Source organism: Trachemys scripta, chromosome 4, assembly GCF_013100865.1.
Source record: "Trachemys scripta elegans isolate TJP31775 chromosome 4, CAS_Tse_1.0, whole genome shotgun sequence".
In the NCBI taxonomy this organism is placed as follows: Eukaryota; Metazoa; Chordata; order Testudines; family Emydidae; genus Trachemys; species Trachemys scripta.
The window spans coordinates 60,849,451-60,906,308 of record NC_048301.1 but is presented as its reverse complement, the minus strand read 5'-3'; the positions used below and the strand labels follow the sequence as shown (position 1 = coordinate 60,906,308).

Genomic DNA, 56,858 nt, shown 5'->3' with positions numbered 1-56,858 from the left:
CTGGGCGGCCCTACACAGGATGCCTCTCTCTAGAGCTCAATGCAGTTTTGCACACCTGTGGCTCAAATTTGCTTTTTGTTTGCTTAAGAACTTGGCTCAAAAGAAAAGGTGTATCCCTGAATGCTGTGCATGCCTCACAGTCTGTACACTACAATACCTTTCTGTAACAGATGTGTGTGGGTCTCGTTCTTGGCTGCATGAGACAGCTACCTGGCAATACAATAAAGTATGGGATCGGCTGCAATCTTTGGTCTCTCATTTAACCTTTTCCCTCACTGCATGTTCTATTATCCTTGCATTGTGCAGCCTGATGACTTCTTCTAGAACAAGGACCTGATTGAAAGACCACTGAAATCAAGGAGAGAGTTTTCAATGGGTTTTGAATCATGCCCGAAAATCCCCAACATTTGTTATTCTCTTTTTTTAAAAATATTTTAAAAATTATAATTTCACTCTTTGTAACAATTAAAAGGAACAAGACATAAAAAAGACCCCTTCATAAAGTTACAGTATTGAGACTTCAGCAACAGATTCATTATAACTCATTCTTATGTACTGTCTGATGTACTTAGTTTCAAATCAGTTTGGGATTGATAACTGTTTGATAATCCATGGCAGCTTGAATGTACAAATTCAAAAACACTTGTATAGAAGTGTATGTGTCGCATTCATTTTGGTGCCCAACTCCTATCTGTGCCTTTGAAAACCTCCTGTGTGATCAGTCTATATTATAACTCCAAGTTAGTTTGCCATGTTAATACACCTACAGCAGGATGAAATGTGGGTGTACATTTACAAATAACATTTATTACATTCCAATAGTGACCTCAAAATGAAATGGTACGACTCCTGCTCACTGCTGCTTTGATTGCAACCACTTAGTGATCTCTCAGTCAAGCACAGGGAATCTCACGCTGTGAAATAGGCTTTATGGGTCTGATCCAATGGCCACTGAAGCTAGTGGAATGTCTCCCATTGACTTCAGCTGTCTTTAGATCAGGGCCTGAGTCAAGACCACTCTGAGGAACTTTTCAGGGAGCAGCTCCAGCCTGTATTTTAATTCATTTAACAGCCATATTAGTGTATTCCAGAGGATTCCCAGTGTCAGTCGAGCTAGACAGAGGGTACTTTGTTTCTGAGATGAAATCAGGACTCATATAATGAACTGGGGGCGAGGGGATGCACCAAAAGACCAAGATTTCTCATTGTGACCGATACGTATTCCAAAAGACAGGACACCGCACTGAGCACTGAATCCAGAGCATTAATCTTTTTTATTCCCTTGTATACACATCATAATAAGGCCAATTCTGCTAGAAGTGGGAAGGTGCAAATTGTCTTTGTGCAGAAATTGGCTATATTTTAATGCTTCTTGTAGTCAGAGCCACTGTGAATGATATTGTTCTCTCTGGTTACAGTGTGATTAAAAAGAAAGCAGGGGGAAGTGGAGCCACAGGAACAAATTCACTGGCACTCATATCACTCTGTAAAAGTTTGGAGTGATCAAACACACCCTCGTGTAACATTTTCTCCCCTTTGCGTGTGTTCTAAAGGTGGGTAATGGAAAAATTCACAGGCTGCACAGCATTTCAACCTATTTCGTTCTCATTTTAAAACCTGTCAGCTTTTTACAAATGTGACCAACTGTCCATAATTATTTATTACTGAGTTATCATAGGAGTGCCTAACAGCCTCAATCAGGAATGAGTGATCCATCATGCTATAGTCTGCACAGACATATACCAAACAGATGGTCCCTGCCCTGAAGAGCTGAATTGTAGAACAATTGTAAGACAAGAGAAGACAGGTGGATACAACAGACTGATGGAAGGAAGCACAAGGTAACACAATGAGAGTTATAATCAGTGTCATAAGGAGTTGTCACAGCACATTGAGTTAAGTATTTTGGGGGTCAAAGTAATTAGATTCTTGCTGTATCTTGTCCCAGTGCTTCTCAATATAATGATGTAGAGGAATATACATGTTGCATGGTAAAGACATCAGCAGAACACACAGGGAGATTTAACATCCTTACATTTGGAAGTGTTAAAAGCAACAGCAGTTGCTTTTATACTGTTACAAAACAGCAGTGTATAAACTGAAGAAAAACCATAATGCTCATTGCATAAAAATAATATCCCCATCTTCTCTTAATATCCTGCTTTGCTCCTGCCCATCTCCACTCTCAGCTCCTAGTCCCTCTTCCCCCAGGATCCAATCCTCCATCGTCTCTCCCCTTCCCATTCTTCCCTCTTACCCAACCATTCCTCATCCTTCTATATTTGAAGCAGTCAGATTCACTGAGTACCTACAGGGGGTGCATTGAAAGCACTGAAAGGATAGTCTGTCTGCTTTCAATTCTAGAACTACAGCAGCTCCCAGCAGCTGGGAGGAGCAATTTCAAGGAAAGTCCTGCTTAGCCCTTATACCCTGGGTACGGAGCATACTCTTTGTAGAATTTAGCTGCAAAGCTCTAAGAAGTCTCTACTGAGCATATGGAAAGTGTGATTATTCTAAGGTTTATAATTTCTCCATATTTGGACAAATATTCATGGGGACAGCAGACAGCACATCCACAATGATTATCCATGACAACTCCCAAGGCTTTTTCAGACTTGCTCCTTCCCAGGATAGAGTCCTCCACCTTGTAAATATGGCCTGGGCACCTCCTGGAGTTGCCCCTTCATGGCGCTCAATATAGAACCCTGCCAACCCACAACCCCTTCAGTTTCTTCTTACCACCAGTGACGGTTAGCTGGAACGTCCCATAGCCCTTGGTTAGCAAGTTCCTTTATCTCCGTTTTTTTGTATATAGTTCTCTCTAATTAGTGTATAGTAGTTAGAGTTAGTTGGGGGTTCCCCCCCTTCTGACTCCCCAGAACTGGGGTACGCCGTGGTCCCTGGGTTTCAAAATCTGTGAGGTCTGTGCTAAGCACATATCAAAGAGTGACCCCCAGGCAGGGCCGGCTTTAGCAGGTGCAGGGCCGCACGCCGGGACGCGAATTGTCTTGCGCCCCTCCCCGCCGCAACTCCGCCCCGGCCCAGCCCCCTCCCTGCCCCATTGGATCCTTCCCCAAATCCCTGCCCCGGCCCTGCCCCCAGCCCCACCCCCTCCCTGCCCCATTGGATCCCTCCCCAAATCCCCGCCCTGGCCCCACCTCTTCCCCAAGCATGCTGCATTCCTCCTTCTCACCCCTCCCTCCCAGGCTTGCGCTGATCAGCTGGGGGGGGGGGAAGCAGGACACGGCTTTTTTTTTTTTCCCCTCCCCTCTGCCAGCAGCCCCGGATGTTGTGGGGCCCTCTTAGGCGTGGGGCCCCATTCTGGGGAATAGGCCGAATTGGCTTAAAGCCGGCCCTGCCCCCAGGCTTCTTGTTTAAGGTGCCTCGTGGAAGGTCACCAAAAAGACCGGTGTAGGATCTGCCGCGAGTTCCATCCCAGAACTATTAAAGAAAGGGAACAGCGGTTTAAGGTGATCCTAATGGAGGCAGCTCTTCACCCTCACTCAGACCCCGTGTCAGACATTGTCATGTCAAACCTCAGACCTCGTCGGCATGGAGTGCCCCAGAACCATCATCCCGGGAACCGGTGCTGAAAAAGGAGTCCTCCAATCGGCCAGGCACCGGTCTCAGTCGCCAGTACCTCAGATGAGGAAGCAGCCGGAGAGGGAGTGTTCTCCCCCAGCTAAGTGTAAGGAGCAAACGGCTGTGAGACCCCAGTTGGGCCACAGCATCAGGTCCCCGGGCAAGGCCATGTCGACTCCTGCCCAGGCAAAGCAGTTGTGTCCGGGCCTACCGCGATCACCGGACCCTAGTGGCCAGCAACTGACACTCCCCTTGACACTGGAGGCTTTCGAGGTGGCTCAAGACTTGCTGCGTCTCATGGCGCCATTCTCGCCCCCAGCACAGAGGTGGCTCTTGCCCCGTCAGCACCACTGCAACCCCAGGTGCAATCAAGAGGGAAGCCGGCGATGATGTCCCAGCGCTCTACTTCTCCATGGCACCCTCCATCACAGACACCTCTGGAGAGAGAACCTAGTCGATCCCCGAGCGCCCAACACTCGGTGCCCTGAAGCACGGCTTCTCCATGGTCTTCGTTTTTGGAGACCTCAGAGGAGAAGTCAGACTCCTACCGCTCCAATAAGATCAGGAACAGAAGGCCCAGGTTGCGGCAGGAGGGATGGGCTTACCCGGCACCTTGGCCATCGCAGTGGCAGAACTCCTCTCAGTGGCTGTTCTGGACTCCATGGGAAGGAGCCAAGGGTCCCACTCAGCAGCAACATCGGTGGCATCAGCCACCTTTATCCCACTGGCTGAGCAACCAGCCACTGAAACACAATACCATTGGCTGTGGTGCTGGCACTGGTTTCGGGGACAGCTTTGGCACTAGCTCTGGCTTTGGCGCCAACATCGGCACCAGCGCCACCAACAGCGACCCCGGCACAGGCACTGATGCCGGCTCCGGCACCGACAGCACCACCAGCGGTGCCGCCGATGCTGACACCAGCACGGAGTTCGGTGCCGACAGCCCCAGCACTAAGCACGACACCATCCGTGTCTGTTCCTGCACAGCATGCCCAAGAGACACAGGATCCCTTGGGTGCCAATGGCAGGAAGCAGCCACTGTTCTTTGGAGCTTCCTCCCCGTTGTTGCCAGATGAGGCACTGGCTAGCACCACCATAGCCCCAGCACTTGAGAACAATCGGGTGTTGCAGCACTTGCTGCGCCAGGTTGCCCAGGGTCTGGGCATCAAGGCAGAGGAGGTAGTAAAGGACTCCAGTCCCATGATGGATATCCTCATGCCCTCTGGACCTTCCTGTATTGCCCTGCCGCTCATTAAAACTATCAGACACCAACAAAACCCTGTGGCAGACCCCAGCCTCATTGCCACCCACTGCCAAGTGCAATGAACGGTGATATTTTGTGCCCTCTAAGGGTTATGAACATCTTTATTCCCACCTGCAACCTGATTCCCTTGTTGTGGACACTGCTAGCCAGCACGAGCGGCAATGTTTTCAAGGCCCCTCGCCCAAAAACAGGGAGGCTAAAAAACTCGACCTTTTCGGGAGGAAGGTCTATAAAATGGGTGGGCATTACAGCTCCATATTTCCAACCAAGAAGCCGTTGTCAGCCGGTACTCTTAATACCTTGGCGGCAATGGCAAAATTTGCAGAGCTTCTCCCCCTAGACTTCCATGCTGAGTTTTCGGCTTTGGTTTAGGAGGGAAAGCTAATCTTCCGAGCTTCCCTCCAGGCTGCGCTGGACAGTGCTGACCCAGCCACGAAAGTCAAGGCTACAGGGGTGGGCATGAGAAGGGGCTCTTGGCTCCAGGCCTCTGGTCTCCCATTCCAGGTCCAACAGACCATACAGGACCTCCCCTTTGAGGGTGTGACTCTGTTTTTGGAGAAGACAGATAAAAGGCTACACAGCCTAAAAGACTGTAGAGCCACCCTCAAATCCTTGGGCCTACACACTCCTGCCACATAGTGGAAGCCTTTCAGGCCTCAACCTCCTCCGTGGTTCTACTAAAAGAACTGACAAGGCGGCTCCCGGAGAAGGAATAGGAACGGCAAAAAAAGGCTGCACCCGTCCTCAGGCCAGGGCTCTGGCCAACCCAAACCACCTTCCGGCCCAAAACCGGCCTTTGAAGGTGCAATCAAGGACAGCGCACCAGAACAAAAACTGGATCTACCCCATCTTACCTTTTCCTCCCGACTGTCCCCTTTCTATCGTGCATGGTCCTGTATCACTTCGAAACACTGGGTGCGCCACACGGCAGAGGAGATACGCCATCCAATTCTATGCCCTCCCACCCCCCCTTCCCTCTTCAGAGACCCCTCTCACAAGCAACTCCTTATACATGAGGTGCACACACTCCTTTCGCTAGGAGCAGTGGAAGAGGTTCCTCAGAAGCAGAAAGGCAGGGGGTTCTATTCTTGGTATTTTCTAATACCGAAAGCCAAGGGCAGGCTCAGGCCCATCCTAGACCTGCAAGAACTCAACAAATTCATGAAGAAGCTACAAGGGGAAATCAACACTGTCCCCAGTTCAGAGGATAGAGTTTATTGGGGCAATACTGGACTCAACACAAACCAGGGCATACCTCCCAGAAGCAAGGTCTCAGATCGTTTCCCACCACAACAGCAAGGAATTACCTGAAACTCCTGGGACACATGGTGGCTTGTACCTACATGGTACAGTATGCCAGACTCAGACTTCAACCTCTTCCAATCTTGGCTAGCATTAGTGTATCAGCCAGTCCGGGATAGCTTGGACAGGATTGTAACCCTGCCTCGCCCGGTACTCCCTCCAGTGATGGCTCGACCCACAGGTAGTATGTGCGGGGGTCCCCCTCACCAGCCCTCAGCTGTCCCTCTCACTAGTGACTGATGCATCAGCTCTGGACTGGGGAGCACATTTGGGAGAGCTCAGAGCACAAGGCCTCTGGTCTCAGTTGGAACTCGCTCTCCACATCAATGTCAGAGAGCGGTGCACTTCGCATGCCAGACTTTCTGAGACTACTTGACATACATCTCCCTATCAGTTATGGCAGACAACACCATGGCAATGTTCTATATCAAGAAACAGGGGGGTGCACGTTCCTCTCCTGTGTGCCAGGAAGCCCCATCTTGTGGGACTTCTGTGTAGACCACTCAATACATCTACAAGTATTGTACCTTTCCGGAGTTCAGAACAAGTTCGCAGACCATCTCAGAAGGTCATTCGCTCTTCCCAGACTTACTAACTCAAGATCACGGTCAGTGCAGGACAGTTCGTCCCCGACGCTCGCGCCAGTCTAATATAAATGGCACAATCTTCTCCATCTCAAGCAGCAGGGGCTGTCCATGTTGTCAATAAGCGTTTACTTGGCCGCCATCTCTGCCTTCCACCCAAGCGCAGAGGGCTGCTCGGTCTTTGTTAACCCTATGGTTAGCCGCTTCCTTAAAGGTCTCAACAGACTATACCCGCATGTCCAACAGCCTGTCCCAGCTTGGGACCTCTATCTGGTCCTTTCCAGACTCATGGGACTGCCCTTTGAACCTTTGGCAACGTGCTCCCTGCTCTCTCTCTCTCTCTCATACAAGGTGGTGTTTCTGGTAGCGATAACCTCAGCCAGGAGGGTGTCTGAGCTCAAGGACCTGACATCAGAGCCCCCTTACACAGTGTTCTATAAGGACAAGGTTCACTTTAGACTAGGGTGACCAGATGCCTTGATTTTATAGGGACAGTCACAATTTTGGGGTCTTTTTCTTATATAGGCTTCTATTTCTCCCCACCCCCGTCACGATTTTTCACATTTGCTATCTGATCACCCTAGTTCAGACCCCACCCGGCCTTCCTCCCAAAGGAGGTCTCCCAGTTTCATATCAACCAAGACACCTTTCTCCCAGTGTTCTATCCTAAGCCACACTCCAGCAGCAGGGAGCAGAGACTTCACTAATTGGATGTCCGCACAGTGCTAGCCTTCTACATCGAGAGAATGAAGCTGTTCCGAAAGACTGTCCAGTTATTCGTGGCAGTGGCAGAGAGAATGAAAGGTCTTCCTGTCTCCTCTCAACGTATCTCGTCATGGATCACGTCCTGCATCCATGAATGCTACAACCTAGCAAAGGTGCCCACACCTTCGATCACTGATCATTCCACCAGGGCCCAGGCCTCCTCAACAGCATTCCTGGCACAGGTTCCACCCAGAAAATCTGCAGAGCAGCGACATGGTCCTCCATACACACTTTCACCACGCACTATGCGATTACCCAGCAGGCCAGAGACAATGCGGCCTTTGGAAGAGCATGCTCCAATCAGTGGATGACTTCAACCCCACTTCCTGAACTTGGGCTTGAGAGTCACCTGATTGGAATTGAAATGAACAAGCACTCGAAGAAGAAAAACGGTTACTCACCTTCTCGTAACTGTTGTTCTTCGAGATGTGTTGCTCATGTCCATTCCAATACCCACCCTCCACCCCTCTGTTGGAGTTGCTGGCAAGAAGGAACTGAGGGGGCGGCAGGGCTCTATATTGAGCGCCATGAAGGTGTGACTCCAGGGGGCACCCAGGCCAACCCAACAGAGACTGCTATGGGAAAAATCTTCCAGCTACTGTGCACATGCGCACGCACAAACCTGATTGGAATGGACGTGAACAACACACCTCGAAGAACAGTTACGAGAAGGTAAGTAACCGTTTTTTTCTGTGACTGATTTCTCATTATCAGTCAAGGTAGGATATAATGTTGAATTCCTTCATGTTGGATGCAACACTTTTTGAATCAAGAAATTGTCATCTATAATTTTTAGAAATTCCAAAGATTGTTTAGCACTGGCATCATGAGACCTCCAGCACGTCACTCGGATTGAAAACCCTGTGGTAATGCAGCTGTTTTTCTGACATATAGATAAGTGCTTTATCTGTTAGCATATTGTTCCCTAACCTCATACTTAGAAATGGCTGAACCATTTTAGCTGAAACGTTTTTTAAAATTCGGCCTTCGGCAGACACCTGGCATGAAAAATTTCAGTACAAACAGTTCAAGATTGGCAAAGTTAGAAGCCACTGAAAACACAGTGTCATAATGGGAAGTGTCGGGCAACCTTAACCATAGGCTACCTATGCCACCTATAACACACACACACACACACACACGCATGAATTTACAGAGAGAGAGAGTGCAACAGTATAATAGTATCAGTTCCACTCAAATTGGTTTATTATTTGCTCAAAGTAAACTAATGAAAAAGGGTCAAAGGTATTTAACATCATCAGGTGATAAACATAAAAATGCAGGTGTATCTCAAACAAACCTTTGGTAAGGACAAATCTTAATGCCTAAGCACGAAAGTGATCCTCACCATTCTATCCATGAAAAGGGGGAGATTCCAGGTTAAAAAATGAAATTGCATTAATCATTACATCCTTACTGATATGTTTGAGTGCTGAAGCAAAACAATGAGCCTGTAGGTCTGAACAATAAAAGGCAGGAGAAACATCTAGAAACGGATATCAATATCAGTAGTTGGGTTCCATTCTCTGCATGAACTTTGTTACTCCATTTTGAAGAGAACTATAAATGATCTTGTTTCAATTTTAAGATTTTCACATTGGGTCTTCTAATATGTGGAGTAGAGGGAATTATATCGGCAACTCCACATGAATACCCAGTTATATTCCTTTAGAGAAAAAAAATAAAGGAAAGGGGATGTTTAAAGTAAGATATCCAGAGAATCACCATTACACCAGAAAGGCACTCTGAGTAATATGGCTATAGTTAACAGAACAATAACAAAGAAGGACTATGAAGGACATCTCTGTTTTCCCTTTATTGAATGTTGTTAATACACCATTTCAAGTGTGCTTTAGCTATTTTATACACAGTAAGTGCCTGGTTATACAGAATCAAAACAAATAGGTTGGAAGACATTACACTAAATGGAGGTGGATTATAGGTTAACTTATAAAGGCCAAGAGGGACAATAATGTTAGTTGACACTCATTGGCTATCTACACAGCCATGTAACAAAATTACTCCTTTTGTATTAAGAACATAAGAATGGCCATACTGGGTCAGACCAAAGGGCCATCCAGCCCAGTATCTTATCTACCGACAGTGGCCAATGCCAGGTTCACTTCCTCTGGGGCACCTAACAGGTAATGATCAAGTGATCTCTCTCCTGCCGTCCATCACCACCCTTACTAACAGAGGGTAGGGACACCATCCTTACCCATCCTGGCTAATAGCCATTAATGGTATTGTATTGCAGGTATGAACATTTATACTTGAGAATCAGTCTATTATCACATAGTAAAGACTGTAGCATAAAATATATCCACGTGGAAACAGAGAAAAAGTTGCAACTGTATTTCCTAGGAATTTCAGGCATTTGGTGTGTTTCAGACTTCGTTGATATTTGCTAGCATAGCCATGCAACATTAACATTATCTTAACACCATTTCACTCACATTTCCTAGGTGTAATCCTTCTGCCAGGTGGAGCCAGCAGCAACAAGGGCCGGGTTCAGTATCTAGGGGTTCCTTTTCAACACACAACACAAAACCTGCCCAAGCTCCCACCTAGTGACCTGGGACAATTACACACCACTCTCTGAGTGCCTCTGAGAGGCAATACTTCCCCTCTCACAAGCACAAAGTCTGAGTGTAGCAAAATCCTTTTAATAAAAGAAAGGAAGTAACTCAGCGTTAATATGGGAAAACACCGCAACTAGGGTTCATAAACACAAACCATGAGCAAAAAAGACCCACCCCCAAGTAAGTTGAGCAATGTCCTTTTCCCCTCAGGTTCTTAAGTCCAGCAACCCAAAAGTCCTTTTGTGGAGGGAGTGGGCAAGGAGGCACCTTATACACTCTGCTGCTCGGGCACTCGCTCGCCCCAACAGCCAATTTCCACACCTCTCTGCGGGGCTCTGCTCTGGCTCTCTCCACCAGCCACCCGGCTGGCCTCGCCTCTCCACCAGCCACCCAGCTGTTCACTCATCAAAATGGCTTCAGGGCCCCCCACTTAACACAGCTCTTAGTGATTTCAGCTGTTAGTGAGGAAGCCTCATTGCTGGCGCATTAGGCAGTCTCTTGCAGTAGAGACACTATCCCAAAGGACATCTTCTAATACCTAGACCTCAGTATCAGTGATTTCAGCTCTGCAGCATGTAACAAGACTCTCAATTGAGTCTAAATTAGCTCTTTTATTATACCCTGGAGATAGGAAGGGTCAAATGTGCTTCAGCCCTTAAACAGGGAGCCACACCACCTATACCTGTCCCAACTCATTGAGCTTTGGAACCCATGTCCCCTGCCCAGCAAGTGCTGTTAAGTTAAGGGGAAGTCCCTCCATTGGGGTACACCAGGTACAGTTCTGCTGTCCTCGGTTCACATAACAAGGATAACAACGCTTTATTACTCCTGCCCCAATAACAAGGAGACTGGGGATCCAAAACCAGCCACAAGTGGTCATTTGGGCAAGCAATCCCATCATGCTGAGCACCTAGGCAGGGTGGGTGTGTTCATGCAAATGAGATCAGCTCCTGAAGTCTTTTCCATATCTCACCACTAGATGTCAGGGGAGAGCTCATTCAGATTCTGCTTACATAGGTTTTTTAAAAAGAAATCCCATCATCTTGAAGACACAGTCATGTGCCATGCAGATACCCTGCACTGCTTCATTCAGTGTTTACCTTACTCAGTGCAACTCTGGTTTCTGCAGCTCCTGCATCACTTGGACTGCTGAAAACTTTATGCAAGAGCACATCAAGTTTCAAACGTCATGGAAAATCGCCTGTGTCTGGAACATAACATTTCCAACTGTACTAGCTAATCAGGCTGAATGAAACAGGTTTCTTACAGAGGCTTGCTTTATTTAGGTCTGAACTGTGACTGGCCCAAATGTGCACATAAGGAACCTCCCTACTTTGCTTGCCATGTGTAAGGGCCAGTCATAATCACAGTCCCAGCACTCAAGGACCTGAGGACAATGGCTTCAGCCACACACACGCACATATATATATCATGGAGGATGCTGGGTACACCAGAGAGAACAGGCTGCTTCAATCCAAAGTATGATGCAAGCTGTGCACCTGTCTTGCAAACTGGGAAACCCTGAGGCACAACTTCTCAATCTAGGACTGTGTGGCTTCCCTACTCAGGACTGTGTCTGGCTAGTACAATCTAGTTCTCAATGAGCCAAATCTCCCCAAACTTTAGGAGAGTTTGGATGTGGACTCCACAGCTCAAGTCCATCATTAACAGGAGCACACTGGTAGCCAGTGAGGACACCAAAATATGAGTGAGAACAGTGTAGCAGGACTGATTTAAAGAGTGCGAGCTGGTAGCTCAGTCTTAGGAAGAGCACCCAGCATGGAGCAATTCCATATACTCTTGGTTTGCCGAGCCCCAGAGAGAACACTTAGGCTATATTGGAGAAAATACACAGCACTATACAACAAGACTAGACAGGCAATAACCAACCAAGTCAATAAAATCTATTTTGGTCTAGCAAGTCTTTATTGAGCATGTGTGAACTGCCATTTTTCAAAAGCTAATGACTTGGACAAATTTGTATTGATTTTCATGGGAATGACAAAAGATTCATCCATCCCCCTGCCAACATTAAAATCCCTGCTCCACGGAATAATGGATGCTAGAATTTCTCGAAGAAAAGGTCAACAGAATTTTTGAACAAGAGCAAAACAACACATTTTCCCTAGACTCATTCTCAGAAACAGCTGCAACATTTTGTCCGAAAATTTTCAAAAAATGAAGCCTGAGGCAGACAACTGGCATGGAAAATTTCAGTGCAAACAGTTATAAGAAACTGAAAACAGGCTTGTAAGCTGGCGCAGACTCACCCGGCGGCAACTCCTGCTGGTTACTTCTGGGAATTAGCTCTCCAGCTTCCAGAGAGCCCTCTTCAGGCCGGTGTCTCGCCACCACTGCTGGCCCCCGTGTCCCTACCGGACCCCGGTGCCCCTTTAGCTGGGTGCTGCCCCCCAGCAGTACCCCCACAATTCTGGATCTCCCCCTCCCAGGGGAACCCCCACCGACTATCACCACTTCACCTCAGAATATGGCTACTGCCAGTCACCATCTAGCCCCCGCTCACTGGGGCAGACTGCAGTGTACATGCCATTCATCACTGGCAAAGCAGGGTTTGGACCTGCTGCCTTTGCCTACACCAGGCTACCCCTCTGTAGCCCCAGCACCTGTCCTGGCCTTTATCAAGGCCTACAGCCGGGGGGTCTCCAGGCTGGAGCTCCCCAACCCTGCTCCACTCCAGGTAACTTTCCCAGCTTCTAAACAGCCAGGCCCTTCTCCCTCAACAAGCAGAGGGAAACTATCTGTCTGCCCCTGGCTTCCAGCCTTTATAGGGCCAGCTGAGTCTGGTTGGGGCATGGCCCCAGCTGCAGCCACTTCCCCCAATCAGCTCAGCCTCTAAGCTGCTTTCTCCAGCCACAGCCCCCTCCCAGGGCTGTTTTTAATCCCTCTGGCGCGGAGCGTGGTGACCACCCTGCTACAAGGCTCTTGTAATGGAAAGCATCAGGAACCATAATAATATCTGGTACTACCCGTTCAGATTATATTAATTTACAATAATATCTGGGCACAGTCAATGGCCTAGACAATAGAAGCATTTTTATCTTAGTTCCTGGCGTCTGTACCTTCGTAGTCTTGACATTCTAATTTGCCAAACTTCTTATACCATTAAATTATGGGAGTGAAAAGAATGAAAATCTTTAATCCTAAATAAACACAAAGATTCCCCTACTCAAACTTCCGTGTCAGACAGGCAATTCAACAAACGAAGTATTCTAACAATACAATAAGGAGGTGACACAACTGTTGATAATGCGGGGACACAATTTTGAACTACTCCCCCCCCCCCCAAAAAAAAATATATAAATATAAACCTGGCAGAAAACTGGGGGGGGACATGATCCCACATAACCGCCCCTCCCTCCCCCCATACATCACCTCTGATACATGGTATTTCTTTGGAGAGAGAGGTGGGAAACTCTAGTCTATGGTAGCTTTTAAAGGTATAAACTAAAAGAAAATGGCTGCACAGCAGAGCAAGGTGGAGAGCCCTCTCACACGCTGGTAAGAACCATGGGACCATGACAAGTTACTAGGAAGCCTCACTGCCCTCTCCTATCAGACAACCTCAAATGGAGAAGTCCCACTCCCCTAAACCATATTAGACAGAAAATAAACTATTCGGAGCGGGGAAGAACACACCCGGGGAATTAACTTATAGTTAATGCATAATATGCAAGGGGAGAGAGGAGAGTATTTGCATTTACACTACCTGGATGTCTGACCCAGACAAAGGTTCTTTGCCCACACACAGATGCCTTTCAGGAGGAGCGTCTGGCTGGCAAACTTTGTGAACGGAGGGCTCATTTCCGTCTTCTGTTTCATAACATACACAATGTTAAAAGTAGGTGTTTCCCTATGTTCCCTGTGGGCAGCCCCATCTGCAAATTGTAATGCCTTTTATTGTCTGTGTTTCTGGAAAATATGGTCAATGTTTAATCCATTTCCATGCCTGAGTATGGTTCTATAGCAACGTCTTGTAGCCTGCCAAGTGCCTTGTACTCATATAATCTAGAGCGAGAGGAGAGAGGAGTTTACTGGAGTTTTCATACTGAATCAGACCATGGGCCAGATCCTGGCTCTGGCTATGGCAGTGCAAAGTCTTCAAAGCTGCTTCACCTGTTTAGCTGAGTATTCCCCAGCCTGGGGGGAAACCCAAACTGGTGTAACACCAGGTATACTGCATCTGTGTACCTCCTCCTTCCATTGCCCATCAGGGTCGGAGGTTGTGACGGGGTGTGGTGAGCTCACTGTTGTGCTCTGACAATTTCCAGATGTGTATGTAGTAATGATTCTGTTTGGTGCCCTACACCTTTACATGCAAGACATCTGCCTGCCTGCCTGCTAGAGGATTCGTGATGGAGGCTCCTACAGCGTTTCAGACACACACTGGTTTGTCTCTCAGGACAATTTTATATGTTTTTCTTGCTTTGTATGTTCTTTTTGTTAATTGAAAATCAAAATAATCTAGACTCAAAGTGGACACTCTGAAACATCAGTGTATGGAAAACACAACATTCCCCATTCTTTACCCCCAGGATATCAAAGGACCTAACTCTGAATTTCACATACATTCATGGCAATCAGATCAGCAGAAGGAAAATCTCCTACAGGTGAAGAAGTGGGCTGTAGTCCACGAAAGCTTATGCTCTAATAAATTTGTTAGTCTCTAAGGTGCCACAAGTACTCCTGTTCTTCTTTTTGAGTTTGTTACACTGATTCAGTAGATGAGTGCCTAGCACAAATAGCTCCATGAGCTACAAAACACCAATAGCGCTTGACTTCCGATATCAAATAGTTGTAATCGGCTTAGTAGATAAGTTCATATGACTTTGTACGAATAAAAATGGCTTCCTTTTACATACTGGATTTCCAAGGGGGAGGAGGGTGGAAATTAATCTGATGGTGGAAGGAAAAGGGGTAAAACCTGAGAAGCAGGAGGCAAAGAGGGACTCTTGGCTGTGCCCATAGTGCTCTGACTGTTGGGGTTGTTGCTCCAGGTTTATTTAGAGAAAATGTCCCTAGGAATTTTTTAAAACATTGGTAAACAGGACTTCAGTTGCTCACCTTTCCTGCTACTTCATCCACTTCCTCCCTTTTCTATTACCATTGACTATGCTCCTAGGCTCAAAACTCCATTTCAGTTCTGACTCCTCCTTCTTCGCCCACATCCTCCTTTTAAGGTAATAAGGCTGGGTCACTTAGACATGCTAGTAAAAGACTGCACCTTGTTATACTTAATGGGCTACTCTCCACCAACTCCAGTGGCGACTGTTAAACTTGCTGAGGCCTGTCACATCCTCCTCTACACTCCAGTGAAAATCTGCCCTTTCCCCTTCTATCCCTATTGCTAATATCCTTATCCATGCTTTTGGCATCTCCCCTCTCTCCCGGCAAAATGCTGCTGCTAAAATCCTCCTCTGCCGCCACTACAGCACCCCTCGGAGTCCTTCAGTGCCTCTTCATTGCACTGCATTCAAGCTTTTGCCCTTACTTTCAAGACTTGGCACAATCATGCTGCCAACTAAATCTCCACTCTCATTTACTCCTACTCTGCCCAAGAAACCAACACGCTTCCCAAACTTCCCTCTCTATAATGCCGTTCCTCACCTCTCACCTGTAGCTTTGCACCGTCTCTAATGCTACCCCTTATTCTTGGAACAGAGCACCTCCCCCCGTTACTTTTCAGCTGTTCTACTTTTGAAAACCCACTTCTTCCATAGATCTTCCCTGTCTGTAGGAGCTGGATTTTATAATGTACTATGAGAATTAATGTGGGATTTAATTTCATCCTGTCAGCCACCCCTTTTGAATAGCAGAAAGGAATGACAGACCAGAACAATCCTTATGAGTGATTATGGTCACCCTTTTGTTTTAGAATAAGTTATAAAGCTACTATGGTTTCCTATATATATTACAAATTAGGAAGTAAGAGACAGGATTCTCTATTGTATCTATGTTAAGAAGATTAGAGGAATGTTGAGGGCCTGAAGCCCCAATGTGAATTGTTTTAGTTATAAGATTTAGCAAGGCTTGATTTACAATGTATTCTGCTGAATATACAATACTGCTGTCTGTATACCTTTGAAACTTTCTGTAAGAGATTGTTTGTGTGAATGAGGAATGCATGCATCAGAAAAAGATAAGGTGTGAAAGCCATCACAAATGTCCAGATGGTCAAGGAGAAGCGAGAGACTTGGAAAGACCAGGAGACAATCAGAAAACATCCATTGTATCTGATGTTAAAATATGTTAGCAGCATTGAGACCTCAGAGGTGAGGCAGGCACCCCCGAAGGCGAGACAACAAATAAGAGATAACAATGGGAAGCCCGACACTAACCATCAAATGATAACACCACTTAAGGACTAATGATTACAGGGTGACATTGCAAAATGCATGAACTCAAATAGGAATTTACAACTATAAAGCTGGGGTGTTTTGCCATGGAACTCTGGGTTCAGTCCTGCAAAGCCTCGGAGCATCGGATCATGACCGACAGAACCCAGCTCCACACTCGTGCTCAGTCTAACTGACCATTAGATTGACTCGAGCTACAACAGCCTGGTAACTATGAACATCACTGGCAAGACTATGTGTGTATGTCTAAAAAGTGTATGCTAACTGTGGTATTCTCAATAAATGCTGTCAAGTATCAGAGGGGTAGCCGTGTTAGTCTGAATCTGTAAAAAGCAACAGAGGGTCCTGTGGCACCTTTAAGACTAACAGAAGTATTGGGAGCATAAGCTTTCGTGGACTGCATCCGAAGAAGTGGGCTGCAGTCCACAAAAGCTTATGCTCCCAATACTTCTGTTAGTCTTAAAGGTGCCACGGGACCCTCTGTTGCTTTCAATAAATGCTGTGTATTTACCTTCCTCTATAAAGATCCTGTGTGCTTTGTATGAGCATAACATATCCTGATCACTTCATCTGCCTCTGCACTTCCAACTCCTTAATGGTCTCCCCCATGTTTTGCCTTGTCTGGGTTCCAGTGTAAACTCTTCAGGGCAGTGACATTGATTTATACCATGTTTTGTAAAATGCCATATGCATTTATAATGCCACATAGATTATGAACAATAAAACCCTACAGTCATTACTGGCAGGACCCAGGGTCAAACCAAAGACCTAGAGAACAGACCTTTTTAGACACCTGTGCCATCCTGGGAGGTTTTAATTTGCTGGTTTACACTTTTATACCATCAAATTATCAGAGCAAAAAGAATTAGCAATAATAATCCCAAAGAAAAATAAATATCTCCCACAAACACCTCCTCATGACACAGTGAATGCCTAAGAGGAAGTTTATGAACAGTATAATGTATTTCTGCAGAGAAAGAGAGAGAGAGAGAGAGAGAGAGAGAGGCCTGTCTATATCTTTTTAAAGGTACAAACTAAAAGAAACCCACTGTGCCACACAGCAAGGTGGGGAGCCATTTCACATATGGGTAAGAGCCATGGGATCACAAGACGTTACACAGAAGCCCACTGTGCTCTCCTATCAGACAACCTCAGATGGAGAAGACCCGCTCCCCTAAGCCATATTAGACAGAAAATGAACAATTCAGTGACGGAAAGAACATGCCAGGGAAAAGTGCACCTCCATTTTATGGACTGGTGTGCAAAGGGGAGAGAGGTGAGCGTTTGCCTTTGCCTTACCTGGATGTCTGCCTGTGCAAACAATCCGGTCAGGACAGCTCATTTCTCTTTTCTGTTTCATTATGTGCAGTTTAAATAATAAAAGGTTGGTATATGATCTGTTCAATGGGGGCAGTGCAATCTGCATATTCTCATACTCTGTGATGTATCTCTATTCCTACCTCATATGGTAAATGTTTAACCCCTTTTCTACGTCTGTGTGTGTCTCAGTAATAACCTTTTATAGTTTATCATGTGCTTCATCCTCAGCGTATGATCTACAATTTGTTTCCTAGTCATTTCTCTACCCAAAAAATATGGGAGTTTTGATACTGGCTCAAACCCCAAATCCATGTAGTCTATTATTCTGCCTGATGCAATGAACAATACTAGAAGGTGAAATATTGCCACAGCGCACCTAGGTAGTTGTGTGATCCTTTCTCACTTTCCCTCATCCCCCATTCAGTGCTTAAAGTGGGGGTGGAGAGGCACCACCAAGGGTCGCAGACCCAGCTAAAAATAATAATAATTGAGCTGGGTAACTGAGCAGTGCACTTTCCATCACTGTCTTACCAAAGCTGCCGCTCCCAGATTGATAGACCCACTTTTTTCAGACCACTTTAAGCACTGCCTCCACTTACCACTCCCATCACACACACCTCTGGATCTCATATTCTTGAGTGTGAAATGTAATTACCTATATCAACTTAGTTTGTATAATCAGAAATAACAGTGATCATAAAATTATCCAGGCTACAGTATTTGAACATGCTGGCCTCCTACTGCAGTGAATTCCCCTGGGGGACAGTGGGGTAAGACGTCTATTTATGTGTTCTAAATGTCCTAGCATTTACTTTCATCAAATTCCACCTTACCTTTGGTATTATGGGCGATAAGAAAAAAGAAAATTGACCAGTCCTTTCTTTAGATCCTTCATACCTTTGTGTGCCTCTGTTGAATCTTTCCCTAAATCTTGTATGCCTATATCACATCCATCACCGTGGTATCTTGAGTATTTCACACCGTTCTAAGGCATACTCAAAGATATAGTTATCTTTTTTCCTATCTACCATTTGGACTTTTACTTTGTTTCTGGCATTTTTGCAGGAAAATTGTTCAAAGAAATAGGTCAGTCAGATCTCTCCATAACCGAGTTACAACTTCATGGGCCAGCTGCCAAGATAGCTCTCTGACCTGTTCAAAGAGTGTCACTTACAGATGATTGAGGGAGAGGGGGCACAAGTGGGAAATTTGCAAGTTTTTTTTATTTTTCCCAAATTTTATTAAAATGTCACACATTATTGTGGATAGAAAGAAAAAGGTGCCTCTGAATCACCAATGCCTCTAGCCATCAGGGAATAGTGTCAATAATTACCAAAATTTATCATCAGTCAAAAATGGAGTTGGCAGATTAACATTTTACTGATTTTTTTTCCAATTTTTACAAATGAAATTTCATCAGAAATTCAAAATTTGAAAAATTTCAACTGGCTCTATTTTCACTTTTGTGGTTGACAGTTCCAGTGTTCCAGAGCATCACACCGGTCATTACCATGCAGAATGAGGTGTTCCCCAGGTAATCTAGGCCAGACCCCTAAAGAGTTTTGGAGATGAAGACCAAAATTTTACCAGGACCCAGTAATTCCATTGTGAGCCACTGAGTACAGCAGAGCCCTGGGATATTGTACTCTATGTTATCTCTGTTGCCAGACAGAAAGGCTGCTGTGTTCTAGACCAATTATACTTTTAATAGGGGCGTTGTTTCATCCATAGATACAGAAAACTACAGTCACAAAAGGGTAACAAGCCTTGTGGACAGGGAAGAAGCAGTAGATGTGGTCTATCTTGACTTTAGTAAGGTTTTGATACTGTTTTGCATGACATTCTCATAAACAAACTAGGGAAATACAGCTTAGATCAGCAGTTTTCAATCATCATTGCACCGCGACCCCTTTCTAACAACAAAAATTACTGCATGACCCTGTCAAGGCTGCTTCCCCACTTTGAACTTTAGGGTACAAATGTGGGGGCCTGCATGAAAACTTCTAAGCTTAACTACCAGCTTAGATCTGGTCCACTGCCACCACTCCCAAAACTAATTCCCTTCCCTGGGTAGCCTTGAGAGACTCTCCACCAATTCCCTGGTGAATACAGATCCAAACCCCTTGGATCTTAAAACAAGGAGAAATTAACCATCCCCCTCCTTCCTCCCACCAACTCCCGGTGGATCAAGATCCAACCCCCTTGGATCTAAAAACAAGGAAAAATCAATCAGGTTCTTAAAAAGAAGGCTTTTAATTAAAGAAAAAGGTAAAAATCCTCTCTGTAAAATCAGGCTAGAAAAATAACTTTACAGGGTAATCAAACTTAAAGAGCTCAGAGGACCCCCCTCTAGTCTTTGTTTATCTCTGTTTGCTGTACTTTGAACCTCTCTGGCAAAAGGTACATTTACAAGTTGAGAAAACAAAGATAAACTAACACGCCTTGCCTGGCTGTTTATTTACAAGTTCGAAATATGAAAGACTTGTTCAGAAAGATGTGGAGAACCTGGATTGATGTCTGGTCCCTCTCAGTCCCGAGAGCGAACACACTCCCAAACAAAGAGCTCAAACAAAAGCCTCCTCCCCCCGCCCCCCAAGATTTGAAAGTATCTTGTCCCCTTATTGGTTCTTTGGGTCAGGTGTCAGCCAGGTTACCTGAGCTTCTTAACCCTTTACAGGTAAAACGATTTTGGAGTCTCTGGCCAGGAGGGATTTTATAGTACTGTACACAGGACAGCGGTTACCCTTCCCTTTATAGTTATGACAGATCCCAAGGTGGGGAGCTGAAGCCTGAGCCCGCCCAAGCCCCACCGCCGCAGGTGGTGGACCAAAGCAGAAGCCCAAAGAATTCAGCCTCTGGCAGGGGGCCTGTAACCTGAGCCCCACTGCCCAGGGCTGAAGCCTGAGGCCCATCGCCCGGGCCTGAAGCCCCTGGGCAGTGGGGCTCGCACTTCAGCCCTGGGCCCCAGCAAGTCTAATCCCAGCCCTGGAAACCCCATTAAAACAGAGTCGCAACCCACTTCTGGGTCCGACCCACAGTTTGAGAATCACTGTCCTAAATAGAGCTACTATAAAGCTGGTGCATAACGGGTTGGAAAAACATTCCCAGAGAGTAGTTATCAGAGGTTCACAGTCAAGCTCAAAGGACATCTCAAGTGGGGTCTGGTTCTGTTCAATATCTTCATCAATGATTTAGATAATGGCACAGAGAGAACACTTATAAAGTTTGTGGATGACACAAAGCTGGGAGGGGTTGCAAGTGCTTTGGAGGATGGGATTAAAATTTAAATTGTCTGGACAAACTGGAGAAATGGGCTAAGAAAACAGGATGGAATTCAATAAGAACAAAGGCAAAGTACTCCACTTAGGAAGGAAGAAACAGTTGCACACATAAATGGGAAATAACTGCCTAGGAAGGAGTACTGTGGAGAAAAATCTGTGGGTCAGAGTGGATCATAAGCAAAATGAGTGAACAGTGTAACACTGTGGCAAAAAAAAAAAAGGAAACATCATTCTGGGATGTATTAGCAGAGTGTTGTAAGCAAGACCCGAGAAGTAATTCTTTTGCTCTACTCCATGCCGATGAGGCCTCAACTGGAGTGTTCTGCCCAGTTTGGGGAGACAATTTCAGGAAAGATGTAGAGATATTGGAGAAAGTCCAGAGAAGAGCAACAAAAATGATTAAAGGTCGAGAAAACATGACTTATGAGGGAAGAGCGTAGGACCTTAAAGAGATGATATGCGGAAGAAAGGAAGATAAACATTCACTGTGCAATAACCTCCTGGAATTGTCTTTTCATTCAGCCATTCATAGAGCTCAGGTTAACATTCTGATGAGTTTAACTAGCAAATCAAGAATAAAAACTACCTACAGCTGACTCTGATTAGGAGTTCTCAATGTACAGCTGGTAGGAGGCAACAGTGCCTTCCCCCAAATGCACTTTTGGTTGGGTGGGAAGGGAAGGGAAGCAGCAAAGGGGACAGAGGCCAAGTCTGCTGAGGGCAGCAGCGCTCATAGCACTCCATCTTCTCACCTCTCTTCCCCTGCTGGCTGCTGAGCAGCTTTAGCTGATAGGTTCAACAGAAGGAAGCTTCAGCTGTAGCCTTCCTCTCAGCAGGAGAGGAGTCACTACTTCCTGCACTAGGCAGGCAGGAGCCTTCAGCTCTGGGTCCAGCTGGCTCAGCCCTTCTTGTGCTGGCCTGGAGGGTCTGCACAGCAAGAGGGTCCTGGCTAGGGCATGAGGTAGGTGCCCTTTTTGGAAGAGTACTGTCTTTTCTTTTCCCCTCGGGGGCAGGCACAAGGTCAGGGCAGAAGAAGGGGGACAGATACAGGAGAGGACAGGCACAAGGGGAAGGAACAAAGGCACTAGAAGGCAGCTATGAGAGGAATTTGGGGGACAGGGATAGATGACGGAACGATTTGAGAGGGAGAAGAGACGGGGCAAGAGGTGGCTTGAGGGGAGAGAATGGGGGCTTGGGGGATACTGAGGTGAGTTTGGGAGAAGAAAGTGGGGAGACTAGGAGAAGGAGACTTTTGGAGAAGGAGGTGAAAGGTGACTAGGGGGAGAAGGAGGAGACCCTGGAAGAGTTTGTGGGAAGCAGTGGAGTCTGGGTCCAGCTCTACACTACAAACTTACACCTCTATAACTATGTCACTCAGGGGTGTGAAAAATCCACCTCCGCCCCAAGCGACACAGTTATACCAACCTAGCCCCCCATGTGGACAGCCCTATGTCAATGGGAGAAGCTGTCTTTACACTAGCTCTAGCACTACCTTTCTTTAATAGGATAATGAGTCTTGTGGATAAGGGAGAAGCTGTGGATGTGGTATACCTAGACTTTAGTAAGGCATTTGATACAGTCTTGCATGATATTCTTATCGATAAACTAGGCAAATACAATTTAGATGGGGTTACTATAAGGTGGGTGCATAACTGGCTGGATAACTGTACTCAGAGAGTTGTTGTTAATGGTTCCCAATCCTGCTAGAAAGGCATAACAAGTGGGGTTCTGCAGGGGTCTGTTTTGGGACCGGCTCTGTTCAATATCTTCATTAACGACTTAGATACTGGCATAGAAAGTACGCTTATTAAGTTTGCAGATGATACCAAACTGGGAGTGATCACAACTGCTTTGGAGGACAGGGTCATAATTCAAAATGATCTGGACAAATTAGAGAAATGGTCTGAGGTAAACAGGATGAAGTTTAACAAAGACAAATGCAAAGTGCTCCACTTAGGAAGGAAAAATCAGTTTCACACATACAGAATGGGAAGAGACTATCTAGGAAGGAGTACGGCAGAAAGGGATCTAGGGGTTATAGTGGACCACAAGCTAAATATGAATCAACAGTGTGATGCTGTTGCAAAAAAAGCAAACGTGATTCTGGGATGTATTAACAGGTGTGTTGTGAGCAAGACACGAGAAGTCATTCTTCCGCTCTACTCCGCTATGGTTAGGCCTCAGCTGGAGTATTGTGTCCAGTTCTGGGCACCGCATTTCAAGAAAGATGTGGAGAAATTGCAGAGGGTCCAGAGAAGAGCAACAAGAATGATTAAAGGTCTTGAGAACATGACCTATGAAGGAAGGCTGAAAGAATTGGGTTTGTTTAGTTTGGAAAAGAGAAGACTGAGAGGAGACAAGATAGCAGTTTTCAGGTATCTAAAAGGGTGTCATAAGGAGGAGGGAGAAAACTTGTTCACCTTAGCCTCTAAGGATAGAACAAGAAGCAATGGGCTTAAACTGCAGGAAGGGAGGTTTAGGTTGGGCATTAGGAAAAAGTTACTAACTGTCAGGGTGGTTAAACACTGGAATAAATTGCCTAGGGAGGTTGTGGAATCTCCATTTCTGGAGATATTTAAGAGTAGGTTAGATAAATGTCTATCAGGGATGGTCTAGGCAGTATTTGGTCCTGCCATGAGGGCAGGGGACTGGACTCTATGACCTCTCAAGTCCCTTCCAGTCCTAGAATCTATAAGGCTTAGCCCCTGCGCTTCCTCATCAGTGACTTCAGCTCTATTAATCCTCGAACAAAACCAAGGGCTCTCAATTCAGTCCAATCAGCTCTGTCTTTAAATATTAGAGAAGGGAGAGGAGGGGCAGGGGAGAGAAGGGGAGGGGAGGGGAGGGTCAAATGGTGTCCAGGGTTCTTTAAACAGAGTCCACACCACCAGGTAACACCACCAGTCTCCATCCTCTCTCATTTTCACTGGGACTTGGCATCTCATCCCCCTGCTTAGAAAGTGAGGTTCAGTTTAGGGTGACACTTTCTACCAGCCAGCTCTTCTACAATTATTGGATACAAATTATCTGTACCTGTTGATCAAATATTGTCTAACTTTAGAAGCTGCTGTTTAACATCCTCTTTAGTTATTATTGGAATGGAAAGTGTTTCATCATTAATCATCATCATCCAACATGAATCCTCATCTGGCTTTTTTCTAAATAAAGAACAAAAAAATAGACTGAACACTTGTACTTTTCCTTCATTATTATTGACAATTCTATCATTTCCATCTAGTAATGGACCATTGTTAGGATTCTTATGTTCCTTTATATACTTAAAAGCTCCATTTTATTGTTCCTAACTCTGGTGGCCATAGATTTCTCCTTGTATCCTTCCCTTATCAATTTTCTGCAATTCCTAGCTTCTAATTTATATTCATTGCTATTTCCCCTTTCTTCCATTTTTTTGTATAGCTGCTTTCACGTCCCCTCTAAACCACAACTGATCTGAATTGTCAGTGCAGATGCTAAAAGAAGGGCTGTGTGATTCCTGACCCATAGAGGGAAAAATCTACCCCAAAATGTTGCACAGGCCCAGAAGGAGGGCTGTGGGAACCCTGAATCAAGGGGAACAGGGCCTGGACTTGAGGGCTTAAGGAATGTTGACATACTGTAAGACTTAATAAATGAGGCCTTAATAAAAGGGAAATTTTAGTTTAATATATTTTTGGCTGGGAATAGGTGTACAAGAGCCAAGAGGGAACTAAGGGCAGTGCAGCATAGGGCCATTTCATGCCACAAGAGGGCGCCCTGGTATGGCTCCCTGTGGCAGCTGCACTAGTAATGCAAAACTGTACATGTAACCTCAGCTACATAGGTGCACTGGATCTATGTGTCTGATTTGTTATGTGTTCATGGGGAATACATGATGTCAAATTTAAGGTTTTGTGTTATAACAAGAGAAGAAGAGGCTTGTCCTTGAAGATCTCAGAGGAGCAGAGATAGCAGCCTTGCTCAGCAGACAGGTTCTCCTGCCTGTGAACCTGCTAGGGTTTGCTGGCAAGGAGAGAAAATCTGATGAAACTAAAGAGGCTTGTCGGCCCAGCACAGCTGGCAGGAATAAGAAGCTGCTTCTGCAAACTAAAGGAAATATCTGGGGGACATTTTGGAGAGAGGAATTTATGGAAGACAATGGATATGGGAGCAAGATGGCCCCCACCACGCTGATCTGTGTGGAGAATATGTGGGGAATGAGGTTATTGGAAGGGTGGGTGAGAAAACACATAAGACAGAATGATGGACATGGGGAATAGTAGCAATATGGAAGAGCTGAGGGGGGGACAGATATATCTCCCCATTAATGCTGCTCAGTAATGGCCCTCTCCTATATTTCCATGCTGTCTCTCTCGGATCATGCTTCATTTCAATACTCATGAGCCTTCTGTGGCTCATCAGACTCACTTTGCAGCCTGGGAACCACCCAGGGTAGTTCACCAGCCAGGAAAGTTGTTTGAGGAAAAGGGTGGAGAGCTTCACTCTTCAGACAAACTTGAGGGGCAACCCTACACACCCTGCTCCCGCCAAAAAGGACCAGCATTGAGGAGAGAGGAGTGTAGCCTGATTTAGGGTGGACTGATAATATTAATTTTGACAATATGGGAATTTAATTTATTTATTTTATTTTAATTATTATTATCATCATTAATATTAATTAGTATGGGGTTTAGGCTTGCCAATTTGTTTGATCAGAAGATAAAAGTTCTTGTCCCGGATCAGGCTCCACAGAATTTATAAAGGACCCTCGGGGGTATGATGGAAGCTCACACTGAGACAGATATAGCCTTAAAGACTTTTTATTAAAATTAATGAAATAGTAAGTTAATGGTAAAATACCCAGAGTTACAAAGTTACAATTGCATCACTGCTATTTAAAAGATACATATGATAATATAGTATTATATGCAACAAAGCTTTGGTTAATATACTTACACCCTTCCTTGATAACCTGGTGGTAAGAGACAAAGGAACAGCCTTGCGGTTCAGGTTTTTTAATTTTTTAGTGAGGGATGCAGTACTTAGAAAATGCTAAGAGCTATCAAAGCTGACTAGGGTTTACTTGCCTAACTTAAATTTAAATCAAAACCTAATAAACAAACTAAGAATAAAACCTAGGGAAACCAAGCTTAGCCTAGTTTCCTTGAAACTTAAACTTTAAGAAAAACAAGTATATCCTACTGATAGTAGCAGTTATCGTAGATAGATAGAATAAATAGAGTAAAGGAAGTAAGTAAAAATAGAGTAAAGTACGAATGGAAATGAAGTAAAGTGAGAACGGAGCCAAGTAAGAAATGAAGATACTCTATTGGGTGGGTTACCTCTTTTATAGGGCAAATGCCGGAAATCCTTCCTCTTATGCCCAAATTTCATTCCTCACCCACAGAAGTGTTAGGGTACACTTACCCCATAGGCTAATATGTATGTGCGTATTGATGACCGGTATGTACACACATCAGTCTCTTGTGGTGTACTTGTTAAGTTTGTGGGTACAACATTAAAAAAAAACATTTTTCATTGTCTATTGGTTTAAATAAAAGGTCATGGACATAGGCGTGGGTACTTATATCTTGTTACCTAAATAGATAAGTCAACTTTACTTTTTGAGTATTATATTTATTTAATATAAATATGCTAACTTTGCTTTAGCTTACCATACAGGATATGGCCTGTAGGTCTTTTGCATTACAGCCAAACTTATTTTAATAAACCAAATATATATATATATATATATATACACACACACACACACACGCAAGCAGGTTAGTCCTATAGGCTACAGGAGGGAACTGTAACTTGTTCCTGTAGGTCATTAGCAACTGGAAGGAGCTAATGGAGCTGGCGAGCTACATTGGCTAACTCTTGACATAGCTCCTGCATGTTTGATGAACTAAGGAACAGCTTTAAAAACATGAAATATATAAATGTGTCACCTGCATGCAGAGAGGGGGCAGTTTGGGTTTTCTTGGGGCTGTGGTCAAATACTGCTTCCCATTTTTAATTTTTTAGAAAAAGCAAATAAACTGAGTGAGTTTAAGGTCCCATCAGAGGCAAATACTTGACACAATTTTGACTCTGGTGCCATTTCCTGAATTTGCTGTGAGCTCAGCTTTCTGAGATACTCCATTGTGATAACAGCATTAGTCCATTTTTCAGAGTCATATCTCTTCAAACTAGGATAATACAGACCTTCTGGGGCTCAAATACCCTTGAAAACATGTTTAACACCTTCCTGCAGGATCTCACATTTCCTCAAGATGTCATAGTGAATGTTGCAATGCACACAGAGTAGAAACATCCCAATGAATGGGATGGTGGTGGTGATTATTGTTGGATTGTTTTTATGTTTTAGGTTTTTTTAGAATAAAGTTAACAACTTCCTGGTCACTTCTCTAGAAGAGAGGAGTTGTTTGGAGTTTTCATTCTGGATCAGACCATGGGGCAGATTCCGGCTCCAGCTATGGCAGTGCAAAGAGTCTCCGAAGCTGCTACACACTTTTTAGCTGAGCATTCCCATGACCGGGGTGGGAGGAACCCAAACTGGCACAATGCCAGCTTTCCTGCATCTACACCAACTCCTTCCAACACCCACAAGGGTAGGGGACTTGATGAGGTATGGTGAGAGCACTCCTATACTCTTGCAATTTCCAGATGTATATGTAGTAATGATTCTGTTTGGTGCCCTGCACCTTTACATGCAAGATGTCTGCCTGCCTGCCTGCTAGAGGATTCCCATTGGAGGCTCCTGCATAGTTAGAGACACACACTACTTTGTATTTTTTTATTAACTGAAAATCAAAATAATCTAGACTAAAAGTGGATGCTCTGAAACATCTGTATATGGAAAGGTCATAGTCCCCATCCCTTTCCCCCCCCCCCCATCATACCAAAAATCTCTGTGAATTTCACATACCTTCAAGGCAATCAGATCAGCAGAAGGAAAAATCTCACACAGGTGGAACATTTGCTACATTGATTCAGTAGACAAACTGTGACTCGAGGTGCCTAGGGTAGCTCACAATGAAAATGCCAAGGACAGGGCAGGCTTCAAAAAGAAGAGCAGATTTTCCCAAAACTGATGGTTAACACTATAGTTAGATTCATGAACCAGTCACAAACTGTGCTCCTGATCCCTCACATGGTTATCAAGAAGCTAGAAAAAAGAACCAACATAGCCCCCTTCTCTGCATTCCAGTCTCTGGCTCCCAATCAGCAAATAGGTCCAGAAAAATGAAAAGTTACTTAAAACTCTAGTCATTATACAAAATGTTCTTCTGATCCCCAAAGGGCCAACCACATTACCAGATCAATACTAGTTTGGATATTACCCAAAATACCATGCTGCCAGCCATTCATTTTAGTATCTAAAACCAAAGGTTTATTAGAAAAGAAAAGAACAGGAAGAGAGTTGTTAGATGGTCAAAGCAATCAGATACATACATATGACTTCAGAGTCCATATATCCGGTTCTTAGCAGTTTGAGATATCAATGAACCACACATTTATATCTCACGATACAAAGATGATACATACATATGCACAAGCTTATCATATTTAGCAAATCATATCTTTTCCACTGATATTTTACATGGCATATCTGGTATAAGATTCATTCCAATTTTGTAATATTGGTACTGATAATATAATATCAGTGTTGGAAGAGACCTCAGGAGATCATCTAGTCCAACCCCCTGCTCAAAGAAGTACCAATCCCCAATTAAATCATCCAACAGATTTTTGCCCCATATCCCTAAATGGCCCCCTCAATGATTGAACTCACAACCCTAGGTTTAGCAGGTCAATGCTCAAACCATTGAGCTATCCCTCCCCCCATATTCCATACAGCATCACGAGTGCCTATGACAAATACCTTTATGAGCTGCAAAACACCAATAGTGCTTCACTGCTACCATCAGCCAGCTGTAATCATCTTTGTAGACAAGTTCATGTGATATTGTAGGAATAAAAACTGCTTTCAGGTTCATACTGTATCAGTCTCATAAAGGTTCATTTTCAAATCATAAGGATAGTTGAACAAGGCAAAATCTATCTGGTACAGCTTCTTGATCTTTTCAATTTGCTCTGAGCTCAGCTTTCTGAGATATTCCAGGGTGATATCATCACTAGTACGTTTCTCTGAGCCATACTTCTTAAAGTTAGGGTAGTGCAGATCCTCTGGGGCTCCAATGTTCCTGAGAACATGTTCAGAGTCTTGCTCCAAGGTCTCAAACTTCCCCATGATATCATAGTGAATGTTGCAAGGATCACAGAGTAGAAACATTGGTTTCCAATGAATATCCAAATGTTCTTGTTTTTTTGTCAGAATAAAGTTAACAAATTCCTGGAAAGTCACCTTTTCAGTTGAATTTTCATTTTTCCTGCACGTGGCCTTGATCTCATTTGCCACAGTGATACTATAGTATGGCTCAGAGTGCAGAAGCTTGTCTCTGTAAGCTGAAACCAACCGTTCCAGGGGATCTCTGGTGAACATCACTTTGGTGTAACTGGTCAGTAATTTCTCCTGGTAGTCAGAAGGGTAAGAACTCAGCCTCTTTATCAGTGGGGTTTGGTGGATGAGATCATGGTCGACTTCATTAGCCTTTCTGCTCAGGTTCAATGTGAGGAGAAGGATGATTTTCTTCCAATTGGAGCAGCCCACCTTGGGCACCTCACAGTAGATGAACTTGTGGTTATGTTCCACAAAGATCTGTGTTGCAACAGCATGTTTCAGTTTGCTTTGTGAATGAGAAAGGTTGTTCATCAGGCAGGTGGAGTTCAGTATGTCTTTGCGATAGAGTTGACTCATCAGCCAATTTTCCTTAGGAACTGGAAGAGAAGATGTGTGCATGAAAGGAAGATAAACTATCAGCATAAAGTAATTTCGCGGAATTCTCTTTTCATTCGGGAAAATCACAGAACTCAAATGTACCCGTTGAGGAACTAAAATAGGAGCTCAGGATTAACACGAATCTCTAGTTCACTGTCACTTGTCTACACTGTTACAGGCGTGCAACACAAGCTACTGTGATTATTAAAAGGCTTGTTAGAAGGAGAACCTGGGTAATGAATGGCAGGAGGAATATTCTTAGGGAGAATCCTGCCATGCATCTTCAAACACTTAACTTCAGTGGNGCACCTTCAACGTATTGAAGCAGGTAAAGAACTATCACCATTCAACTATGGAACAAAAGCATTTGAATGGGCTCGCTATGCTCAATATCAGCTGTGACATTGCACAAAAGCTAGATTTTTCCTCAATCATTAGTTCATTTGCACAGAAAAAGGCTAGAAAAGCATTTGTTAAATAAAAAAAATATTCAAATTATGTCTCACTCTTTTTTTGGTGCCTTATTTTGTTTTCATGTGACGTCATTTTTTATTTTTATTATGGCTAGGGGGTCTCAAACCTGGAAGTAGCCCGGGCCTCTCAGAGGACCTGCCTCCAGCATGGGGACAGCAGAACGAGAGCTGCACTCACAGCAGAGAAGTAAGTGGTGATCGCACAGTGACTGCTTCCAGCACCGCATTGCTGCCAGTCAGTGGGAAAACATTTTGATGTTGGAAAAGGCACAGTGGGGGGCAACTGTGCTGGGCCATGAATCGTATCCTACTATGCAGGACTGTGACTCTCTGCAATATGCAGGACAACGTCGATGGATTTGCAGCTAAGTGGTTCCCAAACTGCAGTAGAGTGATAAATGATCTGCACATCCCTATTTTGGAATCAGCCCACCTTGTCAGAGGGTAAATCAGAAAGGGCTACTTTTCCATGGTTATGCAAGTGTGGGTGGAGCACCAGGGATGCTTCGCTGGTGTCAAAGTTGCCTGGTCAAGGAGGGTGCATGACACTCACAGCATTAAAGAACATAAGACTTTTCAGGAAACTGCAAGTGGGGACCATTTTTCCTGCCTGGCGGATTACCTTTGGTGATATTGAAATGCCAGTAGTGATCCTGAGGGACCCAAGCTACTTCAAGCTCTCTTGACTCATGAAACAGTACACTCCTGGACTGCACATGAACCCCCCATTTGGGGAGGCTAGCCCCTTGCCCTACCCCTTCCGCCTGAGACCTGCTCTTACCCCACCACTTCCTCCCAAAGCCCTGCCCCCACTCCACCCCCTCCCCCGCTCTCACTTGCTGCAGTCAGAGGCTCCCCAAACTCTCCACCACCCACCCAAGTTGCCCTGAGGATCCCTGAGCCCCAGCTGGCTGGCTGGGGCCAAGTCTCACCTGCCCAGACGAGCTCTAAGCCCTGCTGTGGCCCAGCCCCGGGGCTATGGCACAGAGCATTAGCAGAGATATGGCTTCCATTACATGCTGCCCATGAGCACACTGGCTACCTCGACAGCTCAAGGCTTCGCAGGGGCAGAATGACAGTTGAATCTGTTTTCAGGAGATTGAAGGGATGCTGGCAGCGTTTCCTTACTAGATTAAATCTCAGGGAGAAAAATATCCCAATGGTTATAGCTGCCACTTGTGCCCTGCATAATATCTGTGAGGCAAAGGGCAAAAGTTGCTGCCAGGGTGGAGGTGGAGCAGCTGTCTGCTGGCTTTGAACAGACTCAAGGGCCATTGGAAAAGTTCCACATGGAAGTAGCGGCTGAGCGAGGCCTTAGAAGAGCACTTCAATGGTGCACACAGTAATGTGCCATGCTGGACTGTGCTCTACCTGGCCCTGAAGCATTGGGCGTTGCTAGGAATTGTGTAATGCTTGGTGTTCATTTATGAATATCACACTGATTTTTAGTGAACCTAAGAATTATGTGGTAATGGGGGGCATGGATCAGCATTCACATCGCACTCCCTGTCAGTACCCGGCCTGGGCCGGAGGAGCATTTTCTTCCTATTACTTACTATTTCTGCAGTACTAGATGCTTAGTTCGGATATGTTTAAGGAGATGTAAATTCCCTGTCCTGTTTCCTGGCTGGCTCCGAGAGAAACAGACAAAAAACCTTCCCCCACAGATTTCAAAGTATCTTCTCCCCTTATTGGTCCTTTTGGTCAGGTACCCCCCCAGGTTATCTGAGCTTCTTAACCCTTTACAGGTAAAAGAGGAATTAACCCTTTACAGGGTAAAGAGGGATTTTATGCTATCCTTAGCTGTATGTTTATGAATAGCCCCCACCCAGTAACCTGGGAAGCTAACCACCCCTCAGCACCTCTCGGAGGCAACACTTCCCCATACACAAGCACTGAGTCTGTGTATAACAAAAGAAAGCTTTTATGAAAAGGGAAAAGGAACCCAGCATAAATTTGGCAAAACACCACAACCATGATTCAAAAGCACCTAATCATAAGCAAGCGACCTCCCCGCACAGTATGATGGGCAGTGTCCTTTGCCTCAGTCTTCCAACTTGTAGGGTGAAAGTCTGACAAACAAATGTTCCTTTAACACGCCACTCCCCTTCCCTGCAGACAGGGCCGGCTCCAGGGTTTTGGCCGCCCCAAGCAGCCAAAACAAAAACAAAAACAAAAACAAAAACAAAAAAGCTGCGATCGCGATCTGCGGCGCCAATTCGGCAGGAAGTCCTTCACTCCCAGGTGGAGTGAGGGACCGTCCGCCAAATTGCCGCCGAATACCTGGACGTGCCGCCCCTCTCCGGAGCGGCCACCCCAAGCACCTGCTTGACAAGCTGGTGCCTGGAGTCAGCCCTGCCTGCAGGGCACCCCACTCACAGTTGGTCGTCCGTGGTGAACAAAGACCCAGAGTCCAGAAGTGTGTTCACATGGGTTCACCTGAAGGGGGGACATCGAGCTGCTGCCATCTCTGCAACCGCTTCACTGCTCCTATTATCTCTGCCACTGCCTCTGCCACAATTACCCCTGCTGCTGTAATCACAGCTGGCCACTCACTGCCACTGCTGTGATGCTGTGTTGTGAGGTTCCATTACTCAGCCCAGCTCTTACTGGTTTCACTGAGTAGTGGGGAACCTCTCTGTTGCTGCCTCTTCATCGTTGTTCAACATAACTCTGTCCCCACACCAGGTCTAACTTAGCCCCTGGACTTGCTTATCTGTGACTTCAGCTCTAATAATCCCTGACCAGGACCCAGGGCTCTCAATTGAGTCCATTCAAATCTGTCGTTAAACTCCAGAGATGAAAGGGGAGGTGAAGGGGAGGGGAGGGTCAAATGGTGTCAAGGGTTCTTTAAATACAGCTCACATCATCAGGTAACAACACCAGTCTCCACCCTCTCTCTTTTTTTACTGGGATTTGGCATCCCTCCCTGCTGCTTAGCAAGTTCAGGTTGACATACTCTCCTCCCAACCCTGGCCCTTCAGCACAACTCCAGGGAACGCAGCCCTGTCCACTTGCCCTGCCTGCCAGAGCCTGCGTGGAGAGCATGTGTAGGAGGGAGTTTGGGGGGNCAACAGAAGGAAGCTTCAACTGTAGCCTTCCTCTCAGCAGGAGAGGAGTCCCTACTTCCTGCACTAGGCAGGCAGGAGCCTTCCGCTCTGGGTCTCCTGAGGGCCTGTTGATCAACTATTGTCAAACATTGTCTCACTTTAGTAGCTGCTGTTTAACATCCTCCTTAGTTATTATTGGAATGGAAAGTGTTTCATCATTAATCATCATCATCCAACATGAATCCTCATCTGTCTTTTTTCTAAATTGAGAACAAAAAAATAGACTGAACACTTGTACTTTTCCTTCATTATTATTGGTAATTCTATCATTTCCATCTAGTAATGGACCATTGTTAGGATTCCTCATGTTCCTTATATACTTAAAAGCTCCATTTTATTGTTCCTAACTCTGGTGGCCATAGATTTCTCCTTGTGTCCTTCCCTTATCAATTTTCTGCAATTCCTAGCTTCTAATTTATATTCATTGCTATCTATTTCCCCTTTCTTCCATTTTTTTTATAGCTGCTTTCACATCTCCTCTAAACCACAACTGACCTGAATTATCAGTGCAGATGCTAAAAGAAGGGCTGTGTGATTCCTGACCCATAGAGGGAAAAATCTACCCAAAATGTTGCACAGGGTCAGAAGGAGGGCTGTGGGAACCCTGAATCAAGGGGAACAAGAGCTGGACTTGAGGGCTTAAAAAATGTTGACATGCTGTAAGAGACTTAATAAATGAGGCCTCACAAAAGGGAAATTTTTGTTTAGTGTATTCTTGACTGGGAATAAGTGTACAAGAGTCAAGAGGGAACTGAGGGCAGTGCACCATAGGACCATGTCATGCCTGGCATGGCTCCCTGTGGCACCTGCACTAATGCAAAACTTTACAAGTAACCTCAGCTACATAGGTGCACTGGCTCTATGTGTCTGATTTGTTAGGTGTTCATGGGGAATACATGAGGTCAAATTTAAGGTTTTGTGTTATAATGAGAGAGGGAGAGGCTTGTCCTTGAAGATCTGGGAGGAGCAGAGATAGCAGCCTTGCTCAGCAGACAGCTTCTCCTGCCTGTAAACCTGCTAGGGTTTGCTGGCAAGGAGAGAAAATCTGATGAGACTAAAGAGGCTTGTCAGTCCAGCAAAGCTGGCAGGAGTAAGAAGCTGCTTCTGCAAACTAAAGGAAATATCTGGGGGACATTTTGGAGAGAGGAACTTATGCAAGGCAACGGATATGGGAGCAAGATGGCCCCCACCACGCTGATGTGTGTGGAGAATATGTGGGGAATGAGGTTATTGTAAGGGTGGGTGAGACAACACATAAGACAGAATGGTGGACATGGGGAATAGTAGCAATATGGAAGATCTGAGGGGACCAAGTATATCTCCCCACTACTGCCGCTCAGTAATGGCCCTCTCCTATATTTCCATGCTGTCTCTCTCGGGTCATGCTTCATTTCAATACTCATGAGCCTTCTGTGGCTCATCAGACTATCACTTTCCAGCCTGGGAACCATCCAGGGTGGTTCACCAGCCAGGAAAGTTGTTTGAGGGAAAGGGTGGAGAGCTTCACTCTTCAGACAACCTTGAGGGGCAACCCTACACACCCTGCTCCCGCCTAAAAGGACCAGCATTTGAGGGGAGAGGAGGGAAATGTAACATATTCCTGTAGGTCATTAGGAACTGGAATTGCTGCGCTGGCTAACTCTTGACATAGCACCTGCAATTTTGATGAACTAAGGAACAGCTTTAAAAACATGAATTATATAAATGTGTCACCTGCATGTAGAGAGGGGGCAGTTTGGGTTTTCTCAGGGCTGTGGTCAAATACTGCTTCCCATTTTTAATTTTTTAGAAAAATAAAATAGGCTGAGTGAGTCTAAGAGCCCATCAAAGGCAAGTACTTGACAACTTTGATTCTGTTGTCATTTGCTGTGAGCTCAGCTTTCTGAGATACTCCATTGTGATAACATCACTGGTCCATTTCTCAGAGTCATACCTCTTAAAGCTAGGATAATACAGACCTTCTGGGGCTCAAATACCCTTGAGAACATGTTTAACACCTTCCTGCAGGATCTCACATTTCCTCATGATGTCATAATGAATGTTGCAATGCACACAGAGTAGAAACATCCCACTGAATGTCCAAATATTCTGGCTGGTGACGGTGATTATTGTTGGATTGTTTTTGTGTTTTAGGTTTTTTTAGAATAAAGTTAACTTCCTGGTCGGTCACTTCTCTAGGAGAGAAGAGTTGATTGAAGTTTTCATTCTGGATCAGACCATGGGCCAGATTCTGACTCCAGCTCTGGCAGTGCAAAGAGTCTCCGAAGCTGCTACACACTTTTTAGCTGAGCATTCCCATGACGGGGGTGGGAGGAACCCAAACTGGCACAATGCCAGCTTTCCTGCATCTACACCAACTCCTTCCAACACCCACAAGGGTAGGGGACTTGATGAGGTATGGTGAGAGCACTCCTGTACTCTTGCAATTTCCAGATGTATATGTAGTAATGATTCTGTTTGGTGCCCTGCACCTTTACATGTAAAATGTCTGCCTGCCTGGTAGAGGATTCCCATTGGAGGCTCCTGCATGATTAGAGACACACACTACTTTGTATTTTTTTATTAAGTGAAAATTAAAATAATCTAGACTAAAAGTGGATGCTCTGAAACATCTGTATATGAAAGGCCATATTCCCCATCCCTTTCCCCATCATACCAAGGATCTCTGTGAATTTCACATACCTTCAAGGCAATCAGATCAGCAGAAGGAAAAATCTCACACAGGTGAAACATTTGTTACATTGATTAAGTAGACAAGCTGTGACTCGAGGTTCCTAGGGTAGCTCACAATGAAAATGCCAAGGTCAGGGCAGGTTTCAAAAAGAAGAGCAGATTTTCCCAAAACTGATGGTTAACACTATAGTTAGATTCATGAACCAGTCACAAACTGTGCTCCTGATCCCTCACATGGTTATCAAGAAGCTAGAAAAAAGAACCAACATAGCCCCCTTTATTGCATTCCAGTCTCTGGCTCCCAATCAACAAATAGGTCCAGAAAAGTGAAACGTTACTTAAAACTCTAGTCATTATACAAAATATTCTTCTGATCCCCAAAGGGCCAACCACATTACCAGATCAATACTAGTTTGGATATTACCCAAAATACCATGCTGCCAGACAATCATTTAGTATCTAAAACCAAAGGTTTATTAGAAAAGAAAAGAAAAGAAAAGAAAAGAAAAGAAAAGAAAAGAAAAGAAAAGAAAAGAACAGGAAGAGAGTTGTTAGATGGTCAAAGCAATCAGATACATACATATGACTTCAGAATCCATATATCAGGTTCTTAGCAGCATTGGTCGGTTTGCTGACTTGTAAAGTCCCTCTGGAACACATCCAAAGCTTGGATGGGTCTATCAGTCCTTTATTCAAAGCTTCAGTTTGTAGAGAATGATAGAATCATAGACTATTGGGTTGGAAGAGACCTCAGGAGGTCATCCAGTCCAATCTCCTGCTCAAAGCAGGACCAACACCAATTAAATAATCCCAGCCAGGGCTTTGTCTAGCTGTGTCTTTAAAATCTCTAAGGATAGAGATTCCACCACCTCCCTATGTAACCCATTCCAGTGCTTCAGAAGTTACTCCAGAGGTGAGAAGCACGACTGAAGATGAAATGGAGGTGATGCAGCTGCCTTTTTATATTCTCTTCCATATGGCTTATACATCTTTTGTCCAAACACAAGCTCACAGCAAATGGGCATGGAAAAGTACTTGGAGTCCCCTATTCATAGGCATATCCCAGCATGTCCTGCTGACTCATAGATGTAGCCTCTGGCTTCTCTCAAAGAGTTCACTGTATGACCTGCACATTTCCCAGAGTCACTATCCTTGATAGCAACAGAGGGTCCTGTGGCATCTTTGAGACTAACAGAAGTATTGGGAGCATAAGCTTTCGTGGGTAAGAACCTCACTTCTTCAGATGCAAGTATCCTTGATAGCAGCAGCTCACTGATTGGGTTGGCTACTTGGATCACAGCAGCCCCCACAGTAGATTTACCCACTCCAAATTGATTCCCGACTGACCAGTAGCTGTCTGGCATTGCAAGCTTCCAGAGGGCTATCGCCACTCACTTCTCAACTGTGAGGGCTGCTCTCATCTTGGTATTTTGTGCTCCGGGGCAGGGGAAAGCAAGTCACAAAGTTCCATGAAAGTGCCCTTACACATGTGAAAGTTTCGCAGCCACTGGGAATCATCCCAGACCTGCAACACTATGCGGTCCCACCAGTCTGTGCTTGTTTCCCGGGCCCAGAATTGGCGTTCCACAGCAGGAACCTGCCCCATTACAACCATGATGTCCAAATTGCCAGGGCCTGTACTTCGAGAGAAGTCTGTGTCCACGTCCTCATCACTATCGTGATCACGCTTTCACAGAGGGAGGGGCAAATGACGACATGTACCCAAAACCACCCATGACAATGTTTTTGCCCCATTAGGCATTGGGAGCGCAACCCAGAATTCCAATGGGCAGCGGAGACACACACAATGGACTGTATAAAATCGCTTCCTAAAAATCGACTTCTATAAATTCGACCTAATTTTGTGGTGTAGACATACCCGGGGACTTTAATTTCCCAAATATAGACTGGAGGACTACTTGCTAGTAGTAAGAATAGGGCTCCATATCCTGGATGCGGTAGCTGATGGATTCCTTCACCAAGTAGTTGCTGAACCAACAAGAGGGGATGCCATTTTAGATTTGGTTTTGGTGAGTAGTGAGGACCTCATAGAAGAAATGGTTGTAGGGGACAACCTTGGTTCAAGCAATCATGAGTTAATTCAGTTTAAACTAAATGGAAGGATAAACAAAAATAGATCTGTGACTAGGGTTTTTGAATTCAAAAGGGCTAACTTAAAAAAATTAAGGAAATTAGTTAGGGAAGTGGATTGGACTGAAGAAAAGGGAAAAAAACTCATAGGCAGGAGTTGTAGATCAAGCTGGATGTGAGCAAGCATCTCAGGAGAGGTGATGAAGAAAAAGCAGAAAGCCTACAAAGAGTGGAAAATGGTAGGGATCAGCAAGGAAATCTACCTTATTGAGGTCAGAACATGTAGGGAGATAAAGTGAGAAAGACCAAAAGCCATGTACAGTTGGACCTTGCAAAGGGAATTAAAACCAATAGTAAAAATTTCTATAGCCATATAAATAAGAAGAAAACAAAGAAAGAAAAAGTGGGACCACTAAACAAGAGTGGAGGTTAAGGATAATTTAGGCATGGCCCAATATTTAAACAAATTGCCTCAGTCTTTAATGAGGCGCTTAGGGATAATGGTGGGATGACAAATGGGAATGAGAATATGGAGGTAGATATTACCACATCTGAGGTAGAAGCCAAACTTGAACAATTTAATGGGACTAAATCGGGGGGCCCAGATAATCTTCATCCAAGAATATTAAATGAACTGGCACTTGAAATTGCAAACCCATTAGCAAGAATTTTGAATGAATCTGTAAACTCAGGGGTTGTACCGTATGACTAGAGAATTGCTGACAGTTCCTATTTTTCAGAAAGGGAAAAAAAGTGATCCGGGTAACTACAGGCCTGTTAGTTTGACATCTGTAGTATGCAAGGTCTTGGAAAAAATTTTGAAGGAGAAAGAAGTTAAGGACATTGAGGTCAATGGTAATTGGGACAAAATACAACATGGTTTAAAAAAGGTAGATCGTGCCAAACAAACTCGATCTCCTCCTTTGAGAAGGTAACAGATTTTTTTAGACAAAGGAAACGCAGTGGATCTAATTTACCTCGATTTCAGTAAGACATTTGATACGGTTCAACATGGGGAATTGTTGCTAAATTGGAAAAGATGGGGATCAATATGAAAATTGAAAGGTGGATAAAGAACTGGTTAAAGGGGAGACTACAACGGGTCATACTGAAAGGTGAACTGTCAGGCTGGAAGGAGGTTACTAGTGGAGTTCCTCAGGGATCAGTTTTGGGACCAATCTTATTTAATCTTTTTATTACTGACCTTGGCACAAAAAGTGGGAATGTGCTATTAAAGTTTGTGGAAAACACAAAGCTGGGAGGTATTGCCAATACAGAGCGGGACTGGGATATCCTACAGGAAGATCTGGATGACCTTGTACACTGGAGTAATAGTAATAGGATGAAATTTAATAGTGAAAAGTGTAAGGTCATGCATTTAGGGATTAATAAGAATTTTTGTTGTAAGCTGGGGACACATCACTTGGAAGTAATAGAGGAGGAGAAGGACCTCAGAGTATTGGTCACAGGATGACTACGAGCCGCCAATGTGATATAGCTGTGAAAAAAGCTAATGCAGTCTTGGGATGCATCAGGTGAGGTATTTCCAGTAGAGAGAAGGAGGTGTTAGTACCATTATACAAGACACTGTTGAGACCTCATCTGGAATATTGTGTGCGGTTCTGGTCTCCCGTGTTTAAGAAGGATGAATTCAAACTGGAACAGGTACAGAGAAGGGCTACTAGGATGATCCAAGGAATGGAAAACCTGTCTTATGAAAGGAGACTCAAAGAGCTTGGCTTGTTTAGCCTAACCAAAAGAAGGCTAAGGGGAGATATGATTGCTCTCTATAAATATCAGAGGGATAAATACCAGGGAGGGAGAGGAATTATTTAAGCTCTGTACCAATGTGGACACAAGAACAAATGGATATAAACTGGCAATCAAGAAGTTTAGACTTAGACTTGAAATTAGACGAAGATTTCTAACCATCAGAGGAGTGAATTCTGGAATAGCCAAGGGGAGCAGTGGAGGCAAAAGACATATCTGGCTTCAAGACTAAGCTTGATAAATTTATGGAAGGGATGGTATGATGGGATAGCCTAATTCTGGCAATTAATTGATCTTTGACTATTAGCGGTAAATATGCCCAATGGCCTGTGATGGGACACTAGGTAGGGTGGGATCTGAGTTACTACAGAGAATTCTTTCCTGGGTGTCTGGGTGGTGAGTCTTGCCCACATGCTCAGGGTTTAGCTGATCACCATATTTGGGGTCAGGAAAGAATTTTCCTCCAGGGCATATTGGCAGAGGCCCTGGGTTTTTTTTGCCTTCCTCTGCAGCGTGGGACACGGGTCACTTGCTGGAGGATTCTCTGCACCTTGAAGTCTTTAAACCACAAGTTGAGGACTTCAGTAGCTCAGACATAGGTCAGGGGTTTGTTACAGGAGTGGGTGGGTGAGATTCTGTGGCCTGTGTTGTGTAGGAAGTCAGACTAGAAGATCATAATGGTCGCTTCTGACCTTAAAGTCTATGAGGGCTAGATGAGTGGTGTTCTCAATCTTACCACACCATCATTCGCAACAGGAGCCAGATCCGCTGGGGAGGGCAATTGTATACATGCAGAGACAGAATCCCCGGAGGGCCTCTGAACTATATTTAGAGAGCTCACAGGTGACCTTTAGTAACATATGGTAAATTTGAGGAAGAGTAATGCAGTCAAATACTGGACACCAATGACTTCTGATCCTGACAGGTCAGCCAGCTCTTCTCTGTCAGCAAACTAAGGCCATGTCTACACTTACTGGTAGATTGGCACTGCTGCGATTGATGCAGCAGTGTCAATTTAGCAGGTCTAGTGAAGACCTGCTAAATCAATCTCAGAGCGCTCTCCGGTTGACTCCATTACTCCAGCTCTCTGAGAAGAATAAGGTAAGTCGTTGTGAGAGCATCTCCCCATCAACACAGCATGGTGTAGACACAGCAGTACGTGGACCTAGGCTACATCGACTTCAGTTACATTATTCACATAACTGGAGTAGCATAACTTAGATCGACTTACTGCAGTAGTATAGACAAGGCCTATGAAACCTAAGTATGTCTGCACTGTCACAGTTTTTTCGCTAAAAGTTTTTATTGACAATCCAAAAGTGCTAAAAGAAAATCGTTGTTGCATGTTCATACTGTCTTGCTTTGCCATCTTAGTGCATCCACACTTGAGTCAGTAGCATCGACAGTGAGAGCAATGCCACAGTTCAGCTCTCCACCTTCTACCGCTAGCACTTGTGGGAAGGTGGAGTGGATTGCAGGACATCATGGGTATGGGCTCACTGTCCCATGATGCATTGCTTTCCATCCCAGCATTCCATGTGCTTCTGTCTTTGGTTCACAGCATCTTTCAACGTCCTTTGTTTTCTGCTCGTCCCACTATGGATCCCACGCTGCTCTCCCATGCTCTACTGCCAGTAGCACATTGTGAATGGGAGTGCAGTTAATCTTGAAGTTCCAAGTCAACGACAGTCACAGTTGCCTGATGTGCTATCCGACACGATAGGATCAACATTAGATTGTTTTTGGCATTCATGGAGCAGCTGCACACGGTGGACCATCGCTTATGGGCTCGTGAAACAAGCCTAGCTGGGGTGGAAGCTGCTTAGCTGTACAGGGAAATGTCCAGCACACAGAAACACAGCCAGCCTTGTACATTTCTATGCCCCCAACCCATCTCCTCACTTCACAAACCAAAATCACTAACAAGGGAGGGGTCTCTCCTGCTTCTGGCTCTCCTGATTGCGATTGCAGAGACTGGCTAGACACTTCTGGAGTTGAGAACAGCTCCTGACTGGACACACCACCGGGCGACCCCACCGTGGGTGCCACATTGTCCTCTGTCTCCACCTCTTCATTGAGGACTTCATTGTGATTTTTAGGTCCACTTTCCACTGACTCCAGACCTGCCGAAGTATCCATGGGGCTGTTGGCTGTGGATGTGGGGTCGCTGCCAAGGATAGCATCCAACTCCTTATAAAAATGGCAGGTCTGGGGTGCAGTACCGGAGCGAGCTTTCTGATATGCGTGCCTCATCTCCTTGATCTTTGCTCTGCACTGCAGTGTTTCCTGATCATAGCCTTTTTTGCACAAATCTTCCCATAGGTATCGAAATTCTTATGGCTGGAGCGCAGATGGTACGCAGCCTCCTCTCCCCAAATACTGAGCAGATCCAGCAGCTCTAGGTTGGTCCAAGCGGGACAGCATTTGCTGCATGGAGCTGCCATGGTCACCTGGGAAGATGTAATGTGAGCTCTCCCTGCCGAGCAAACAGGAAGTTGAATTTCAACAATTCCCAGGGCTTTAAAGCAGATTGGGTGGAAGGTTGCTTACCTGGTTGCAGGGCAGCAGAGTTGGACCTGCTGACCAGAGCAATCAGGATGGGCATTGTGGGATGCCTTCCAGAGGCCAATTAAGGCGATAAAATCAAGCATAGTATCTCCACTGGCAATTTGTTGACAAAACTTTTGCGTAAAAAGCCCTATGACTCTCGTCAAGGTGGTTTTATTTCATCAGTGAAACTGAGTTTTGTCGCCAAACGTGGCATTGCAGTGTGTACACCTGCCCTGTTTCATCGATGAAAGTTGTCCGCTGAAAAAAAACTTGGCAGCATAGACAAGGCCTAACTCGTAATTACTCCTCAGGGGAAAATATAGTTGCATTATACCAAATGTTAGTACCTAAAGTGAATAAATCGGCTATAGTACTCAAACCACTAAACATTTTTCTAAAATAAGCTTTAATGTGAGAAGATAAAGAAATTTTCAAACAAAAAGTGGACTATGTACTTTAGCACTAGAGTGGACGGTTGAGAGAACATATTTCATTCCAAAATGTTATTTTCAGGTAGTTATTAACATTGCTGAGCACAACTTTTGAGAGGGTGGGGAGTATAAACATTACCTATTAGTTCTTTGAGAGATTGTCCACACAGATGCTCTAGGACGGGTGCCCATGTGCCTGAGATCAGATTGTTTTGAATAGCAATGTCCGTTGTAGCCACAGCTGCAGCCCCAGCCTCTCGCAGCTGCGGTAGCTGAGGGCGTAAGGGGCAGCTGCATTCAACACTCAGTTCCTTCTCATCACCCATGGTGCGAGAAAGTATCAGCAGCATCTGTGGCTTCATGCAACGTAACAGTTTCCATTCACTTGGTGAATTCTTTCCTTATTTACTTTTCTTCATTCTGGCACACTGCTTTCATTTTGGTGAACTCCAAATCTCCCAGCTTTAAGATCTGACATGCAAGCTCACCATGGCCATTCATGAACACTCCAGATGCCTCATCTGCCTGGGAGACATCATCATGGACTGTGGATCTCAAACCCCAATCCACAGGGCGCTTTAGAACTAGCAGGTTCCAACCTGCCACCCAGGGACCTGCTAAGTGTTGTCAGAATAGGAGCTGAACTCAGACAGCCAACCCCAGTGCTGGGAGCAGATTGGCAGAACGCTGGGGGTTCTGATTGGTCCACAGCCCCTATTTAAACCTAGCACAGGAATGGGAAGTTGTCCATACAACTGGAATCCACCTTGCTCTGGACTGTGTGCCTTGTGCTTCCTGTTCCTACTCCCCTGGCTTCACTTCCTCATATTCCAATGTGGTCTGACTCTGGTTATCAATCCATAGTTCTGCTCTCAAGTTGGTCTCCTGCTTTTTATCTTCGAATAACCTGACCCCGCCTGCTTCCTGACACTTGACTCTTGGTTTGCCCTCTGGGCTATCTTGGACTCTGACCTTCTGGTATCTGACACAGCCTGGCTCCCAATTCCTGTTTTGATCACTAGGTCATACCATCCACATCTTGGTCTTGACAGAGGGGCACATTCCAGATCACAGCTCCATATGCCACTTCTTGAAAGGTCCTTTTAGAAAAGAACACAAAGATGAGGCTGAAATTGTTCTTGAAGGAGAAATCCATACAACCTCAGCTCACAGCCACCAAGAAGCCCAGGAAAGACACTCGGCACCGGCTACCTGCACTACTACCTACACCTCTCATGCAGTACCCTTGCATAGATCTCACTCGGCTACCATGTCTGTGCCATGAGAGGGAGGGCGGGAGAAAGTAAGTAAGAACTGCTCTGGTCAGGACTTCAGATCCAGATCACTCTCACCAACTCTGAGTAAGACACAGCTCCTTGGGTGTCCTTTCCGAGAGCTCGCAGTCTAAACATTCTCCCTAGCGTCTCAGCACCTAAGGGTAACTCGACACTGACAGCTTCTTCATACTGGAAGGACTGCACTGCCTCCAGCACTGTGTCAGCACAGAATGTTCCGGTGCCAACCCCAGCATCAAAGACCTATGGAGACTATCACCTAGCCTCTGGTACCAAATCACTTCCTCAGCATCCATCCCTACTCCAGTACCAGATCTCAGCTACAAAACCATTTATAGTACCAGCAGACCTATCAATCAGTCCAATACCCAAGTCTCTTTCTCTATATCATTGTACAGAGGTGATCCTTAACCAGCTCTCTCCTTTGGCTTCAGTCCATCCCACACTGTGCAGACCCCATATCCTGGGCAGGACTGCTCCTCAGCTGGAGGAAACTTACTCCTAGATGTCCTCCACTCCTGAATGCACTGGCAGGGATCTCCCTTCGCCAGACTCCAATCTTCACACTGGGTGACCCAATGGGGGATTAGCAGGGAGATGAGAGAGGTCTAGAAAAACAGGCAGACCCTAACACGTACCCTCCTTAGTACCTGTGTGCCCACTTCCACAGTTTCGCTACCAACAGAACAGTATTGGTCTCGCTGGAATATAAAAACTCTTATGTCAGAAAAGCTACTCCTACAGTTTCTTAACTGACATCCCCTTCTCCGAGGAGACAGCTACAACCTCCTCCATCTGCTCTGCTTCCCCAACCTTAGCAGGTACAGGAACAGTACATCAGTGTGGATTACCAACCTGCCCTAGTCCAGGAGCCACTTTCTCTTCTCCCGATGAGGCCATAAATCCACCTTCTTCAACATCTCAGGATGAGTTTAAGATTTTTCATGATCTCCTCAAGAGGACTGCTGAGACTCTGGACATTCCTCCTGAAGTTATTCAGGACAAACAACATAAATTGTTGGCGATTATCCATGCTGCAACACTGGGCAGAATAGCAATGCCCATAAATAGGGGCCTTCTTCAGCCTGCTAAAGTGACCTGGCATACTCCCACCTCCATCCTACCAATCTCAAAGAAAGCAGATAGGAAAATATTAGGTCCCTGCAAAGGAATTTGAGTATTTCTTCCAACAGCTGATTGATGGCCCAAGAGAAGGCTAAGCAGCAAGAGAGGCTGCTAAGAAAACGCATCAAGAAAGAGACAAAGACTGGACTTTCAGCTACAAGGTGTATTTCTCCACCAGTCTCCAAAGGATGGTGGCAAGTCACCAAGCCTTGCTCTCAAAGTATGCTTTTCTCCTTTGGGGCAGGCTGTTGTCATGGATAATCTGCCACAGGAACAGCAGAGAGAGAAGACCCTGATGACAGAGGGCTAACTGACCAAGAATCCCCCTGCAGGCCATGCTGAATGCCTCTGACCCAGCAGCAAGCACAATGACATCTGTCATCACCATGAGATGTGCTTCCTGTCTCTAGGCATCTGGAATCCCCTGGAGGCCAGATTACCTGTGCGGATCTTGTATTCGAGGCTACTGATATCTTTACCAGTTCTACAGATGTGAGACTATGTAGCACTAAAGCAATTCTGGATCATTGGAACTTTACGTACCTACATCTCAGGGCAGATCTACACTACAGCTTAAAATCTAAGTTGCATCACTCAGGGGTGTGAAAAAGATACTCCCCCCAACGAGCAACCCAAGTTACAGCCACCTAAGTGCTGTCTACACTGATGGCACATCAGCGAGAGAGACTCTCCTGCCGACATAGCTTCCGCCTCTCCCGTCGGCATACAGTGTCTTCACCAGATGCGCTAAAGCGGCTCAGCTGCATTGGTGCATCTGCGCCGATTTAGAGCTTCTAATGTAGACCTGCCCCTCAGAGGAGCCTACTACAAGTGTAAAAGCACTTGTTTGAATCCACATGAAAGAGACCAGTTCCACGTACACTATCGCAGTAGTCTTCCATCCACCATGCTGCACCTCCTCCCAGGATACAGCTTCTACGCAAGTGTTGAGAGCCCAGCAGGACAGCCTATCAATTTAAGAAATGTCAGTGATGGAGAATCTACCAGGACCCTTGGTAAATTGTTCTAGTAGTTAATTACTCTCACTTAAAAATTTACATCTTATTTCCACTCTGTATTTGTCTAGCTTCAACTTCCAGCCATTGGATCACGTTATACTTTTCTCTGCTAGATTGAAGACCCCTTTATTAAATCGGTTTCCTCTGTAGGTACTTATAGACTGATCAAGTCATCCCTTAACCTTCTCTTTGTTAAACTAAAATAGTCATAGATTTCCTTGAATTAATCTATCTATAAGGCATGTTTTCTAATCCTTCAATCAATCAATCTCAGGGCTCTTCGCTGAACCCTCCCCAATTTATCAACATCCTTGAATTTTGAGCACCAGAACTGGACACAGTATTCCAACAATAGTCACACCCGTGCCAAATACACGAGTAAAATAACATCTTTACTCCTACTCGGGATTCCCATTTATGCCTCCAAAGGATCGCATTTGCTCTTTTGGCTACAGTGTCACACTGGGAGATGCTACCAAGGCTTACAAGCACGAACAACTTGACCAATGGACTGAACATTACAAAGACCTCTATTCAAAGGATGCCATTATCTGTGATACTGCCTTAGCTGCTATTCCCCATCTTCCTACGATGCAGGAGCTGGACCAGACACTAACTCTTGAAGATGTAGAGAAAGCTATCAAAGATTGCACATGGGAAAGCAGCAGACAAAGATCAGATACCTCTCCAGCTCCTAAAGGCAGAGGAAAGGAAGCTTGTGAGTGACAACTATGCACTTTTCTGCACCTGTTGGGAAGGAAGCCACATACCCCAGGATCTGAAAAATGCGAAGATAATTACTGTATATAAAAATAAAGGGGACAGAGCAGACTGCAACAACTATCAAGTGATATTTGTTCAGTTGTGGTCAACTTAAAAGATGCTTAAAAGAGTCTTGCTGAAAAGACTAAGTCCTTGCTGAGAGAGTCTACCGAGAGCCAGAGTGGGTTCAGATCTAGACACTCCATGACTGACATGTCCTTCATATTGCACTTGTTGCAAGAAAAAAAAAAGCCGTGAACAGGCATCTCTCTACATAGCATTCATTGACCTACAAAAGGCCTTCAATACGGTTAGCAGGAACGGCATCTATAGGATTCTGTTGAAAATTGGATGTCCACAAAAGATCCTCTCCCTATTCAAGGAGGTCCACGAGGGAATGAAGACAACCATACAGTATGAAAATGAAACAGTTTAGTATGGATATTGGTATGAAGCAAGGCTGCATCAAAGCCACCAGCTTTGGCATCTTCTTCTCTATTCTTCTTAAGTAAGCCTTTGGAAATGATCAATCTGGCATACTAATTGAATCAAGGATGGAGAGTAGCTTGTTTAACATCAGACGGTTCAAGAGCAGAAGGCATGTCACCCAGCTCATTATTCAGGATTGTTTTTCCACAGATGATGCTGTATTTGTCTCTAATTCACCTGATGAACTGCAGGTCATGATGAACATGTTCTCTGATGCATGCACCAAGTTTGGCATGGTAATCAGTATCAATAAACAGTTAGGTCACAAGATACCAACTTTCCACCTAAAATTGATGTCAGTGAAGCTCTGGATAATATGGATCTCTTCTGCTATCTCGGCTCAATTCTTACCAGCTCACATAACCTTGATAGAGAACTTGATACTAGAATCAAATCTTTTGTCACTTTTGGCAAACTTACATCACGTGTTTGGAGCAACAAGTTGCTAATCCTGAACACAAAGGTGTCCGTGTATCAGGCTTGTGTCCTTTGTACCCTCCTTTAGGATTGTGAAAGCTGGGTTACATACTCCAAGTAGGAGCAAAGATTGAACCGTTTCCACTTCCGCTGTCTTAGAAAAATCCTTGGCGTTACTTAGGACCAATGGATCACCAACGATGAGATCCTTGAGAGAATCAGCCTACAGTCTATGCAGACTATGCTGGATGTTCACAGGCTTTGCTGGTTGGGACACATGGAACGCAGGCCGAAGGCTGTGCTCTTAAGAACTGCCTGCAACGCATAGGAAGGCCAAAGTGCCAATACAGCAACAAGGTCAAGCCAGGTCTCAAGAAATTCAGCATTCCCACTGGGAAAATCCTGCTCAGTTTGAAGTCAGATTAAGGCTAGTACAATCACTGTGGAGTGCCATCACAGAGCCCAGGCTGAGGCCTGCAGGCAAGCCAGGAAGCAGAGTATGCTTCAACCTCCATCTGGCAAGTGGACCTGTAGCAACTGGAAGGTTTGCTGCTTGCGCATTGGGCTCTTTTCCCATACCAAACACCACTTGTGGTCTTTGTTGCGTTTTCTTTAATCTGTCAAGATGTTGGCTGGAGCACTGGGAGCTAGTGTTCAGCTGATTATCCACCAAGACCCCCAAAATCTTTCAGATCGCAGCTTCCCAGGATAGCATCCCCCATCCTGTGAGGCCTACATTATTGGTTCCTAGATGAAAGCATTTATATTTAGTGATGTTAAAATACATTGTTTGCACTCAATTTACCAAGCAATCCAGGTCACTCTGAACCAGTGACCTGCCCTCTTCATTATTTACCACATCCCCCAATTTTTGGGTCATCTGCAAACTTTATCAGTGATTTTATGTTTTCTTCCAAGTCATGGATGAAAATATTAAATAGTGTCTGTCAATGCCTCTGGGACCCCACTGGAAATAGATCCATGATGGAAGGCCTCAACATGTCTTTACACACATAACTGGACATATGAATTTGCATACTTTGGGGAGACGGGCATATAAAGAGAAAGGATTAGGAAACGTATGGTCTATTTCTTGACGTGTATGATCAGTGATCCATTGTTGTACACTGTAACCATCTTATCATTTCCACTTTACATATGCTATTCATCGAACACTTAGTTTGTCTTCTCTTATTGCCAGTTCTTTCTTCAGGGAACCAGCACCCCCGATTTTTACCTACATAAGCAAAACATATTTTTTATCTACCCCCCCACCCATGCCCAAATATTGCCTTGATGAAAACTTCCAGAAGTCTTGTGACCCTGCAAGATTCCACTTAGCATTTTAAAAGTGCATTTAGTTAAAATTCAGCAGGAAGACAAAAGCACAGATGTATTTTAAAGTGTTCAACAGTGACCAATAGGTATATACCTACCTAAAAGTGACAAGACAAACTATTATAAATAGCACACTTAGCAGATGATCCAGACACACTGAATTTTCCCAATGGATTTAGTGAGATAGAGTCAGTTTCTGCAGATTTGTTTTCTTCAGAAAAGATTCCTCGATGAGAAGTCTCTAGACCAATTTAGAAAATGTCAGGAAAAAAAAAAAAAACATGCTATCAAAACAAGAGTGTGTCCACCTAGTTTTATGATAGCTCTCTTCAGACAAGGGCCTGTGTGTATGGAGGGCAAGCCAGGAGACAAGCCAGATAAAACTGAAGGAAGTTTAAGTGATGTGGGATCCATTTCTTTAAATAGCTTCTCTGACCTCAGTTTCATGTTTCAGCATTTCTGACAAATAATGAGGTGGGAGAAGAGCAGTTCAGGTTTCTGTGGAATGAACAGAGGTAAGTTTGGGTCTGCAGTGAGGGACAACAGAAAGGCATAAATCATAGTGCCTATCCTTCCCAGTGGCTCTACTTCACTCAACAGCATCATGGAGCCCACACTTGATTTTCTTGTACTCAGAAGTAGAGAGCTGCTCAGAAAACAACTGTCCATTTTCCCATTAATAACAGCAGCACTTTTCAGTAAATTTTTTATAATGTTGGTGTTTTTTAATCATTTCAAGTCGTGTTATGGACAAAAATGCATAGGAACATGGGAAAAAACAGGTTCCAAGCATGTGGAGACCGGAGTGCCTCATATCAGGGATTAAACATGATCAACCTTATTAAACCAACCAACCAAGTTTATTTATAGAAGTCTGTACATTTGTAATGAACTCAGCTAGGACACCAATGAAACAAAAACAAATAAACCCATCCCTTCCCAATGAGCGGGAGGTGTCACTCACCTTTACATGCACTTAAAAAAGCAAAAATAAGATTACATCTTCATACACAATTAGTTCTGTAACTATTCAAGAAATGGAGTCCCTTGATGCATTATTCTCAACGCAGAGTGATTTGCATACAGTAACTCCTGGGCTATTGCCTCTGTTCGACAGTATTTCCGCAGAAACCATTGAGACTTCCAGAAGGCGGCAAGTGGTAGCTGATAACTGGGGATGCTCAGGACATAACCACTTTACAAGTTCTGCACGCTAAATTCATTGTGTGAACCTGTCTTTTTAATTTGATAAACTCCATTAATTAATGTGGGAAAACAAAGCAGATGTACTATTTACAACACTATCAAGGTCTCATCACTGTTTATTATAAAGCCTGTTTCTTAGTTTGTAACTCGGTTGTAGACGTTTACTCTGGGATGAAAAGCATGTAAAAAGAATTTAGGAGTAAAAAGTTTCTCTGTAGTCATTGTAACCCACAATAGTTTTTAGTAATTTTTGTAGGCAATTCAAGTTTTGCCTTGCACAATTTTGCAGTTATTCTTTAGTAAATCTTCAGAAATTTTGATAGTTGGGAAACTGTCTACTGCAAATAAAGTTTTTTTTATTACATATATGTAACATCATTGTAGTTGCTGCGAAACCAAAATGATACCAAATGTATATCTATCCAGTGGATCATGATGTCTCCTATGAAGCGATAATGGCAGATTCCATAAATCCACTTTTTAAAAAAATGTCAAAAGGACATATGTAAATGAGAGCCCACAACAGCTCCAGAGAAGTTGCTACAGACAGACAATCAAGGGAAAAGTCTATGATTACATATTTACACAACAGTCCATAAAGGAGTTCCAAAGCTATGGACTATCTAGTAAATAAGCTATTAAAAAGTCCACAATTTGTTTACACAGCAAATATGAGCTGCTTCAGAGGTGGAATTTTTTTATACACAGTTCATTATATCAATTTTCACACAATTACATGACATTTCTTTAAAACTACTGTTAAAAAATTAACAAAAGGAAATTAAAATAAGAGCTAGATTAAAGTTTCATTAAGGATCCAACAAGCAAGTCACCAAGAGTCAGACTCAGGTTTAGATATCACCACTATATGGGCTCTTAGAAAAATCATGCTACAACACTCCATGAGGAGGTGTCAGGATCTTCCGTTCCTTCAAGCCTCAATTTAGAAGAGCATCCTTATTTGTTCAGCACTTAAGCTCATGCTTTGGTACTTAACTCAATCAGGGCCTCTGAATTGTCAGACCTCTAATGCTTTTTTAATTTAGTTCTTAGTTCAGTATATTCAGTTGTATTTGTTTTGAAAAGCTCTTTGTTAAATGCCACTTATATTTACACTTGGATTTTTACACCTGAGTGATTATCAAGCAGTCATCTTGTTTCTAGTCAAACATTCCATAAAGCCATACAATCCTTGTGCTAGTGTTTTACTGCACCTGTACCAGTTATATATAGAAAATATGTATCAGCAACTGCCCTCATACATTTTCAGTACAGTTTCTACCTTGTCCTTCCCCTTCCACACAATATGAACTGATATTTTTTTAAAGCCAAGTTTAGAATTGTTCACAAAGCAAAAAAACCAAAAACCACAAACAGGTTGAAGCCCAGTAAAGACAAGGTGACATGAGAAAGATGGGACGTTGAATGATTAGTTGGATTTGTAGAAGAAATATAGGAGCCTACCTAATGAGTGCCCAGGGGCATCCCAGAAGGATCTACTTCATTCAGTTACAGCAAGAGACTCAGGCTACACTACAAATCTACAGAGGACGAGTCTCATACAAGAGCTGTTTGTGGAACTCTCAACAAGTATGTGTGAGTAAAAAGGGGAACGTGAAGGTACACAGCTATATAAGCCAGGCCTGTTTATTAAGAATCACATTTAATGAGTTTCTTTCTTTCAATTTCAGATGCTCAAATACAGCTGGTAGAAATTCAAAACAGCCCTAAAGAAATGTGACAGACTGATACAAATAGTACTGCAGCATAAAAAAATGATAAAAAACACCTGAAAAAAAGTCACGTAACACCCTCCCCCCCAAAAATTTACACTTTGAACCTAAGCCAGTTTTTGAAGTTTCCCTTCTCCAGAGCTAGGAGGAGGAAGAAGAGATGGAAGAAAGTGCAGATGACCTTCAAGCCACAAAGGTCTTGTGCCAATGTTTACTCGCCATGCCTGTGGTGGTACGTAAGGAGAGATCACCAAGTGCCGATGCTGCCACCACCAAAGAGATTCCTACCGAAATCCCAACTTGAGGCTAATACTGAACACTTAGAGTAGACCAACGAGCTGCATCAATTTAAAAAAAAAAAAAATTAAACTAAAAGAAGTGGGAGAACCCCAAATAGCACAGATCCACATTTGTGAAAGGGCAAGAAGGGAGGTCTATACAGTAAATAGTCAAATGGTTTATGTTACAGATGACTGGCAGTTTTAAAGAGTCTCTTCCCAGCTCCATTGCTGCTCCAACCCAGAAGGGAAACTGAAAAGGGAGGAAGAAGAGAAGTTGGGACATCATCATGGAGCATGCAGGATCGGAAGCAGCGGAGTGGGTATGCTCAAATAAGCCCCCGCCTTTTCTTGTAGTCTTCCAGGTTCAATGATCGCCGAGGGGCACCATCTTTTGCTGGTGGAGCTTTGGAGGTGATGGCAAGCGTCTTAGACTCTGTGGGGAAATAACAGAAAGTCAGTGCTAGAAGTCATGGAAGTGGAAGTTCTTTTGCTTGATGGTAACGGTAGGAGAGAAGAGATTTCAGCCTTCCCTGCAAAAAAATAAACGAAGCTTCTTTGTGACAACTTCACCTTGGAAATATGTTTAGCTTCTCTGCTAAACATAAATTAATAGTACATTGAACTAAGGGCATTTCCAATTATGTGACAAACACGTTCAATTTTGACTTTGCACCTCTTAAACCTGCTCTCTGCCACCAACGCTTCCATCTCCGGAAGAAACTACTCTGAAGTTACTAATGTTGCAATGCAGCATGTGAGACAGCAGTGTTCTGACAATGAAGGACATTTGTTACATGAGCATAGCAGAGACACAGGACACACCTCACAGGGGGGTGAAACCAGTCAAGTTTTCTATGCAACATTTCTTTACTTCCATAATAAAAAGCTTTGTCCAAGCCAGGTTTTTTCACATTGAGTAGTGCAGCCTCCCTGACTCCCATCTCATTCTCCTTCAATCCATCCAACACACTAATGTCAAGATGCAACTTCAAAGAATCTATCTGCTCTGAACACATACAGTCACTCTCAGATCCCGATACTGGTTCTCTCTCAGAAGTAAAAGCCACATTTTGCAAAATCCCAACTCGTCACCCATTCTTACATTAGATTTAAGCTCCCTGCCATAGCATACACTGCGTTGTCCACCTTTTGGCTCTTCTCTTTGGATTTGCCTCCCTTGCTCACTTCATTCCTCCAAAGCCCTTTGCTCCCACTACCCACTTGTGTGTCCTTCAACTTTTGTCTTTCTGACTTCTTCCACACTGATCTTTATGCTACAAGGCCCTTCTTGGCCTGTTCTGCTACAACTTAATGTTCTCCTTCATTTCCCTCCTGAAACTACTACTTGGGAACATAGGAACTTCCATATTGGATCAGTCCCATGGTCCTCTTCAGAGAGCCCTGCTAGCTCTAGTCCTCCCAGCAACCTGATGCAAGTTAATCATCATTCACACTATGTTACACCCCCACCCACTCCCTACATTTATAAAGTTGTCTGTTTAGATTGCAAGCTCTTTGGGACAGGGGCCTTGTCTTCCTATGTGTCTCAAGCCCATTGCTGGCACTGCTTAAACAAACCCCACCATCAAAAAGACTATGTAGAGAGGTACCCACAAGTTCACCGCTACAATTAACATCTTATCTCCTTACCTCATTAGGCTACTGTCCTGGTGCCCCAAGCGTTTTACTAGCAACATGCATCTCAAAGCATAGTCACAGATGTTCCTGTGGTACAGCACCTTCTCCTAAAGGTACTTGCCAAGGCCTAACAAAGCCTGTAAGTTCCATTCCCAAATCCGCTGCTGATCCAGACAGCAGTTGATTCCCAAATAAAACTGGCAGCCCTGGTCCATATACTTCTGTAATCTAGCAGAACCATAAAATCACCTCCCTGCACATACATAAGAGACACCCACCTGAGCTGGGAACCTGGAGATCAATCTTTACATCAAAGTCATGCACTTTGAACAGGTCCTCTGAGAGGTCACTAGCTGATTTCGAATTCACGTCTTTGTCCTTCCCCTGACCCTGAAATTTAAACAAAGATTCAGCAGAAGCAGCAGCAGCACAAATCTGACAAAGCAGAGTCAAAGCCAGAGATGAGAAAGTTTTATTAGCCAACAACATGTTCAGTCTGTTCTTCTGTTGTAACAGAGGCTACACATTTATCCTAATTATGAACTTAATTGTAAAAAGTGAGTGAAAATTCACAAAATATCACAATAACCTAGAACAACAAACAGATAAAAAGAGGTCCAAAATGGAGACGAAGACTGAATTAGTCCAACCTAAAAGGCCTGCTGATATAACTCAAGGCCAGTGTTGAGATCATGCCAGGTAAACAAGAGAAGTATGGAACTGGAAATCAATTAACCAAAATGGGTATGTAGAAAATTAGGCCTAATCGGTGAACAAAATAATGAGGGAATGGGGTACTGCCCCACCACTCCCTTTTGGGGGTCTTTAAAAGACTATGGGGGAAAACAATTGAAGGACAAATATGGACACTGGCTAAAAGACTGGCGAACAGGAAAAAGTGAGCTTCACCATCGGGGCTGCCATTCTCACAATCTCTCAGACCTTGCGATCCACCGTGAAACCATTAGGCCTCCATCATCCTAATCCTGAAAATATGTCCTAACCAGACTGGGGGCCGGAGGTGGGGGGTGCAAAAGGGACCCAAATGACATTGCCATCTCCACCTGAATCCTGACCACCACTTGGGTAAAAGACAGTCTTCCCTGTCCCCTTGTGTCCCCTTTCCCTCCCCCACTTAATTTTCTTCTCTTTTCTATCCCTCTCCTTTTTCCTTCTGTCTAATAAAAGCCTGGCTTAGCTGGCTAAGACTGTGTATTTCACAACACTGCTGTAACCAAAAGGTAAATAAAAGCAGCTCAACTAACTTCTTTTCTTTCCTCCAAAAGGACAGCTATTACCACCTTTAATGTCATGTAATACCCTGCTAATTAGAGGGTTTGGAGAGGTTTCTTTTTGAAAATGCTTTCCAGCAAAAGGGTACAAGGAAAACAAGGTTTTCATGTTAGCATTTGAAATGTAAACTATTAAGTTTTCTTTTTCCCTCCCCCGTTCTGTATTTTTAATAAAAGGTTAAATTTAATGGTGTTTGCGCCATGGTACTAAGCAGCCTGAGGTCTCTGTACCTCAAACCTTGTGTAACACTGTTTAATACTGGACAGTAACAGGGTCACGTTAACACCTTTAATTCTTTGGGCCTATACATTCCATCTCAATTAATACAACACTTCTCTATAGCCATGATTCCAAGGCCCTATGATAATACAAATAAATAGTAATGGTACCTTAAAATTACACTGCAGGATTCTAAATAAAAAGCTGGAGGAACACAGCAGAGGAGGGATGCAGTACTTGCCTTGCCCATGTCCTTTGGAGCGTCCGGTAAAGCACCAGATCCATATTTTGCATTTAGTTGGGCGAGGATGGCAGCTTGGACAGCAGGATCCCTGGACTACGAGCAAGAGAGACAGTGAGCAACTGTATTTCTTTGGCGAGATCTGCCCTGACATTAAAACTCAAAACACTCAGATTCAAAGAGCTTAAGGCCCAAATGGGCCATTAGATCATTTTGTCTGACTTTCTCTATATCACACAGTTACCCCTGTACTGAACCCAATAACTTGTGTTTGGTGAAAGCATAACTTCCAGGAAAGCATCCAGTCTTGATTTGAAGACATCAGGAGGGGGAGAATCCACCATTTCCCTTGGTGATTTGTTCCAATGATTAATGACCCTTTTACTGCTAAAAAAACCCCAAAAACCCTGTGCTTAATTTCCAACTTGAATTTTTCTGGCTTTAGCTTCCAGCTATTGGATCTTGTCATACTTTTCATTTCTACATTAAAGAGCCCTTCAGTATGGGGTATTTTCTCCCCATAAAAGGTACTTGTACACTGGAATCAACTCACCTCAATCTTTTTTGATAAGCTTAAGTCTCTTACTGTAAAGTTTCAGAGTAGCAGCCATGTTAGTCTGTATCCTCAAAAAGAACAGGAGTACTTGTGGCACCTTAGAGACTAACAAATTTATTAGAGCATAAGCTTTCGTGGGCTACAGCCCACTTCTTCGGATGCATATAGAATGGAACATAAATTGAGGAGATATATTTACACACATACAGAGAGCATGAACAGGTGGGAGTTGTCTTACCAACTCTGAGAGGCCAATTAATTAAGAGAAAA

At 44.4% G+C, this 56,858-nt stretch overlaps 2 protein-coding genes across 3 annotated transcripts in view; both read right to left on the bottom strand.

Annotated features, from left to right (window-relative positions):
* Positions 1 to 28,813: 28,813 nt before the first annotated feature.
* On the bottom strand, positions 28,814 to 29,899 carry LOC117876135 (carbohydrate sulfotransferase 9-like). The gene has a single exon (XM_034767970.1). The coding sequence runs from the start codon at positions 29,897 to 29,899 to the stop codon at positions 29,033 to 29,035; it is 867 nt and encodes a 288-aa protein (XP_034623861.1). The 3' UTR covers positions 28,814 to 29,032.
* Positions 29,900 to 50,262: 20,363 nt separating this feature from the next.
* Positions 50,263 to 56,858, bottom strand: part of RTF1 (RTF1 homolog, Paf1/RNA polymerase II complex component) — a 44,856-nt gene continuing 38,260 nt past the window's right edge. For both annotated transcript variants that reach the window (XM_034769112.1, XM_034769113.1), the window contains exons 16-18: positions 56,033 to 56,128; positions 54,558 to 54,669; positions 50,263 to 53,074 (exon numbers count right to left, since the gene is read on the bottom strand). In XM_034769112.1, coding sequence (XP_034625003.1) covers positions 52,968 to 53,074; positions 54,558 to 54,669; positions 56,033 to 56,128 — 315 coding nt within the window. In that variant the 3' untranslated portion in view covers positions 50,263 to 52,967. The remainder of the gene's footprint in view (positions 53,075 to 54,557; positions 54,670 to 56,032; positions 56,129 to 56,858) is intronic.

What these genes read in the sequence shown, in the direction of transcription:
- LOC117876135 (XM_034767970.1), bottom strand. Translation starts at nt 29,899, where the DNA reads ATGCACACATCTTCTCTTCCAGTTCCTAAGGAAAATTGGCTGATGAGT.